Genomic DNA, 60,948 nt, shown 5'->3' with positions numbered 1-60,948 from the left:
CGAACCAGACAGAAATCCTGATGTGGAAGCTCTAAGACTGAAAGCAATTTAAAAGAAGAACCATTTGATACCTGTGCAGACTGTGAAATTCATAGGTAAGGAGCTTGAAGATCATAGAGGCAGTAAGAAAATTACAACTGGCCACAACATGGGCCTCATTTATCACTCTGTCAGCAGGGTTGTGTGTAAATGTTTGCTTAAGCCAAACCTAACTAAATATTTCTGCTGGATTATACAAGTTTCTGAAATATTTTGTAATGCCGCCAGGCAGAACACAGACACAGACAGATGTGGGGCTGGTGTTTTGGGAGACATTTATTTTCTTAAATGAGAGGGAAAATGGAAGATGCAAATGCAAAAATGGGATGCTGTCTCCGGGTGAGGAGGTCAGTGAGGGATGTCTCAAGGTGGAGCATGGTGGCAGTCACTGTTGGCCAGACAGTGTGGTGAGGGCTGGTAGCAGGGTGCAGCAGTGGGAGGACCATGACTCCTCCATGGGAAGTGGGACTGAGGTGTCTTGGTCATGGGAGAACACCGCTGTTATTGCTGTCTGCAAAATAATGAACAGAAAGTGTCAGTATCAGTATGTAGACAGGAGCTACTCACCTTCCTGTGGTCATAGCACACTTTTATCCTCTCCAGTCTCCTCTGAGATGGTGAGGAGCCACAATGATTACCTCTCCCCAGCCGTACTTCATTCCCCCATTCTGCCCTGCAGCCATGTGCTTTCTGGTGGTCCACAACAGTAGTGCTGAAATGGAGCTGTCCTTTCAGCACTATGGTGGCAGTAGTGTGAGCAGTGTGCAATAGTTTGTGTGTGGTATGGAGGCCTGCCATTACAACTGTTTTCATACTCACTTATGTACTGTATGTTGTTGAATGTCAATCACCTGTCAGTTACAGGTAATTTGCATTTTGTGATGCCCACAAATTCCATAAAAAGGCAAAGCTCACACCAATGAAATAATGAGCTTTCTCAGATGTAGAAGTGTAAGTTATTTTTACTCACATCTATGTCAATAAAAGTATGTATTATTTGACAGCATAACAACACCCGAAAGGTCAAAATCTGCAGCCAAACTGTTCACATGAAAATGGAGAAAAAATGTACACACTAGGGAGCATACAACACACTGCACCTTGAGACATACCAGATAGGTTATTTAAGCAACTGGTCACTTAATGCTGGCAAATTGCATTAAAACAAGATGCTGCAGCAAACTGAACCAGCTTATACACTGCCTGAGCCTGCCCTACTTTTATACATACTCACTTTTACATTCTTAATTTAATAACTAGGCTTACTAATTTATGGATTTATGTTGGCTTGCATTTTTTTTCATATTTAGTATTCCTTAATTAGTTAATGCCATTCATATGAAACTACTGCACTTTGTACATTTTCATTAACATTGTGTGTATAAAAAATAACACATGCCATTTGAACTTGACAGTATATAAAAGTTTACTAACTCAATAAGCTTTATATGATTTGAAGCTGATCGATCAAGGTTTACATTAGTTAGTCTTTTTATGTGTATTTCTTTTCCCTGGTAGTACAGGATTTTCTTGTAATTTCTTTTGCAAATGCCTGCATGAGCAATTTATGTTCATTCATATCCAGCTTGAAAAATATGCACAGGGTCTATATATATCTACATAGAGAGGGTGTTGATAGCAGTTACTACAGTTGTAAAACTAGGAATGTGGTATCTCAGACAATCTCACTGTTCGCTGACAGCATAATGCCTGTCAGTCAAATCACAAAAGCATCCATGCACTGGATTGGCGACAAGAGCATATCTTTATGCCATTTGAGCCATTGGACCAGCCTGTCTGTGATATTTGTAACACCAATCCAGGACATTCCCCTTTCTTACCAGTTTTGTGTATGGTTGGATAATTTCCTTCCTATTTCTTGATTCAGGTATTCAACTTGACCAGTTCATAATGGATGATAGTCAAATGAATTATTATCCATAATTAAATTAATTGATTATTACATAATCCTTGAAAAAAAAAAAACCCTGGAATATTATAGCTTCTCTTTATAGGGTAATTGGAAATTCAGGAAGAGGTACCAGACAGTAGGCTTTAGACAACCGGTTGATGATGAAGAGTATGGTGGGGAATCCTTGTAAAACTGCAGATCACTTATGAAGTTTGTTGTGATGGGATCAAATATGTTGTGGTACAGGTACAGGTAGAGTCCTGCGGATGGATGGTAGTAAGGTCTAGTTTGTACACAGACTGTGTGTGATTGATATGTGATATCCTTGTTCAGTGAGTACAACCAAAGCTGCTTGAGGACTCTTAGGGTCAAGGCAACCTGGCCTTAATGAAGTAATAAACCCTTTGGATAAATTGTTCCCTTATGGATTGAGGCATGAAGGATTTAGGTCCCTCTCTTTGATCCTAGGTGATTTCCTCCATGATTTCCAACAGGATGGGAGCTAGAATGCAAGTGGGTGGACGTATGGTCTGTTCAAGTTCAAGGTTTTCCTTGAATCATAGATTCCAAAAAGGTCAACTGTTTTTGTGTTTTTCAGGCCAGTATGTCAGGATAAACTTGAATTGTGTGAAAAAGAGTGTGTATCAAGCTTGTAAGGAATTCAGTCTGTTTGTTGGTTTCACATAGACTACATTTACATGGACAGCAATAATATAATTATTGACCTTATTCTGAATAAGACAATATTCTGATTAAGGTGTTTACATGAGTTGCATTTAGAATATCCCTTTCATGTTCCTGTTTTACATGTTATAAAACATAGATCGATTAATGGCATACATTATTACGTCCCCACGCCAAGCCGCTCAACGTTCCCTCCAGAATTTTACGTATCAGCATACAGTTCATCTTCATAATGGTACCGAATACAGTTCTGGGTGTTTCATTTTTAATTTTACATAAGTTTCAAGTGCACTTAATTATTTGGCACGCTATACGAGCAAATAGATGACTGCTTGTCTCTGGACTTTTTATTTAAGTTGTTCATGATGGTAGGAAACATGGCATGGTAACTTCATGTCATCGGTCATCCACTGTTCCAGGAGATAGAAGGGTTGTGAACAGCCAGGTGATGCCTAGTTCTATGGAGTTGTAAGAAGATTTTTTGATGAGTCAGGAAATGGAGACAATTTGCAGGATTCCTGTACATGTGTTAATTGGGACAGTGCTTTGAGTTATGCTTTCCTCAGAGACCCCAACCCAGAGTATAAATGTTAAGTGGACATTTCAAGGAAACCAGGGGAATTTTAAATTATTTATCTACTTCCTCATCTTTGAAGTCTCTGAATATCCCAGAGTCAGTGAGGGCTGAAAAATTAGTGAGAACATGATTAGCAAGACAGTCTTACTGGGGGAATATACTCACTGAGCACTTTATTCAGATCACTATAGTAATACTGGGTTGGGCCTCCTTATTCTCTAAAAACAGCCTCAAAACATCATGGCATGAATTAAACAAGATGTTGGAAACATTCATTAAGATTCTGTTCCATGTTGACATGATTGCATCATACAATTTCTGCAGATTTTAGGTGCACTTTTTTTTGCTATGAATCTCCCATTCTACCACATCCCAAAGGTATTCTACTGGATTCAGCTCTGGTGACTGGGAAGGCCACTGAAAAACATTGAACTCACTGTTCTTGAAACAAGTTTGAGATTTTTTTTTTTCTTTGTGACATAGTGCATTATTGTGCTGAAAGTAGCCAAAGGTAAGTTGTGGCCATGAAGGGGTGCACATGGTCTGCAACAATACTGAAACAAGCTGTGGCATAGAAGCAATGGTTTATTGGTATTAACAGGCCCAAAGTGTGCCAAGAAAACATTCCTCACACCATTACACCACCTCCACCAGCCTGGACAGTTGAGGTAACACAAGGTAGGTTGGATCCATGGATCCGAGCCGCCACCCTGCTGTTGCCCCAACCATCTGTATGCCTCAGCAGAAATCAAGATTCATCATACCAGGCTATATTTTTCAATTCTTCAACTGTCCAGTTTTGGTGAGCCTGTGCCCACTTCCATTCTTGTTGATGGAGACAGGAGTGAAACCTGATGTGGTGATCTGCTGTTGTAGCCCATCCACCTCAAGGTTTGATGTGCTATGCATTCTGAGTTGTTTTTCTGCTCACCACAATTGTACAGAGTGGTTGTCTCTGTTACTGCAGCCTTTCTGTCAGCTCGAACCAATTTGGCAATTCTCTGTTGAACTCACTCATCAACAAGGCATTTCCAGCCACAGAACTGCTGCTGCTCACTGGATATGTTTTTTCTTTATTGCACCATTCTGAGTAAACTCTAGAGACTGTTATGCCTGAAAATCCCAGGATCAGAAATTATAGAAATACTAAAACCAGCCAGTCTGGCACCAACTATCATGCCAAGGTCAAAATCACTGAGATCACATTTTTCCCCATTCTGATGTTTGATGTGAACATTACTCAATGCTGCTGGCCCATATATGCATGATCTTATGCATTGCACTACTGCCACATGATTGGCTGATGAGATAATTACATGAATGAGTAGGTGTACAAGGTTTCCCAATAAACTGTCTGGTGAGTGTAAATTCTAATAACTTTGTGACACAGATTCTCACCTGGGCCATGCCTCTGGGGGCATTCTTGATATCCTTCCCAGAAATGGCTCTTTTCTCCACAGCACAAATCTTTTCTTTGCTGATGAGTTTAACTTTGAGTAACCTAACTTCAGTCCTTATTCCATACATAGTTTCCATTCCCATGGATTTAAAGAAAAGTATTTGTAACCATTGTAACTAACTTCAGTGACAGCGACTAGGAGGAATAGTCTATGTTGTGTAGGCAAACGCAATGAAGTGCAATGTTCCTCTACCTGTGCCTCCCACTGCTTTCCAAAGTACTGGCAATGTCGCAGGACCTCCATGCCTCAGAGTAAACAACATCTGGGACTCTGTGGTGCAGGAGCAAAGCCAGGAGGCTCTCGTGGCTGAGCTCGGCATCATGGGAATGGAGGGGGGCATCACTATGGACAGCCGCCGGTGTGAGACCTACAACTACTTGCTGGCACATAAGCTGATGGAAAAAGAGAAGCATGAGGAAGAGTAGGGTATGAGGGGCATGCTGGAGGGACAGCTAGACGAATACCTGCAGCACGGAGTACAGGAAGAGAAAATTGACTGCCATCTGAAGAGGAAGCAGTCAGTCAAGGAACAGCTGGGTCCACTAGCTGAGATGGACCTTAAAGGGTGATATGAGATCATGGTGGACAACCCTGAAGATAAAATGATTGACGAAATAGCTTATAGGTCAATGGAGCCAAAGAGGGAGTTAATAGAGTGTCTCATGAAGGTGATTGGCACAAAGAAAGTGATAGAGCTTCTGTCAGAAACTGCAACGATTGAACAAAATTAAAGGTCTTTACACAATGGATGTCAGTAGAAGATGGATGCCTGGAGGGGTTTATCTGAACTTGTGGAAGAATACTCCTCGTATTTCTCATGATCAAGTCAAGGAAATATTATTTGAAGAGAACCAGAAAGAGCATAACAACAAGAAGGCAAACAAGAAGTCAGCCAAGCAGTGGCAGAAATTCTTAACAGTTAAGAAAATAAAGCAAGCAATTGGTACTTTGAACCTGCAGGAGCACAATGGTGTTTCTCAGGAAATGTTTACCAGTGACACGACACGCGTTTTTCGCAGGAGGATGGGGGTGAGGAGCAGCCAGAGTCTGCACTGGGCACAGAGGAAGCTCCTGTAGTTTACAACTTGAATGACCTGGAGGTCTTCTGATGCTGCTGGTTGTCTTCTTGAGTGACTGTGTGGACAGTGACTAGACAATAAAGTTTGCTGTCACCATGTTCAGTGATGTGGGCTGATCAGATTAGATTTCATTTAATGTATGTGTGTTTGACATGGTCATTTCTTTTCCCTCATTTCCTGCTCCATCTCTTGTGTGAGTCTGGACATGGCAAGTAAGTGTAAGTGTAAGTAAGTGTGTGTGTGTGTGTGTGTGTGTGTGTGTGTGTGTGTGTGTGTGTGTGTGTGTGTGTGTGTGTGTGTGTGTGTGTGTGTGTGTGTGTGTGTGTGTGTGTGTGTGTGTGTGTGTGTGTGTGTGTTAACAAGCTGAGAAACCTTAGGCTGCTTTTTCACTAGGCGTTTTCCCCTGTGCAAGTTCCATATGGAATCTTATGTGATAAAGGCAGAATGTGATCCTATCACTTTGATGCTCTTCTAAAAGTTAAAGAGGAATGTTCCACTTTTTAGAAAAATGATAAGTGACATCAAACATGGTTTCATCAGTCAGATTTCAGCTTGGAGGCAAACGAGACAAATCAACATGGAGGACAGTGCTGCTTAATGATATATTCAGTTGAAAATATTTCACTGTGGGGGGCATGATGGCTTAGTGGTTAGCATGTTTGCTTCATATCAGTGAGGTTGGGGGTTTGAATCCCACCTAGGCCTAGTGTGTGTGGAGCTTGCATGTACTCCAGTTTCCTCCCCCAGTTCAAAGACATGCATTGTATGTTGATTACCACTGATTGGAGAATGGATAGATGGATATTTTGTTGTCAAAGGATGGATGGATATTTCATGTTACAGTAATGAAAAATAAAATATGTACATTTTGAAAAAAAATAAAAAGGTTTTTGTCACAAGGAGGAGGGAGAGCCAGGTTGTGAGTTTGCACACCTGGCACAGACTTGGCTAATCAGTGGGCAAGAGAGAAATAAAGGAGCACCTGGAAGTGTCAGAAAGAGAGAGAGACACACATATGCACATGTGCACTTTGTGTTCCATTTGTGTGTTTTATTTTATGTTTGAGTTTGGTTTATTATTAACGGTTATGTTTACGTTTAGCTGTTTCCCGCCTCCTCCCTGCCTGACGTTACAGTTTGTTACAGTTTTATTGTTAAGTTTTGTATGATTGTTCAGAGGAAATACTAAAGTAAGCAAGACAGGGGGTAGTGCAAGACAGGGATTAGGAACCTGTGGTTGTAGGGCTTGGCTTCATTAGGACCAAATACTGTATATTAATGACAGAATGCAGTTTTGAGTGTTTGCTCATTCTATCTACTTTCTGTAATGAGTATGAAATATTAGTGCATAGTTTGATGCAAGCAGTTTTCCTGGTGAAAATGTTAGGAGCTCTTTAGGCTCCCTTCTGGACACCAGGTAATGGATACTTCTTAAAAGTCATGTTCACGGCATTAAGAAACCCTTGCATTTGCCTTGTAGGGCTACAGGGAGATAAGGAATTATTGATCCTGTTTTTGGAACTTGTGCTAGAGGATTCACGATTTACTGGGGTATGAGCTGTTCTGGTAGCATTTTCTAAGCATTTCCTTATGAGCTGCTCCAGAGCAGCAGAGATCTACTGGAGCTGTTGGGCATGTGCTCCTAGTAGCTGACTCCTAGTTCAGGCAGTGGGTCAGACACAGCACAGACTGTAATTGGATCTTGTGTAGCCGGGACTTGACTACATATCCCAGCAACCATTGCACACCATGGGAGCACGACACCTGGACACGCACCTATTTCACATCTTTTGGTTAATAAGCACTATTTAATTTATGCCTTGCACCTCTCACACTGTCTTGCTTTTGTCTCTCCTTGCTCTAATTTCATTGTCTTGTTTATGCCTTGCATTCATAGCTTAAGTTTCTGGTATTTCTAGTGTTTATTTGTTATTTGTTTTATTTTTTTTCTAATTTATTCTGCACTATTTATCCGTCTTCACCTCCCTTACATGAAGTTGGAGTAACACAGTGATTGGAGCCACTGTCCAAACACACTTCATGTATATGCACAACCACAAAGTTTAAATTAATAAATTAATGTTTCCAGTGTGTTTACATATGGAGATGTGAAATGAACCAGATGCAGAGTTTGTATCAGTAATCTGGGTACCAAAAACTCTGCTGGAAGTGAGGGGTAATGTCCTGTACTGATATTAAACAATACATAAGATTTACATATTTAAGGATGTTTTTACAGATGTGAGTTATATTGAACCATTAAATCCATAGACCTTTTATATGGTGCATCTGATAATCTAAAGGTGAGAGCTTGTGAGTGTGTTTCTGTGTTAGCAGTTCTACCCAACCCCAGCAACTTGGCATGCATTATGCATAATTCATTGCAATAGATTTATTTATTATTTGTCAAAATGAATGCCTAACAAATCCCTACTATGAATATAATGGCACATGCAGCAGGATAAGAACTTGTGGAATGGTTTGTGAGGAGTACATTTTTGTGTTATAGCCTCCTAAGACCCAGAAATTCATTTTTGTCCTCTGTGGAGGACATGAGTCGAAGACCTCTAAGTCAAGCACAATTTATGTAATCTATTTGAGTCAAGAGGACATCCTGGGCTTTCTAGTGATGCCACCATTGTGGGGGTGTGGCTAACAGAGCACACAGACTGCATTGGCAACAAGGGAGGTTAGTGATCAGTGTTTTGCAGATATTATGTTTCTCTTGCTACTAATCAAATTGTCTCATCAACATGAGATTCTTGACTTCAATTTAGTAAGATTTCAAAAATGTACAGTAATTTTAACCCTTTCAAAACAACTTTTATTCAGTGTCCTTTGTACTGGATACCAGGACTTACTAACTTCTGTTTTGAACCAATTTCCATTCTTCAGAAACCAGAGGGCTAAGTGAGGCAAAAAAGGATTTTACTTAGAATTGTGGAAGGGGATTCAGGTGTAGAGCTGTCAGGAGATGAGGTGGAGGAGGGCCTGACAGTAGAGCAGGAAGGTGAAAATTCAGAGGAGGACATATCAGCTTTTGAGGAGCCTGAGCAGGGACAGAGTAACACCTGCTGTCCATAAAATGTAATGTGTAAGCTAGGGCTCTGATGTTTTTTGGTATTACAGTGTCTAGAAAGGAAAAGGAGGAATTTACACACACACACACACACACACACACACACACACACACACACACACACACACACACACAAACATGCAGTTAAAAGCTTGATACTCTGGAGACAAAATAGCATGAGAAATGTACTCTTTTGAAAGAAATTCAGGATGTGGAGTGTAGGTGCAGAGAGGATTGGAGTGGAGGTTCAGGTTGCCATCTTCCCAACATGGGGGGCGATGAGCAAGCAGGAGCAGCCGTGAGGCAGGACCTAGGAGTTGTGGAGCAGGCTGAAGATAATGGCGATTGGTGCAGTGCAAACAGGGAGCTTCTTCTCCGGCATCTGCTTCTGTGGTACGAGAGAGATAGAGACATATATTAACAGCCATGCCTGTGGAGAACAAACTCACCCCTCTGTCCCTGCTACTTCCTTTTATAGTTGGCTGTCTTCTGCAGGACAGTGAGGAGAAGCCACTCCACTCATCAGCTGGCAGCCATGTGTGCTTATGCCACCCCGCCTTGCAGCCACACACTCCTTTGCTGTCCAAAACAAACAGGGTCACAGTACCCCTCCCCCTCAACTCCGAGCCTACTGATGGTTAGAGTTTGGTCCAGAGGGCATGTATTCTGGAGAGGCCATCTGCATTTCCATATTGGGCCCCCACTCGGTGCTGGACTGGAAACAAGAAGTCTTGTAACGAGAGGAACCAACAGGTTAATCTGGCATTCATGTCTTTTGCCCAGGCCATCCACTGCAGGGCAGCATGTTTGGTGACTAGGGTGAAGTGGTGCCCTGCCAGGTAGTACTGTAGCTCCTCTATGGCCCACTTCACTGCGAGGGCTTCTCGTTCTACAGCGGCGTACTTCTGCTCAGCAGGGGTTAGCTTTCTGCTGACGTAGAGAACAGGATGGCCCCTAGCCCTGTTTCTGATGTGTCCATGTGGATGATGAAGGGCAAGGAGAAGTTGAGGTTTCTGAGGACAGGCAAGCTGGTGAGGGCCTGCTTGAGGGAATCGAATGCCCATTCTGTTTCCTTGGTCCACCACAGCTGGTCTGGTTGGCCCTTCTTGGTAAGGTCTGAGAGGGAGAAAGGTAGAGAGGAGAAGTTAGGCATGTATCTCCTGTAGTACCCCACCAGCCTCAGAAAGGCATGTACCTGTTTCTTTCATGAGTCCCCTCTAGCTTCTTCTCCTGTGGCTTCAGCACTTCAGCAGCCCCTGACTGACTGATATCCCAGGTACTGAGCCTCTGTCAGCCCCAGATGGCACTTCTTCAGGTTGGCAGGCAGCCTGGCTTTCTGAGACCTCAGAGTACTTCCCCGAGGTGATAGAGATGATCAGCCCAGGTGGAGGAGTGTATGATGACATTGTCCAAGTATGCAGCTGTGAACTGGTGGTGTGACCTCAGAACAATGTCCATCAGCTGCTGGAATGTTGCTGGTGCCCTGTGGAGGCCGACGAGGAGAACTCCATACTGCCAGTGGCCACTGGCAGTGATGAAGGTGGTCTTAGGCTTTGCGTCAGGCACCAGGGCGACTTGCCAATAGCCCTTCTTCAGGTCTAGGCTGGAAATGAACTGGGCTCTCCCTAGGTGTCTATCAAGTCGTCAATTAGGGGAAGGGGGTAGCTATCGAACTCAGAGACTTTGGTTCAGCCCCCAGAAGTCATTGCAGAGGCGGCTGTTGCTGTCGGGCTTCGGAACCACTACTATAGGGCCAGACCAGGGGCTGGCAGACTCCTTGATGATCCCAACCTGTATCATCCAGCTGACTTCCTTCTCATTAGTCTGACAGCAAGCCTACAGGATGTGGTAGGGCCGCTGTCTGACCACCACTCCTGGTGGCATTTTGATCTTGTGTTGAAACAGTATGAGATTAGGCCTGGGGTGGACAAGAAGATATTGGTGTACTGGTCCATCAGCTCTCCCAGCTCTTGATGCAGCTTGGGGGTGAGGTCTTGTCCTCGATGGACCAAGGTATGATTGTTGGGTTCTGAGGGCCAGCAGAGAAGGCGGAAAGTGCTGGGGCAGGCTGGACCCATCTTTAAAATAGCTTTATATGATACAATTGGGTGTCTGCGCACTTACTGGGCTGTTGTAGGCGGTAGCTGACTAGGCTTATTCTCTTAAGGACTGTGTAAGGGCCCTGCGAGTGGGCCAGGAACTTGCAAGAGGCATTTGGGAGCAGCAGGAGTACCTGGTTGCCTGGTTCGAATTCCCTGGGTTGGACTAGTCAGTTATAGGACCACTGCAGCTCTCACTGTGCCGTCTCCATTTGCTCCAGAACAATCACGGTGACCCAGTCAATTGGCTCCTGCATCTTCTTCAGGGAGTGGAATGGAAAGGGTTACTTTTCCCAAGCTTCACAGGCCACATCCAGCAGTCCTTGAGGTTGCTGTCCAAAGAGGAGCATCTGGGGCATCTCCTGGGAAGGAGGAGGTCTCAGTTTCGGGCATCTTCATCCAACACTCTCCATTTGAGGGTCTGGTTGAAATGTTCCACCAGGTCATTGGTCTGAGGGTGGTAGCCAGAGGTCTGGAGGTGTTTCACCTGCAACAGCTGACACAGGTCACCCATGAGTTTAGAGACAAAAGTCATACCTTAGTTGGTTAAGATTTCCTTGGGGATCTCCATACGGTTGAACAGGAGCACCAGTTCTCTGGTAATATTTCAGGAGGTGGCCTTTTGCAGCAGGACTGCCTCAGGGTAGCTGGTGGTGTAGTCGATGATCGCTAGGATGTATTTGTTACCCCAGGCAGATTTGGGGGCGACCCCACCAGATCCACAACTATCCTTTCAAAGGTGACACCGATAATGGGGATGAGGGGCGTGGGCAGTGAAAGCATTTCTGCTTGCCAGTCCCAATTGTCTGGTGCTGGATTTTGAAGTTTACAAGGGCCGGAATACATTCGGTGACCAGCAGCTGGGAATTGGAGGGATTGCAGTTGCTCGGATGGCACAGTCACTTCCAAGAGGAACACACCTGTATTTTGACAGGTATTTCACCTCTGTCAAAATACTGGATATGTTGAAAGCAAATGGTCTCCTGGGAACAGGGACCATTATAAAAAATAGAATCCCTGCACTGTGCAAGTTAAAGATGTCAGATGACACCAAACTACAAAAACAAGGAAAATGTGGATCCGAAATGGTTGTCAGAAAACCATCAGAGGTTGCAGTGATTGAGTGGCGGGACAATAAGACAATTCTGATGGCCTCCAGTGTCCATGGGATAGAGCAAAGAGAAGTGTCATGTTACTGTGCCTAGACCTGCTGTTGTGACTGAGTAGAACAAAAACATGAGTGGAGTTGATTTGTGTGACTGCATGATTACCCGATGCCAAACCGCACAAGAAAATGGACCATCCATACGGTTCAGATGTGTTTCCTTCATCTAACTCTATTTAATGTTCATGAAAAGAAAAAAAACTTTAATGGAAATCCACATGAAAATGTCTGCAATATCATTACATTCTGTGGTCAAACAAGACCTGATGTCCACTACAAGGGATAGATGATAAAAATAAATAAATAAGATTTTTTTTTGAACCAGAATACTTAAATGATCTAAATATCATTTTTTTTTCTCTAGGTCTCAGGAGGATAGGGAACATAACAGAATTTAACATAGATAGACCAATATATATATATATATATATATATATATATATATATATATATATATATATATATATATATATATATATATAAAGTAAAATTACAATTAAAGTACAGATTTGGCTGAAAAAAGCATTCATTTTCCTTTCTTTGTTGTTCCTTCGTTTTCTTTTCAATAAGATTGAATAAATTTGTCTTTCTTTCTTTCTGTCTTTCTTCAAAAAAGCACATTTGTAGAAAAAAATATTGGTCTCAGGCACCTACCATCCTACATACAACTTTAATTCCAAAAAAGTTGGGACACAGTTAAATGTAAATAAAAACAGAATGCAATGATTTGCAAATCTTATATACCCATATTAACCTCCAGATGTTTCATTTTTGTAATGCTTACTTTTACAGACTTTTCTTGCCCAGTCCGAACTTTTTTGAGATGTGTTGTGGCTATCAAATGCAAAATTACCTTCTGTTTTTTTTTTTTCCAGAAAATGGTACATTCCTTCAGGTTAAACATTTGACTTGGTAGCTATGTTCTATTGTGCATGACATATGGGTTTATGAGATTTGCAGATCATTGCATTCTTTTTATTTACATTTTACCCAGTGTCCCAACTTTATTGGAATTGGGGTTGTATTACATAAATATTTTGTTACCCAAGTCATGCAAGATGTCGGCTCTATCAAGTATCATTTAGATGAGTTGGAACGGACACAATACAATCATTTCAACATGGCAAAATATTCCTACATGATGCATTCAGTGTATTGTAGAATGGATGCCCAGGTGAAGTTATGCTACCCTGAAAGCCAAAGGAGACACAAAATGCTATCACACTTGTACACCCTGTACACAAGGACCTTGGTACAAATTCTGTGACAGAAGGTCACTAATGCCTTAAATGCAACAGAGGGGGCTTGGACACTCTCACACACTCACACACACACACACACACACACACACACACACAGGTCAGCCATAATGTATAAAACATATTGTGCCTATTGTAGGCAGTGGAAAGGCATCAGCATGGACATTCTGACCAGTCTGTGGCTACACATCCCCATACATAGCAAGCTGCAATGCACTGTGTGTTCTGAAACATTTGGCCTGGCTGGCCTTCGCTCCAGATATGCATCAATGAGTCTTGCATTCCATGACCCTGTCGCTGATTCCTTGGACCACTTTTGTTATGTATTAACCACTGCATACCAGGAACACCCCACAAGATTAGGCACTTGCTGCCTAATATAGTCTGGTCCATAAGTATTTGGACAGGGACACAATTTTTTGCCGTTTTTTTAATTTTGCCTCTGTACACTTTCAACTTTTTGGAAGTATAGGCATTTTTTATTTTTATTTTTTGACAGGATCAAAAAGTAATTGGACAATTGACCGATAAGCAGTTTCATGGCCAGGTGTGGCCTATTTCCTCATTATTTCATGACAGATTAAGGAGATAAAAGGTCTGGAGTTGATTCCACACGTTGAATTTGCATTTGGTAGCTGTTCATGGGAACTCTCAATATGCAGTCAAAACAGGTGTCGATGCAAGTAAAGGAGGCCATCATTAGGCCAAAAAAAAACAAAACAGGCATATCAGAGAGATAGCAGAAACTTTAGGAGTGGCCAAATCAGTCATTTGGTACATTCTTTAAAAGAACGAATGCACTGGTGAGCTCACCAACACCAAAAGGCCTGGAAGGGCACAGAAGATAACTAAAGTAGATGATCAGATAATTCTTTCCTTGCTGAAGAAAAACCCCTTCACTACCTCTCACAAAGTGAATAACAGTCTGGTGGAGGTAGCCGTATCATTGTCCAATTCTACAATGAAGAGATGCCTTCATGAATGCAAATAAAGTCTGGTAACACTCAAGAACAGAATAGGGTAAATCTGGACTCATCAGACCACATGACCTTTTTCCATTCTCCACAGTCCAATCTTTATGCTCCCTAGCAAATTGAAGTCATTTTAATCTGATTAGCCTCACACTGATTTGGTGACACAGCTGTTTAATCCCAATCCTGTAAATTCTCATTGTATTGTGCACGTGGAAATGCTCTCACTGTTAAACATAGCCATGAGTCGATTTTTTATGATTTGACTTCAGCAAGTGTTTTAAAGATCTCTGATCATGATCATTCAAGATTTTGAACATTCATTTTTCTGACCACATTTCTTCCTCAAATTTGACAGTTCACCACTCTCCTTCCAGGTTTTAATAATGCATTGGACAGTTCCTAACCCAGTTTCAGGGAGATTACCATCTCCATAATATCTCCATAATTGTTTACTTTGCTTGATGCAGGCCAAAATTTTGCCTCTTCTAAAACACAGTAACATCTTTGCCATGACCACGGGCTATATCTTCTGATATGGTTGTTTAAGAAATGAGAAGCTACACATTATAATGTGATGGGGTTGGAGACAGGTGCAAGTGCAGTCAAAGCTTTCAATGAACAGTGGCAGGCAGACAAATCCAAATCGTAGGGCAAAATCATGGTCAAAAACAGGCAAAAGGTCAGACGATCGGCAAACAAGGTAAACATGGTAAAGGCAGAAAACGAAAACCGAGAAACTGGAAACAAGATCAAAGAACCAGAAATGAGAACACAGAAGAAAGGCTTACTAACACACTGCCAGCAAAGCAAAACACAGAAACAAGTGTCACAGTAAACAACGTCAAACAAAGTCGAGCACTGTTGCGCATAGGGCAGTTCATGTGCGCTGAATTCTCCGGCACCCAGCGCGAGGGGAAATCTGTGACACACACTGCATCAGTTAAGATTAAGAGAATTGTTGCCAACTATGCTAGTAGTACCTCAAAAATAATTGAAATAAAAAAATAACTATTGACTATGCCAAAAGAGTTGAAAAGGAAAGTTTTGATAGGAAAAACTGGTTAAATTCTGGCTTTTCTGGCAGAGGGATACAGTGAGCATCAGGTTGCTTCCACCCTTAACATTTCAAAGAAGGCGGTTCATAAGAACAAGGTCAAGCAGCAGACATTGGGGACAACAAAGCTACAGACTGGCAGAGGGCAAAACAACTCTCCAGTAACCAGGATGACCACCAACTCATTCGATTGTCACTCACCAACTGCAGGCTGACATCAAGTGACCTACAAAAAGAATGGTAAATGGCAACTGGAGTGAAGTGCATTGGCAAGGACGGTTTGAAATAGGCTTTTAGTGGCAGGGCTGAATTCATGCAAAGCTAGAAAAAAATCCTTCATCAATGAAAAGCAAAGAAGAGCCTGATTGAGGTTTGCAAAAGACCATAAAGATTGGTTTGTAGAGGACTGGAGTAAGGTGCTCTTCTCTGATGAGTCAAATTCTCAGCTTTGCCCAACAACTGGTCATCTAAAGGTTAGTCAGAGACATGGAGAGGCCTACAAGCAACAGTGTCTCGCACCCACTGTGACATTTGGTGGAAGATCGGTGATGATCAGGGGGTGCTTCAGCAAGGCTGGAATCAGGCAGATTTGTCTTTGTGAAGGATTCATGAATCAAGCCACATACAAGGTTGTCCTGGAAGAAGATTTGCTTCCTTCTGCTTGGACAGTGTTCCTCAACTCTGAGGATTGTTTTTTTTCCAGAAGGACAATGCTCCATTCCACACAGCCAGGTCAATCAAGGTGTGGATGGAGGACCACTAGATCAAAACCCTGTCATGAACCCTATTGAAAACCTGTGGAAGGTGTTCAAGAGGAACATGGATGGTCATAAGCCATCAAACAAAACTGAACTGCTTCAATTTTTGCGCCATGAGTGGCATAAAGTCACCCAACATTGATGTGAAAGACTGATGGAGAGCATGCCAAGATGCATGAAAGCTGTGACTGAAAATCAGGGTTATTCCACCAAATACTGATTTATAAACTCTTAAGTTAAAACATTAGTATTGTGTTGTTTGAAAAATTAATATGAACTTATAAGTGTGCCATTTACTTATTTTCTTCGCATTATTTGAGGTCTGACAACGCTGCATCTTTTTTTGTTATTTTGATCAATTGTCATTTTTAGCAAATAAATGCTCTAAATTACAATATTTTTATTTGTAATTTGGGAGAAATGTTGTCAGTAGTTTATAGAATAAAACAAAAATGTTAATTTTACCAAACACATAACTATAAATAGTAAAACCGGAGAAACTTATAATAAATTTTGCAGTGATCTCTTAATTTGTTCCAGAGCTGTCCCACAAGAGGGACCTACACAATATTGCGCTGGTAGTCATTTTATATATATATATATATATATATATATATATATATATATATATATATATATATATATATATATATATATATTTATTTATTTATATATATATATATATATACACACATACACACACATACACACACACCCACACACAAAATAAACACTGGTTAGGTAACTTATTATCTCAAAAATTATTATGGAAATTACTTGGAGGGATTAGTTAAGGTCAATGCTAGGTCTTCTTACTAGTGTGTTGGCCATTATATTCTAATACCACACTGTTTTTTGTTTGTTTTTTTTAGAATATTTGCACCATGAAGTTATTACCAAGACTGTGTTCCTCCTCACCTGCCTCCTACTGCTGTCAGTGAGGAGCAGAATGCAAATACACTGAGCTCTCCCTTACTGAAGCACGTGTTTCTCCTCCTCAGTTTGCTCACCCGCTCAATGGGAACTCCTGCAGAGTAAATACCAGACCTGTCAGCGTCCACCTATGTTTGCAGGAGCTGCTGATTTTGACCTTTCTTTTATTAGATACCTGTCTCATGTGGGAATTCTTTCGTTCCACCAACATATTTGATTGTGTTAAGTGAGAGGTATAGATTCTTTCTTGTGTCTGGAACCAGTAAGATGAGGAGGACTGAGAACTGACTATCAGAGTAAATCCAATTCATGTACTACACACTGTTTTAAGGGTTCAACAGTTTTCCACTCAGCAGTTCTGTCATTTCTTCTTCTTCTTTTACTTCTTCTTCTTCTTCTTCTTCTTCTTCTTCTTCTTCTTCTTCTTCTTCTTCTTATTATTATTATTATTGTTGTTTTTAATTCCATGAAACTTAAATATTTTCAGAACTATTAGAGCAATGTGTAATATGCGACATATAGTATACACCTAGTTTCAAGGAATGTCACATTATTATAGTTATTAGGTCCATTATTTTTCAATGCCTATTAAACTAACTTGACACATAGTAATTATATGTGTGAAAACTGAAGCAGTTTTGACTTTTAACACAAGAACTTTTTCATAGCATGGATACTTACTTGGGGAGTTAAATTTAGTGCCTGGTGGTATTACATATAGATCACAGATAGGAAAAGACTATGTAATTATCAGGGATATAATAACAGCTACTGCAATGGATTAGAGTCTATTCCTGCCTTGGACCTAGTGTTCCCAGGATAGGCTCCAGGCAGCAGGAGCCTGAACAGGGTTAAGCCATTACTTAAGAATAAGATAGATAATTAAGATAACTTAATGTATAAATGAATAGTAACAACTGGCTCAGATCAAATTTCTGTTATTAAATGGCATATGTTCAGTTTCATGTATACTGGGTGACAAAGTGACAACTAACAAGTAACTCAGTTCATTAAAACATTATGTCTTCATAAACATAATTATGAAGCAAAGGCTTCAAAATGGAATTTATTATTCATTTGTTATTGTAATTATTAATATCATAGGGATATGGTGGAGTTTTGCATGTTCTCCCCATGTTCTCATGGGTTTCCTACAGGTTCTCTGGTTTCCTCCAAACTACCCCTATGCTAAATTGTCCTTAAGTATGAATGAGTGTGTGATTGTGTGTGCACATGGTGGCCTGTGAAGGACTGATATCTCATCTGGGGTTCTCAGACCTTGCACCTAGTTTTCCCAGTATTTGGCTCCAGGTCCACCGCAAGCCTAACTATGATAAAGCAGTTAGTAAAGAAGCAGTTATTTATTATTATACAGATTAAAGTAGTGATGCTGGTAAAACTGGACTAATTAGTTTGTGTTGAAAGTTGAATTATATGTATGAAGTTCCTATAGTGATTGTTTCACATGTAATACTCCCAGAAAATATATGTAAAAAGAAACTGGAAAGAGGAGTACAATAGACTCGGTTTCCTGAATGGATTAGCCACAAGAACAAAACAAAGAAAAAAAAAAACTTTTCTCTTATCAGCCAAGGGGTTAAAGGTGTAGTTAAATGTAAGTTTACATACACCTTGTAGAATCTGCAAATATATAAGTATATATAGTATGTTCAAATATTTGAAAGGTCCACTTTTCGATTTTTCCAATAATGGAAAAAATTAACTATATATCTATATCTATCTATCTCAGGAGACTTTTCTGTATTTTTCTTTTCTGTATATTTTGTAAAATCCAAATGAGCTTTACTGTAAAGGGTTTAAACAATGTTTTTCATGCTTGTTCAGTGAACCATAAACAATTATTGCACATGCACCTATGGAACAGTCCTTAAGACACTTTACAGGCGGTAAGTAATTAAGGTCACAGTTACAATAACTTAGGACACTAAAGAGACCGTTCAACTGACTCTGAAAAACACCAGACGAAAGATGCCTAGGGTTCCTGCTCAACTGAATATGCCACATGCCATGCAGGGAGACATGAGGACTGCAGATGTGGCCAGAGCAATAAGCTGCAATGTCCATAATGTAAGACGCCTAAGACAGTGCTACAGGGAGACAGGAAGGACAGCTGATCATTTTTGCAGTGGAAAATTACATGTAACTATGTTTCCCCCAGACGTGATCGAGAACTTGCCTTGGTAGAAGAGTGGAGTAACATCTCACACTAAGAACTGACAAATCTGGTGAAGTCCATAAGGATGAGATGCACTGTAGTACTTAAAGTAGCTGGTGGCCACCACATACTGACTGTTCCTTTTGATCTTGACCCCCACATTGTTCAGGGACTCATTATTCCATTTCTGTTCGTCAAATGTCTGTGAAACTTGTTCAGTTTATGTCTCAGTTGTTGAATATTTATATTACAGTTGAATGTAAGAGGATGTTTCGTTTTTTGCTGAGTATATATATAAAAGAGATCATAAAAATTTGCTTTTTATTTAGTACTGCCCTGAATAAGCTATTTCACATAGCAGATTTTTACATATAGTCCACAATACACATTAATAACTGACTTTACACAAATGAACCAGTTTAAAAGTTTACATTCGCTTGATTTTTAATACTGTGTGTCGTTACCTGGAGGATCAACAACGGTTTGTATGTTTTAATTGTTTATGAGTTCCTTGTTTGTCCTGTGAAGTTAAACAACCCACTGTTAAACTGAAAAATCATCCAGGTCCTGCACATTATTTGATTTTCCAGCATGTTCTTTCCAAAAGTGGCTATTACAAAAGGTGCAAACATTCACTGATACTCAAGAAGGCAACACACTACGTGCAAGAGCTAGAGGTATGTAAACTTTTGAACAGAATTATCAGTGTAAATTGTTATTATTGTATTAAAGATGCATTTTGTCATTTAGTACTGCCCTTCTGAAGCTACATAATGATATTTACATGTTTCCAGGAAGAAAAAATAATAACAATTTATTATAATTAACCAATCATCCTGTTCAAAATGTTTGCACCTTTTGTAATAGTTATGTACCAGTCCCTCAGTTGTCCTAAGTGTGAAAAGATGGATCTCAGGTTCATATAGCCACTGTTGGAAAGAGGTCAAATATGCAGAAGATGCAGAAACTGTATAATGGCGGATAGTTAAATGGTAAATGGTCTGCACTTACATAGTGGTTCTGCAAAACACTTGACACTTTCTCATTCACCCATCCACACACACAAAACCACAACCACCTCAAAACCATCTATCTTCAACCACTTACTCCTTTTCAGGGTCACAGGGAGCCTATCCCAGGAAGCATCAGGCACAAGGCAGGGTACACCCTGGACAGGGTGCCAGTCCATCACAGGGCACAATCACATACCCTTTCATACACTGTGGACACTTTAGACACACCAATCAGCCTACCATGCATGTCTTTGGACTGGGGGAGGAAACCCACACTACACAGGGAGAACATGCAAACTCCACACACACAGCCCCGGCAGGACTCAAACCTCAGATCCTGGAGGTGTGAGGCAAACGTGCTAACCACTAAGCCACCGTGTACCCCACCCCAAAACCAAAGACTACAAGATGCTATATATTAGTCATCTTGATTTCATACCAATTATGTTGAGCTCATTTTGCTTCATACAACTACATACTGTACATTTAAGATTTCTTTTGTTGACAATGATTAAAGTAGTAACAATTCACAACTGAACTTAATACTTTACTGTATACTGACCCGCTGAGATGTAATAATAAAAAAGCAAACAAATAAATAAATAAACTTTGAAAACAAAGACCAGAATATTCAAGCACAACCAGCCTGCATGTAGGCTACATGACAAAAATAACTAGACCTAAATAAAAGCAGGCAGTCTGGGTGAAGCTTTTACTATGAATACTTGTGAGCTGTGTCCCATATTTATTTTTTTACTGATTATTCTGCACTGATTGTGTTGGATCGATGGTTGTATCACTACCAGTACCACACTACAGTGCAGAGCAGTCTCTCTGAAGCCTCTGCCTGTATAGTTGAGTACAGTGAAAGGGCAGCCTGCAGGTGATATTTTTTCTGACTGTGTGTGCATCTGTCCCCTGATACATATTCTAGCACACACAACAGAGAAAGAACAGACAGAACTGGGACAAACAGTGGACTGGGTAACCCTAGTCCTTGAGTAGGATTCCTGAAACTGGTGAAACATTTACAGGAATACAAATGAAAGTGAGGGCATGTCAGTGAACTGTAGGCTGTTGGGTAAACATGTGATGCCTACTGTGATTAAAGTCAGTTTTCACACTTTTATTTCTGGACTCTGGGACATTTTCTGTTTAGTGAAATGAGAAAGCAGTTTTTGAGCCCAAGAAACATCCAGAGAACTGAGCCGTGGTCCTTCTGAAAACAATGGTCTGGTGTTTGCTTCCATTTACTTCCACTTTTACCTACTTTTACAGGTCTACAATAGAGAGCATCCTCATCAGCTCCATCACCATCTGGTTTGGAAGCTGCACAGCTCTATAGCAGGTGGTGAGAGCTGCCCAAACCATCTTTGGAACAACCTTACCAACCCTGGAGAGCCTCTACCAGGCCAGTGTCATCAGGAGGGCCCACCCTATCATTAAGGACAATAGCCACCCCCAGCACAGCCTATTCACCCTATTACCATCAGGCAGATGCTACAGGACTGCAAAAGCAAGAACAAGAAGGCTAAAAAACAATTTTTACCCACAGGTCATCAGGTTTGTGAAGGACTCTCATAAACTCTTGAATATTGAATTTTAAGATCCATGATGGCAGGGAAAGGGTTCTTAGGGTCAGCAGAGGATAAGAAACACCTTACTGATATATAAAACCAGACCATGGCTAAAAATATTCTTATATGACATTGGCTTCTCTTTTGCTGGTATTCCCGCACAATGGCAAGTAGTGCATCCTAAAAGCGCTGTTCAATACCACTTGACTGTTAGTACCAAAGAGAAAAAAAAATAGATGAACCTAGCACCTACCATTTTGCAAACCCACTAGCACAAAAGTGACATATGGAATTACACAATCCATCCATGGTTTGGAAAGAATTCTTCTACAGTACATGAAAACAAATCTGCAATGATGAGCCTCTCCCTCGACCTGTATGCAGACTCAGGTATTCGGGCCAAGTGTAAAAATGCCTGATTTGATCAGTATGGTTGGAATACTGTTTTTTTTTTTTTTGCCTGTTTCCTGGGTAAAGATGCATGACCTAATATCAAACTTACAGAGAGCCAAATACAGATGTTTTCAAGAATAGTCTCAAAAGAATGTTTCACGGAAATACCCAAATATACACATTGTCAGATCAATGCATGTACTTATTGATTTAAGGAAGGAGAAAGAAAACAAGCTTCTCTCATTTTGATTGCATATTTCACATAAAAGCTAAAAAATGAAGCAAATGTGAGGATCAATGTCATTTCAGTAAATTTAGGAGACTGATATTCTGACAGGTTATTAATATTTGGCCATATATTGCATGGAAAATGAAGTCAAGTTATCTCCTGAATTTAAAATGTGAAAATTCAATTACCTCTTTGGGCATCATATTTATATTAATATATGAGTACAATTAAATAGCCAAAACAGATACAAAGAAAATAGATACAGCCCAGACTATGCATCATTTTACATGTGAAAACACTGCAATTTTCATCCATTAAACAGAAACACCCAGCAGCATGACAAGTATTCTACTTTCTTGCCTGGTTTCATATGGCTATATAACTAACATCACAAATAGTTGAACTTTGAATTCAATCTGCTTTCTTCCCTACCATTTAATGCACTTCTGATCAAATGAAATTGGCTGACATCCAAAATCAATCTTTGATTTCTAAATTTTAAGGACTGATGGGAAAGTTAGCCAAAGCACAATTTAATTGTATTGGAATGCCCTTGAAAAATGTGTCCCATCTATGCCAAGTGCCCCCCCCCCCCCGCTTCTCTCTCATTCATATATATATATATATATATATATATATATATATATATATATATATATATATATATATACACACACACACACATACATACATACACTACTGGTCAAAAGTTTTGGAATACCCCCATTAGTCCAGTTGTTATTCAAATTTAAGTTCAAGTCCAGTGAATAACCTGAAATGGTACAAAGGTTAGCGGTAAACTGGCAGAGGTTAAAAAAAGTTTAGGATACGAAAACCTGAAATTTCAGAGTTATACAAAAAGGCTTTTTTAGGGAACAAGTTTTAAAACTTACAGCTGTTCTGCAGCAGTGGAAGTAAATTAACCTTGAAAGTTGAGCCTAACAATTCCTACAAGTGTCCCAACTTTTGTTGATTACTTACAAACTCTCTGTCTGTATAAAAGCAGTGTTTGAACAGACTGTGTTACTACACCCTCTTAAGCATTATTTGGACAGTATTGTACTGCAGGAAGTAGTATATCTATCATAATGGTGAGAAAAATGCAATTAACAAAGGAAGATAGACAGATCATTATAACCCATATAAATGTAGGCCTTTTCTTTAGAGAAATTGCAAAGAAAGCCAAGGTGTCAGTGGACTACTGAAGACTGGAATATCTTATGGACTGATGAATCAAGATTTGAAATCTTCGGGTTTTGTACGCAATCACATAGGGATAAGGATGGTTCCTTGGTGTGCAACAGCAACTGTCAAACATGGAGGAGGAAGCGTGATGGTCTGGGGCTCTTTTGCCGGATCCAGAGTTGGTGAATTGCAGAGTGAGCGACATCCTGAACCAAAACTGCCACCACAGCATTTTGCAGTGTCATGTAATATCCTCTGGTATATGCCTAGTTGGTCAGGGGTTCATCCTACAACAAGATAATGACCCCAAACATACCTCCAGGCTATGTCAGAAATACCTTAGAAAAAAAGAACAAGTAGGTAAGGTTTCAAATCATGGAATGTCCAGCACAGTCTGCAGACATAAACCCCATCAAGCTGGTTTGGGATGAACTGGACAGAAGGGTGAAAGCAAAGCAACCTACACTTGCAACAAATTTGTGGGAACTTCTGCAACAGTGTTGGGAAGAACGATCCAAACAATATATGATTTCCATTGTAGAAAGAATGCCATGAGTATGTTCTGCTGTTATATCTGCAAAACGTGGCTACTTTAACAAGTCAAAAATTTAGGTGAAATTTTGTTGAACAAAATGATTCCATGATTGTTTATTTGTTCTATGCTTTAATTTCACAGTATATTGAAAAGTTAACCTGTGCAAATTATATATATATATATATATATATATATATATATATATATATATATATATATATATATATATATATATAACTTTATAACTTTTAATAACTTTTTTTTAGTCATATCATATCTATCAAGAGACAGAGATCTAGGCTTTGTAAAATTGCTTCACCATTTAGACCAACACTTGTGCAGTCAAGCGCCGATGCACTTGGGAAAAAAAAACAAACAAATAAAATATACGCAAAGTATAGTCTATAAGACACTTGTGCTGCATGACACTGTTGAGTATATCCACCATATGTACATGCACAGTTCAGAATTTGAGAGGGTCAGCCCTACATTTTTTTTATTTATCTTTCTAAAAGCATCCATGCATGCACACATGCACCATTTGTTCTAGAAGAAGACTGCTTTGAAGTGGGCTGTATTATGCAGAGAGCGAATTGTAAACAGACTGGCACACTGTTAAACATAGTCTATTAAATTAGCTCTGTAGGACTCCTCAAAGCTGAAAAGAAGAGCCTACATTGACATTTTTTTTCTTTTACTTATTTTTTTTGCTCCTTTTCCAGCTAACTTTATTTCATTTTCTTGTTCATCTGCATGTTTTACTTCATTATCATATTGCTGTTTTTATCTCTTCCTCATGAAAAGTGTCTCGGAGTGCTGGAAGCTTAATGAGGCTTTGACATTTCATAAGTGGCAGATGATCATAACTCTTGCTATGGGGGAAAATAGCAGGGGAGGTCTGCACTACAACTTCAGCCACAAGAAAGACCTTCCAATTGATTGACTGCAGGTTAATCAGATGCAACATATCTAATGCATCACCCTTTCCTTTATTCATGATTGCCCCTACTCATTTTTCATTACCTGGATTACTATGTTACTAAATAAAAATAGGAGAGACTAAATAAAACTAAATAAAAATAGGAGAGATTAGAAACATTGACCCATAGTCAGATAAAAGTGGATGGAGCACAATGGAATAGCTTTTGTACCCATTATGAACTGATTCTGGTAGAACTTTCACAGAACCTGGTAGGAACATACTATGAACACTTGTTTCCTTTTCTTTGCTTTCTTAATTATTAAAAGCTACTATTGTTACCATTGTTAATTTCACTATGTTACCACAGTTGGTTTCACTACCCAGTTTCTGCAGGTCATGTAGGAACACTACAGTTGGGTGATAAATTAAAGGAAAAAAAATGTGGGTCTGTTACACTGTGTGAAAAATTGTGCTGACATGGTTTGGCATTACTTGTGCCCTAAGAAGGAAGAGTCACTGCAAATCAATACAAAGTACTTCTGCCTGATCACATTTATTCTATGATTAAACTATCATACATTTATATTATACATTTCATACTTTTGCCATAACAGTTTAACAAACAAACAAAAAAATAGAACTAAAAGAGATAGAGAACCCCCCCCCCCCCCCCCCCCCCCCACCTTTGTGCTAGTTTCACAAGTGTTGCAACAGAGTGAAACATAGAGTGTTGATGTTTAAAGGGGTCATATGATGCTTTGTAATGTTTGGCTTTTCCTTTAGTGTGTATTGAATCTGTTTGTGCATGTATTGATATTCAGCTGTGGGAATTTTTACTTATAAACATGCAGAGTAATGCACATTCCCTTGACACAGTTACCTGTCTGTATTTTGTGTCTTTTTGTCTGTTGATTTCATAAGCCAAATTAAACAGCTATAACATTGTATCTGAAAGGGAAGAGAGTTACAAAATTAAAACTTACCACTGTGAAACGTTGGAGAGTTGTAAGTTATTTTCACTAATTCACATTATGTTGAATTATTTTGTAGTGACCATGATTTTCCAGAAAGTGTGTTCAGGAGAGTTCAGTGCCCCTGTTTCCCCTTCAGCGCACACGTGCAAAATCATGACATTTTCTCCTGTTGCTGCTTTAGTGTGTGCTTTATCATCACGTTTCTTAGTTTATAATGTTATTACCTACTTTCCATCAAAAAGTAATACAGTAATAAATTTAAGATTAAATGCAATTCAAAATGAATTATATTTGTTTTATCAGGTCATTTATTCCTTTATTCATTTTCCTATTATTACATTTATTTATTTATCTGTTTATTTATGTATGTATTTATTTTGAATTTCTGCATGTTTGGTCCTCAATAGATGTGTACTCCAAGAAAATAAAAGCTAAAACATGGAAAGCATTTACAATGTAGACTGTTCATTATATAATAAAGTATTTTACATTGATATGAACTACACACATAGTGTATGTACAAAAAACACACTGCAAAAATATGTAGACTGTGTAAATACTATATATACTTGTACCTGCATAAAAAACATTGCACATTAATACATTAGCAGTCTTTTTTTTTTTTAACACAGCCCATTTAGCTTTTAACTAATCTGCCTTCTTTGCATGGCACAGAGAGCCTGGGTATGTCCCTAAAGATGCCATGGAGCATAAAATGTTTTGTAGTCATCTAGTTTCACTCATCCTTTAATTTGCATATTCCAAGTCCTGATCCAAGCCCCTTCTGCCTTAAGCTTTAATCTGCTTTTCCTCAGACTCTTTCTCCAAAAGAACACTCGCTGCCAGCATATCCCACTGCTCATTTGCTTTTGTTTTATTTTTAAATTTGGCCTATGTGTTTCTTAAAATGTAAGTCAAAGCAGATGCTATAAATTAATTCCAGCTTTCTTACTTACTAAAGAGCCTTCTATTTCAAAGGACAACAGAGATTGTGGAATCCCTCATATGTGCACTGGTGGATGATGAACAAAAGAAAGGCTTGGCTGTGTCAATCATGGGTAAAATGGCGATGAAAGGGTTTTGTAGTGTTTCATAATCACTTCCTAGTTTTGAAATCTAAAAGGCCACATTAGAAATGTTTGGTCTGAATGCAAACACTGATGTCAATGCCAATCATTTAAATTAGCTGCTAGTGTGTATTTAATTGCTTCCTTGGGGATTAATTTAGTGGTAAATAGGGTCTTATTGTTACTTATAAAGTGAATTTGATTGTAGATTACTTTGCTCTGATTGTTTCCTATTTTTATTAACTCATGTTCCATTTGGAGGCAATATACTTAAGTACAAATTGAAGTGTTGGCTTAATTTCAGTGCTAAATTTCCTGTTGGAGATCATTTCTGTTAGTGGTTTCTTGTGTGCCATTTACTGCATTATATAATGCTATTGCATCATTCTGTTTGGAAACTTACAAGTCTACTCAGACCAAAACAAAAAACAAAACAAACAAACAAAAAAAACATAATTACTTATTTCTTCAAAATAGTAATTTCAGTCTGTAATTTTGCTGTGTTAGAAATAAACGAGATGTCATCACTAAAATGGAAAGTTTAGGGATATCAGTGAGGTGGACCACACATTATTAGATGTTATGGAACACTTTATATGTATTTTTGCTTTGTATTGTCTTGTTTATTTGTGTCTGTCCTCCCTCTCCCTAGGGGGAGCCATCACCATGCTGGGCTGCTGAGTGCTACAGGTGGTGCGGGTCCTGAAGGTGGAGTATAAAAGAAAAGAGAATGGGCGAAATCCTTTCGCTAGTGTGGTTGTCTACTGACTGTGTAGGCTGTATATAATCTTGCTACAACTGCTGGAAGTGGGTGCGTATGTCATTTTCTTTATCACTTTTCTCCTGGTTTTGGGTTAGGTAGAGTGTTGGGGAACAGTTTTGTAGTTTCTGTTTAATGTTTAGTGACGGTAGTTTTGTTTGGGTTTGTTTAGTTTTGGCTTTGCTTACAACTAGTGTAATGGATTCCTGAATATACTCCCTCAGATGAAACATTGTAATGGTAGGTAATTTGAAATCAATCTTTGAATTTATAAAAGAAAGTATATGGTTATATTATGTGCTGATAGAGATGTGAAAGTGAGTCAAAGAGACAAACAGGAATGGAGGATATTTTGTTGATTATGGCAGTGTTGCTGTTATTCCTTTGTCTGTTTTGTACCTGTTGATTTGTTTCTTGTCTCAATTATTTTTTTTGTTACAGTAGCCCACTTATCAGTTTGCCCTTGTAAATTAACATTTAACACAACCCATGTTTACCCAGGTGACATCCAAGCCAGCATGACCTTTGATAGGAATTTACTTGTCATCGTCCAAGGAGTTTTTGCAATTTGACAAAGTGAGACTTTGTCAGAATTCAGCTTCAGTTTCATTATGATGTACTTATGGCCTAATACTGCATCCATCCATCTTCTATACTGCTTACTCCTTTTCAGGGTCACAGGGAAACCTGGAGCCTATCCCAGGGAGCATTGGGCAAAAGGCAGGGTACACCCTGGGCAGGGTACACCCTGGACAGGGTGCCAATCCATCGCAGGGCACACTCACACACGCACTCGCACATCCATTCATACACTATGGACAAGTTGGACATGCCAATCAGCCTACCATGCATGTCTTTGGACTGGGGGAAGAAACCGGAGTACCGGAGGAAACCCTTGCAGCATGGGGAGAATGCCGCACACACGGTCACGGTGGGAATCGAACCCCTGAACGTGCTAACCACTAAGCCACCGTGCGCCCCTGTATCCTGTGTGCATATTTGTATTGCTTTAACCCATCGCTCATTCCCGCCATCTCACCAAGTTCCTGCCTTTCAACCATTAGCCTATTCTCAGCAGACACAAAGCACTGTTGTGTATGGCATCAAACATTTGCTTGACAGTAGCAGTAAATGGCCGCTATCCTGACTCAAAACAATGGCCATATAAGGTAATTTTTTATTTCATGTTATTGTATAGCTTTGAATTACATGACCATTCAAATGTGTAAATGATGGTAGCAGGTACGCTCATGGCATCCAATATTTTATTCCATGGATATTCAAAAGAATGACATTCAATATAAAACCAGAATATGGTCACCCTATTTTATTGTGTTTTTTTTTATGTTGTCATCTACATATTCTATTTTTAATATTTGTTTAAATTGGATTTGTGTCTGTGTATGCATGTGCATGGATTTTATGCCTTGTAGCATGTTGACAAATTATGAGGCTCACACCAGGCATTTCAACATGCATATCTCTTGATATACTGTACAAATGTACTGTACTTCAATTATTTTAAACAAAAAATAAATACCCTAAAAAAAAAGGAGCTTAACAAGCTTTAAAACAAAAAAGAGAGAGAGAAAACTAACTTTTGGTTACTGAGGTTGTGTGTGGGTTTGTGTGTGTTTTCTGGGTTGAGGTTGTGGGGGAGACCACTTCTCCTTTAAAGCCTGGGGGAACCAGTGCTGAGCTCTGGAGATATGCAGGGGCAGAGAGATAAGAATTTGATGCACTGTGAGACATGTCCAGTACAAAATGTACATTGGATGCTCCGTGACTTGCCTCTGCCTGCAGCTGCAGTGTGAAGGGTTTTATTATGTGCTTTCCAGCCATGTCCTGTCAAGTTGTGCTTCTGTACTTGTCTCAAGGAAACCATCGTTCTCTGCCCCATTGCTAAAAGCCCATGTTCAATTTCTGGTGCTGTGCTGGAGACTTTTCTGAGTTAGCCAGAATTCAGTAGTATTTAGACTTCAAACTTGGTGGCCAGAAAAGAAGTGCCTTGTCCAGGGAGGCAAAAAAACCCCCACTAATACCAACTTCTCTGAGGCAAGGAGTGGGAGACTGCAGCAATGCTGAACAGGACAAATTATAGAAAGGCTTTAAAAGAGGAAGAGAAACTGTTCCGAAGTGTAATGGACCACAGACTGGGGCATACATATAGCTTAGCATGAAAGCATGTTGAAGCACACAGCTATGGCAAGACTAAAGAGGCTTTTGAACATGTCTCAGAATGTCCTTGAGTGTTCCAGGCAAAGCAAAAATTTCAATTGCACTGAGAGACCATAAGAATGCAATAACAAGATACTGCCCAACACTTGGGGTAGAAAAAAAGCAATGTGTGGTCTGTCAGATTTAAGAGAATATATTGCATATGACTTTATATAAAAACATTACATTTCTCATCAAAATGTAATTTCATTGCTTATACTAAACTTAATTTAAACAAGGTTCTAATTACTAGATTAAATTATGTAGAGTGCATGTGATCAATTCATAGTACAATGTAATTGGTTTACGTTAATAAAATCTTGACGTTGGTGCTGACTGGAACTATAGCTATAGTATTAAACTAACCTGAGTAGAACATGTGCAATAGAATAGCGCAACAGTGGCTGTTGCAGCGCATCAGTGACCTGGCTTCAACTGTCAGTTCAAGCGAGAGCGTTGAGTTTTCATTCTGATCATATATGAAAATACTTGAATAAATGATGTTGGATGTACAAAAACAAATTATGTTAATGTTCAATCATGTGGAATCAATGTACACATTTGACCTAAGTAAATTCAGTAAGCTGAATCAGTATGACTGAGAAAATACCTGAAATTCATTCATGTATGAGCAACACTCAAAGATGTTACTTCAAATCTGCTATAGGCACTTCCACAAAACACTATAAAAATGGTCTGAAGTATTTTGTGAACTAGATTAAATTATTAAACCTCTTAAATTGTGTAATTTTATATTGTACTTGGCCTATACTGGAGTCAGTGTGTAGACTGCTGGCACTACTGCAATGCCACTGCATTCCAGTATCTGTTCAGCATGTTTCCTTTTTTTTCAGTAGGGTTCCTTTTTATTCTGTGTAATCATCTTTTCTGTTCCATCAATTTGTCAGCCATTTCATCTTTCAAGCCTTCTTGCTGGTTCCCCAGGCCATTATGATTCTGACATTTCTGCAGTATACGTTTCAGTGACTGACACACCTGCAATTTGGGTAGTGGCCACTTTCATTTTTAGATGGCTCATTATAACTTTTGCATTACCCCCACCCCCCACCCCCCATTTGTCTTAAAATTTTCTTTTCTGTTTTGCCATGTCTAATGGCCATAATAAGTAACCTTACTAGAGGGATCATTAGAATGAGTTTCTGACTAACACTTAAATAGGAATTTCTGACCAAAACAACTGAACTTTTGGTGACTTTAACAATCTAGTGTTGAATGTTAAAATGCACACTATATCTTTGAAAAGTTTTCTTTGATGAAGGTAGGCATATCAGGTGTTTTTTAATTGCTGGTTGTGTTCAGCTGGTGAGACAGATGTTGGCTGCAGGAGGACAGCTGGAGAACCCATCCATGGTGCTGATTTACTGACATGCTGCTGTATTTAAAGGGGCAGCTGTCCATGGAGCTGATCTTGGAGCTTAGCTTCCTACTGACTGTGATCCAACTGTGACAGACCTGTAGTGTTTTTTTTTTTTTTTTTTTTTTTTTTCGTTTTTTTTTTTAAATAGATAGATATAGATTGTGTGTGTGTGTGTGTGTGTGTGTGTATTTATTTTAAAGCATTTTATATTGTAACAGTTTATGTAGTGTATAACTAGTGCTAACAATTAATTCTGTAGAAAGTCACCAATAAGTGACCTACAGTTAGCTATCCAACAGTTTGGTCAAAACATAGCATCCATTGCATGAGTAAAGCACACATGGTTAGAAAAATCTCTTTAGGTAAACTCATTTTATTGGTCTTTGTTAAACTGACTCCTCAGTCAGCATGATCTTTGCTGGCAGACATCCCAGGCAAAGTTAGAATGTACCATACAAAAATACATTTCCAATATTACACCAGTTGAAGTAAAATGAATATTATATCTTTCAGTTTTAAATTGGTTTCATATATAATAAACAGTTGCCCATTAAAATAAGACAAAAAAAATCTAAAAGTTATTGTTCCTGAGGGGGGAAAAGTACTTGGCATCTTCCCTTGTTTGCTGAAAAAGAACAAATATTAATCTGCCTGGAACCCTAGAAATATTTCTTACCCTAATCAGATATCTGTTCAGAGTGCTAAGCCATAGAATGTCTCATTATGAAAGTTCATGTATTAACACATCAAAGCAAGTCTACTCTTTCCATTTATAAAAGTGATTTTTTTTTTTATCTTTTTATTGATAAAAATGGAAATATCAATATGGTTATTGTATTTATTGTGGAAAATAACATCTGTGCAATCCAGGATGTCACTGAAAGAAAAAAAAAAAAGAAGTAAAAATCCTGTAGCAATTATAATGCCTTGTAGTTAAGAAAGATAGTCCACTGTCTTAACGTTCACATTTCCTACAGCCCAACCAGCACTGATGGTAGCTGAGCACTTGTTGATGGTTAAAATTCTGTGGGTAGCTCTGAGAGGTCCATCTTTTTGATTGCAATGGTATTTCTGATAGAACATGGCACTGCCAGAGACATTGGCTACTGTTTTCTCAGAGCACAGCTGCAGATAGTGTTCATGCTGTCAGGCCTCGGGAATCATCAAGAAAAATCAATGGTCACCACAAATTCTGTGACATTCTCTTGACTGAAAATGTGTATACACACACTCGCACACCCAAACACACACTTCCTCCTGATATCATACACAGGATGTAGCAAACATTTTGACAGTCTGACATAAATCTGAATGTTGTAAAGTGTCTACTGTATGGAGTGTTAATCACATGCCTTTGGATATAGCATGGTTTGAAAAGTGTGAGGGGAAAATGTAAACTTAAACAAAATTCAAGAGAAAGATGAGTAACTGATTATTTAGCCTTTATGACCAATAGCTGTAAGCAATGAGATTAAAATATAGCTAATGACAAGCCAAAGCAAAGACAATGCAAAGCCTAATTTCTGTTTTGGTGGCCTTCATACCTACATCTGTTCATAACGTTGGACAATACATTAGTCACCTAGATTACTAAAACAAGTTACATAGTAAATTGAATGTGCTTGCAATTACGATAGGATTGATGGACAGTTAACACATAGAGTCATGTGGAAATAATAAGCACACCATATGGAATTTGTTGGCTTTTTGACATATTTGGACCAACAAATATGTGATCCTCTTTGAAATAGTGCCTATTAATAACAGTGATGAACTCTGTCAAATGACACATAAAATTGACATTTTGTAGTAATTTTCAAAATTTAAATTAACAAAAAACAGATCAGCATCATGGAAAATGTAAGTACATCCCTACATTTATCACCTTTATCACACATTTATCAAATCCATAAAATTAGAATCAGGTGTTGAAGATTGGGTGCCAGTGATTAAAACCTGTTTAGGGCGAGCAGGTGGAACCTGTCTTATTTAAACTTCACATCTAGTCTCTGGTGTTCCCTTTGTTATTGAGGTGTGTGGTGTCATTATGCCAAGATCTAAAGAGTTCTGTAAGACTTTCAGAAAAAAAAAGGTTGTGGATGCCTGAGTCTGGCAAAGGATTTAAAAAATGCATCATTCCAATATAAGGAATATCATCTACAAATGGTGCATTTTTCAAATGATTGCCAATTTGTCCAGGACTGGCTTTCCCAGCAAATTCAGCCATTGAGCAGACCATCAGAGGCAAAAAGAAGTCTCAAAGAACCCCAAACTTTTCTTCACAGACTTCGCTAGTAAGAATTGCAACTGTTGATGTCAAAGTGCATGCTTCTACAGTCAGAGAGAGATTGCAAAATTTGACCTGCATTGGAGGAGGCCAGTGAAAGCCATTGTAAGACTATTTGTTAATGAGCGCATAGGCAAAAACCAGGCCTTTTGGAATAATATTAATAAAATGTTATTTATATAGCACCTTTCATACAAGGAATACAGCTCAAAGTGCTTTACAATCAAAAAATTACATGCACCAAGCGCTTACAAGAAAACAGACTAGACATAGAATGAATATAAAACAGGGATATAATGCTAATGTGCTATAGACAGTCGAATCAAAGAGTTGTTTGTCCACAGTAATAGCAGACATGTTTAGCGCAGACCAAAGACAGTGTTTCAGGAGAAGCACCTCATACCAACTGTGAAGCACGGTGGTGGAAATATTATGGTTTGGGTTGCTTCGCTGCCTCAGGGACTGGACAGCTTGCGTTCATTGATTCAACTATGAATTCTGCATCATATCAAAGAGTGGTTGAGGATAATTTCAGTCCATCTGTCCAAAAGTTGAAGTTGAACCGAAAATGGACCTTTCTACAGGAAAATGATCCTAAACACACTAGCAAATCCATGAAGGAATGGCTCAAAAAGAAGAAACCCCCGCAGCATTGGGAGAACATGCAAACTCCGTACACACATGGCCCTGGCGGGAACTGAACCCCGGGCCCTGTAAGTGTTCACCTGTACTTTTATCTGAAACACTTAATGGGAGCATGCTTAAACTGTGATTAGTAAGTGACTCATCCACTCACTCATATGGTTGCTGATTCATCGTTCACTAACTAACACACTTCACTGCATGTTTCTATATTCCAGCCACTGGTTCATATTTTAAACTTGGCTCTGCCTAATAAGCACAGACCTTTTTGCTCTTGGTATTTTAATGCTGACTTCAAGCAGAGAGCACACGTAAGTCATGACTGTGAATCATTATGGCCCAAATGCTACTCACCAAGAGCACTGAGCATATGGTTCACAGATTATACTTGAGCCCATAATCTTTGTTAATAGTGTCTAAATTCAACTGTAATTTTCGAGATCATAGGTTTCATTCATTTTAGAAATTAGTCCATGTATTGGAACAGAGCACCTTAAAGTTGTGAAATGGCAGACCTTGCTGTAGTTTTCCTTACACATGTAATAATAAAATGAAGAGTTAAAACCTGTAACTATGTTCATTTCAACTTTAGACACCCAGGCTACCCTGTTTTGGTTGTATCCAAGGAGAACTCTATGTAAGCAGACTGGTTTGATCTTCAGATTCTCAGTGTTTATTTGTGAGCTGGGAGTATCTGCAGATAAGAGTTTTCACCAACAGAAGTATAACTTTAGAAAGTCTGCATTATCCCAATCTAAACTTCTGCTGAATTTGATAGGTAGGTAGAATCTTACAGTAGAATCTACTGAAAGCAGAGTAGGAAAAAGAAGGGCTAATGTGTTCTATTAAACTATATGCACTATTAGGCCTAAAAGGATCGTTAAAATGATTAACCCTTGTGCAACTCTCACTTTTTGCTCCCTTTGGGGTCTTCGCTGTGTCAAATTGACCCAAGACATAACCTGGGTATTTAAAACACCAGAGACATGAAAACAATTTGCATATTTCAATATGTAGGTCAATTCCTGATGCCTATCTTAATCTTTTTTATTTATTTATTTTAGAACCGGCTCTGACTTGCATTGAATGCAACAGATTTCTTTGGCCCTTGCGTATTGACACCAGTGACATAGACTATATTCAGGTAGGGTGACGGCCAATCGTTCCTACCTTTAAACAAAACCTATCTAGACAGAAATCTAGATGGTCATGTTGTGTATTGTGGCACTTCTGGTGCCCAGCAGGTTGCATAAAAAAAATTAACTTTGCCACGATTTTCAAATTTTTTGAGATGCACCTGTACATCCTTCTTCAATTATATTACATTGAGAATTCTAAATAGTTAGCTCTATTCTGCTCATTACTTTCTCTGTCCCTTTGTTCCACCTGTCTCGATGTTTCAGACAAGATCCTTCACTACATGGCCAAAAGTATGTGGACACCTGACCATTACACCGATCATGTGGGTCTTCCCCAAACTGTCACCACATAGTTGGAAGTACACAATTGTCTAGAACAGCTTTGTTTGCTGTAGCATTAAGGTTTCATTTTACTTGAACTAAGTGGCCTAACCCCTTGTGCACAAAGTGAGATCCATGAAAAAAAATGGTTTGCCAAGTTTTGAGTGGAAGTTGAAGGTTTGAGTTGAATCTTAAGTGGCTTGTACAGAAATCTGAGCTCAGCTGCACTGAACATCTCTGGAATGAATTAGAATGACTGCTGTACCTCAGCTCTTCTCATCTGAAATCTGTGCTCAAAATGTGAAACAATTCAAACAAGGTTTTGGAATGGGATATTCAATACTTTGGTGTCCACATATTTTTGCTCATATGTGGCCTATGGGTGGTCTTTGCAATATCTTCTTGAAACTCTGAAACTGTCTGTCTGCCCAAGCACATTTTCAGTTGCTGTTCTCAGCATTAGAGTTGCTAAATAGTTTCTTCTATATCATTTTAAATCTTTTAATTGAATCATATTTTGTCTGGGGGTATTCAATGTTATTCGAGCAATCTGCTAACCCTGCTCCTATCCATAACCATAACTTTTGAAACCTTTACAATGTTGTATTGGAGTCTTCATAGAGTTCGCCTTGCAGAGAATTTGTCATGCAGAGATTTTTCTTCCTCATCTTAACATTCTTTAGCTGTTTTTGTATTTACTCAGTTATTTTCTTTGTGGGTTGCAACATTAGCTGAGGCCCTATAGTGTCGAACATGGTGTTAGGCTGTATGTTGTTTCTGTAAAGCCTACCCTAGATACTCATATCTAAGCAAACAGGGATGGAGATAAGGTAGACAGGAGTGCAAATTCTGGGCTCTTTAAGGCTGGAAGGTGCCTTGGTGATATCTACAGTTGCACATTGTGAGGTCTTTGCTCACCTTTATCAGGATCTGCACATTCCTCAGAAATGAACATGGAACATAAGGTGTATTGAGACATTTCTATGGGAATCTGTAATAAAACTTTTAGCAGAACTCTAAAAGCACAGAGGATCATTTTTCTTTGTGTACTGTGACATTATAATACAGACCAGTTTAAACCGGTTTACCTCTACAGTGCTGAGCCTGTAAGCTATGCCACTGCTTCTGTGATTAACAGGAAATCTTAAGATCAGTGAATCTGAAAATCTACATAAAATGTCTGTTTACAAAATCGTGTCATCTGTTACCTAAAAAGAGGGATAATTAATCATCAGCAAACAGTTTTAAGTGCATGATGACTGCAATTGAAATATGAATATAACAGAATGGAACATAATAAAAGGATTAACATTTGAACTGCAGTGTCAGTAACAACATACACTGACTTTATGTGATATTACTCCGATAAACAGAGGGCTTTAAAGGAAAGGTGTGATTTTGACATGTAAATGATAGTCATACCATGTTAAATTGTAAACTATTTTTTTTTTCACTACATATAATGACTGTAATCTTTCACATACAGTACAAGAGGCTACCATTGTCCACCTACTCATTTGATGCTAGTGAAAAGCTTGTGCATGTCAGAAAGCTAAAACAAGATGAAATATTTGGATTCTATCTCAACCAGCAACTAAACAATGTTTTTGCAGAAACAATACATAAATGAATCTGGACATTTATCAATGGGTTAGAAGTTGAGAAAAAGGTAGAACAGTGACTCATTTTAAAACATCTGTTTAAGGCTTTACTTGAAGGCAGTATTCTTTGAAATGTGTGTGAATGGTTCTGTGAGATGGACTGAAAGCCCATCTGGGGTAAATTCTCCTGCCTTGTGTCTAGTGGTAACAGGATAGATCCACTGTGATTAGGATAAAGTGACTACTGAATATATAATGAAAATATAAGTGTGGTGCAAAGGGAAACATTACCACCTCAGAGCTCCAACATCCTTGGTTCAAACTTAAGATTTGTATACTATCTATTGGGGGTTCACATATTTTTCCTGTGTCTGTATGGATTTCCTCCAGGTTCTCTAGTTTTCTTACACTTCCAAAAAACAACCTGGTAAGTGGATCGACTATGCTAAATTGTCTGTAGGTGTGAATGATCAGGATTTACAGACTCAGTATAAAGCCATTACTGAAGATGAATGAATAGATGAATGAGAAAATATTAATAACTTTGTCATTATGGTGTCTTGACATTATCATTCATAAATTCATTAAATTCTTATAAGCGGGAATAAGAAACTCAATTTAAAGGCCAGAATAAATATACATAAATCTGTTACACTGTAACGGATGTGCCTGTTAAAACCTTCATTATGTGACATTGTTATTGCAGGTATTTGTGTTTGGTGCCAAGTTTGAGGTATAGGATGCAGTGACATTTTTGAGGAAATACTCACATTTTGTTAATTTTTTTAATTTTAAGTTAATTTTACCTGGCTAGCTGTAATCATTACTGTAATCACTATATGACTGTGACATAGCAGAAGTACACTGCACTTTAAATTCCTGATGATCCCCTGATGTCATGATGAAGAACAGTACCCTAAGTAAGTGTTATCAAGGATTCTTGGGCCAAGGCAAAAATACTTTTTTTGTGTTTGTTTTTGGCTTGGGGGGTGGTAATATATACATCTGCTCTTTACTAGAGATGTATAACTCTTACCTCTAAGGCAATGCTGTCATGGTGAAAATTGGGCATTAATGTACTTACAACAGACTATATATGTCCTGTATTTGTCTCTCTGATAAGTATCTGAATTAGGTGCAATGTGATACTGACACAATATTTTAAAATAAAACCTTATGATCTCCAGAGATCACCAGATCAACATGAGGCATCTGCCAGAATTTCATATATATTGATGTTCAAGGCTCACTTTAATATTGGCACTGCTCTGTAATATGTCTTTTAGAAGGCGCATATACACACAAAGGAGTGATTAACAGCTTAGTTAATGTTTCTGCTTGATCCAAACATTACTGTGTACTACATTAGTGCTGAATGTAAATTAGTGACAAATGAGCCCCCGTGTTAAAGTGAAACTTCTCCAAACAGTCATACAGCTTAGTCTTTCTAGGAGCTCCTAAAAAGGATAAGTTGTATAATGTGCTATGTGTAAATGAGGATATTTGCTTATATTATGACCAGGATTTACATTTACAGCATTTACCAGATCCTCTTATCCAGAGTGTGCTATAATAATGAAAGTCTTTCTCAGTTACCAACTAAATGATCTCTATTTGCATTTCATCTACTTGATGAGGAGGGAAAAACACACTAACGCAGTAGACACGAACAGTTCCCATGTTATACTGACAGCCTGAACTTTCCACAAGTCTTGTGGGACAGCTTTTAAACACTCCACACTTTCTCACCTGCAGCAGTTCTTGACAGACACCTCTATCCCTTCCAGAGTCTCTCAGGATAGAGAAGGCACTTCCAGCTGAAAGGTGATGGATTTGTGAGCCATGCACTTGCTCTGTCCTCCTGGGATATCGGCTGCCATGCTGGGTCAGTCCCTGGCTGCTCCTGGGAGTCTGGTGCCAGTCAGCTCTCCACCTCAGGCAGAGAGAATGGCGGATCACTGAAAAGGTGACTCTGTAAACCTGGTGATTTGCTGTGCTGAGTGCAGCTTTAGTGCTGTCATGGGGCTCTGAACAGCAGTAGGCTTCATGTACTTCATTATGCTCATCAATCAAGAAGGAGGACAATTCAGACTCCAGTAGCAAAACAAAATGGCAGAACCTTCAAAAATCACATGCCACTGGATATTCAAATTGACTATTATGCTGTTGCATTATTCTCGTCTTTGATGATTTTCAATAAAATATGAGAGCAGTCAATTATTAGTGATTAGGGCAGCTGAAGGCCTAGAACTGAATGTGGTATAATATGCCTGAGCACTCTTGAATCTCAAATCCGATTGATCAGATGTTTATTAATTTTCTAGCAGCACAGCTCTGACAGTAGCATGGACTGTAAGACAAAACACAGGTTTACATTAATGAGCTCATTCTAATACATTATCATTTGTATAGTAACAGCTAATTCACGTGGACTTGTATGGCAGTTGCTTCACATAATCTATTACTAATAATACAATTTATAAAGTTGTTATTTAAAAAAGAGAAACGTAAATGTGGTAAAGTGTTCTGTAAGGAAACATTTTTAACAATTACTTGTATGTTATTAACTTAAAGTGAGAGAAAGAAAAAAGGCTGGAGAGTAAACTGTTATTTGCTATAATGTAAGTGATAACAGGAACTAACTTACTTTGAACATTCCACAATACTGAAATAATTATAACTATGACAGATCAAAAGTATGTCATGTTGTTTAGTAATAAATTAAATAATGGCAAATTATATTATATATGTTTATTTCTCAATATTAGTATTATATGGTTCTATCTGCCATTAAATTTTCATCCAAATAGAACATTATAAAACCAAGGTCTCTGTTTTCTAGTAATTTGTACATAGTGTAAGCTTTCAATGTGGTAATACTGGCTGGATATTTTCTTTTATTTAACTGGAATCAGTAATTTCTCCATTGTGGAAAGACAAGAAATCAAACATCCACAGAGCCATAACATAGCAAAATGAACTGATGCCTGTGCTTTTCTATCTTGATGCAACAGGACCTTTTGGTTACAAAGTAGAATGTGGCTGACTATGCAATAGTCGTGATTATTGAATATTCTTCACTGTTGTCAGCATGAGTAATTTGGTCTGAGTGACTCTGGTGATCAAGTCAGTCCAGCTGCATTTTAATGCACTGACTGTAGATCTCATTTAAAAGACATGCATCTTCTTTTAAGTCAAGGCATAGGCCACTCAAGTAACTGTAATTGGATTGGGAAAGAACCAAAACAAAAGAGCTGTGAAGTATGTATCAAATGCATACATGTTGCTGAGATTATTTACAGAGCATTTACTTTATTTTGATTTACCAGTGTATGAGAAGCATTTCAACATTGTGGTTAGAAAAAAAGTGAGAATTTTTGTGGTGAATGATTTTAATCTAGACAAACACAGCAAAAACAGATTTTAAAACTGATTTTAAAACTAGCTGGATTCATTAGCTCAGTGGTTTTCAAAGTGGGGGCCACGGCCCCTTGGGTGCCGCCAGGGGGCGCCCGGGGGGCCTCAATAATTTGGTGTGAAAAATAAATAAATACATGATTCTCACTCTCAGACAACCACACACACATACACACACAACCAATTCCTAATGCAATGTAAAGATGAAAGAGGTAATTATTAATAAAAAAAAAGGGGGGGGGGGTATTTTCAGAAGTCTGCATTTTTAATGTGTTTATTAAAGACACTTTGCAAAAGGGGGGCTTCGGTCAAATGTTAATGCCATTTGGGGGGGCCTTGCCTGGAAAAGATTGGCAACCCCTGCATTAGCTGATAGAAATATGCACAAAACTATCTTTTTATCTACTATAACTATTTTTTTATCTCCTTGTCAAATTCTATTGAGTATCAGTTGGTGACAAGCAATATCCTCATGTTCTATGACAAGTGAGTGAGCCTACATCATTTTAATATTTTATACCACAGCATTGTTAAATAATTTATTCTGATTTGTCATTGCTCCATTTTTCATCCCTTTCTCTTTCATACCATTTTATATTTGGCATAATTTTTCTTACTTTTCTATCAGTTAAACAGTACCACACTGTTAGAAAAATAACACATCCTCTTCTCAGCTGAATCATATGATAAATATGAATAATGTTACTTGTCCCATTAAAATATAGGGGCTCAACCAAGAGTTTCATGTGAAATAGAAAAAAAATACCCATGGGTCAAGAAAATTAGACATTAGACAAATGTGGTCATTACATCATTGTTTGAGTGATAGGTGTAATATAACATGATGGAGACATTTGTGTGTTAAATGCACATTTGTGTTCATTATTGTAATATTTTTTTTTTGTGACGAGTGAGAAGTTTCCTAGAGGTATAACCCCAATTACAAAAAAGTTGGGACAGTATGGAAATGCTAATAAAACCATAGAGGAGGGATTTGTAAATGTACTTTGACTTGTATTTAAACAAAAAAAAAATGTATAAAGAGAAGTCATTTGATATTTACCTAATCAACTGCATAGTTTTTTGAAGATAAACGTTTATTTTGAAATTGTTGCATGCGACATGTTACAAACAAATTGGCCCAGGGACAATTTAGGACTAATAGCAATGTGACAAGTTGAGGTAAGAAGGTGATGTGAAACAGGTGAGGCAATCGTCTAATCATAGTATATAAGGAGCCTCTAAAAAAGGCCTAGTCCTTCAAGAGCAAGGATGGGTTGAGGCTAGCCAATCTGCCAACAGATGCGTCAGGGAATAATCCAACACTTTGAGAGCAACATTCCCCGAAGACAAATCGGTAGAATTTTGGACATTTCACCTTCAGTACACAATATAATTAAAAGATTCAAGAAATTTGGTAAAATCTCGGTGCGTAAAGGGCAAGGCCGAAAACCACTTCTGAATGTGCGTGATCTCCAATCCCTCAGACGTCACTGTCTAAAAAAACATCACGAGTCTGTAATGGAGATCCTGACATGGGCTCAGGAATACTTTGGTAAATCTTTGTCAGTCAACACCATTCGCTGCTGCATCCACAGATGCAAGTTAAGGCTTTACTATGCAAAGCAGAACCCGTAAATCAACACTGTCCAGAAGTGCTGCTGACTTCTCTGGGTGCGGTCTCATCTGCGATGGACAGTAGCACAGTGGAATCGTGTTTTGTGGTCCGACAATTCAACATTTCAAATATTTTTTGGACAAAATAGCTGTCGTGTTCTCTGGGCCAAAGAGGAAAAGGACCATCCAAAGTGTTAGACATTGGCTTTTGGACCTGACACTGTTTTCATGGTATGGGGGTGTGTCAGTGCCCATGGCATGCACATCTGTGAGGGCACCATTAATGCAGAAAGATATGTACACATTTTGGAGCAACATATGCTGCCATCCAGTGCAGGACAACGCCAAAGCACATTCTGCCCGGATTACAAGCGCATGGCTGCATAAGCAGAGAGTGCGGGTGCCAGCATTACCTGCCTACAGTCCTGACCTGTCTCCCATTGAGAATGTGTGCCGCATTATGAAGTGCAGAATAACGCAATGAAGGCCCCGTACAGTTGTGTAGCTGAAGAAATGCATGATGGATGAAAATTCTGCTTGCTTAACTTAACAAACTGGTGTCTTTAGTGCCCAAATGCTTAAAGGTTATTGAAAGAAAAGGTGATGTTACACACTGTACCAACTTTTTTGGAGTCTGTTGCAGTCATCAGATTTGAAATTAGTGTATATTTTCAAAAGTAATTTAACCCCTGTGCATCAACTTAAAAAAGGTACACATAAGTCCATAGAGGACAAAAATGTCCATGTCCAAAAACTGTCATAAAAATATTATATATTAATAATAACAATAATTCCTTTTTTACTGATGCATATTTATTTATTTATTAATCAGCATCAGTTCTAATCCTGATTAGCAAATATTCATTCATTTCAGAATTTTAAATAAAAAAAAAAAAAAAAAAAATATATATATATATATATATATATATATATATATATATATATATATATATATATATATATATATATATATATATTTTTTACATAACGCCACAAATGGCTCTTTGAATTAACAGACAAAATGTATATATATATATATATATATATATATATATATATATATATATATATATATATATATATATATATATATATATATATATATATATATTTATATATATATATATATATATATATATATATATATATATATATATATATATTTATATATATATAGACAAAAATGTCCATAGGGATGCACAAGGGTTAAATTCACAAGGAAAACATCAAATAATGTGTTAAAAATGTGCTTTCCATATAGTACAGGGTGAATTTTTCAAATGACTTTTTGTTTGTTTTTTTGCATGTTACATACTGTCCCAACGTTTTCAGATTTGGGGTTATACTTTGGGTAGTTAGCAGGATAATTCACCCAAAAATTACAATTCGGTCAATTACTCACCCTCATGTCATTCCACACTGATAAAACTTTAATTCATCTTCAGATCACAAATGAAGACATTTTTAATGAAACCTGGGTGATTTCTGTCCCTTCATTTACACTCCAGTAACCAAAACGTTCAACCTCAAGGCATCGTAAAAGTAATCAAAGTGGCTCCAGTGGTTTAATCTCATTATTATGAAGTGACACAAATGCTTTGTGTGCACACACACAAAAGAAAAAAACAACTAAAATTAAGCCTTTATTCCAAAAATATTATCTACACTTCAGACACATGTTCACAAGAGAATCACGACATATGCATGTTGTGTTGAAATGAGAGCAGACAAAAAAAAAAATGTCCAGGAGTGGACAAAAAAAAATGCAAGTCCTTCTCTATGTCGAAATCTGGAGACATCTTTGTTACAAAGATTGTCTATGTGACTTCTATGTTTTTGTACAGCATCCCTCTTCCTCTACTGTAAACAGTGCAGAGCTTCCAGGTCTCCTTTAAATCTTTGCCAAAGTTGTAATGGGCTGGACTTTCTCCCTTGCAAGATCAATGCTTTTATTTAAATTGATGAAGATAGTGGTACTATTTTAATAAACCCTGATAATATTCCTTATTCAGTCCTGCTTGTATTACTTCCCATTCGGTGCCAGTCATCCATGTCTTCCACAGTCCTTATTTCCTGGTTTAATTTTACCTTCATTGGGCAGTGAAATGGAAAGCAATGCAGTCTTTCATTTCATAATCTTCCTTTGACAGAAATCGCCTTTCCACAGTGAAGCATGCCACTCTGACAGGAGCCAATATACTTACATCGCTCTTCTTTTCAAGAATGTATAGCTGGAATAACACAGCTTGTTGTCAAAGCCATCAAAGATATGGAGAGTCTTGCTCACAGACAGGAGCTGATGGATAAGCAGAGACCTGCAATGTGCATGCTGAGATTATGGTCAGAGGTGGCTGGGAAGAGAACATCTACATTCACACATGAATCAACATTCAGTCAGACATTTAAAAAAAAACTCTGAAGAAAATCAAAATGTTAATCATTGTTACATCAATAGTAATCATGTCTACTCACCTGTGACTGATTAGTCTCTAGAGTGAGATTTTCTGGTTTGCACACTAAGAAAGCCGCCATCTGATAGCATCAGTAAATTTGGAAAATAACAGTAAATTTTAAAATGGATGAAACCAGTTAGCCACTGCTAGGAGGGCAAATATTTTATAGCAATCTAATAACATTGCTATCATCAAATTCTCATTATAACGTAGAGCAGTGGCATACATGCTGATCAGATAAGAAAGTGTTTGATTTTATAGTGTGTTGTGTATGGGAGAAGGACTAACAAAGTGCAAGAGGATCAAAGGACAACTGAAATCTGAACAAATTAAACAATACATGAAAAAAGCTAGCAGCATGGATCTGTTAATGAGGCCATAGATCACTTGCTAGCAGCAAGTGCTGGATTGCTTTAGGGATTCCCAATGCTTATACAGTGTATTTGTGTAATGATGGCTGTGTATTGTAGTGCGATCTACTCATACTTTGGCATGATTGGCAAAAACACAATAAAACAAAATTGCAGATTTAAATTCACATGTATAGTCCAGAGCATAAAATGTCGGCCCATGGGTAAAGTTTTCCTGGATGGAATCTCTTTAAAAACAAAACAAAAAAGGCTAACATATTTAATACTGTGCTACCATAAAGACCTATTGAAATGTCTAATTACATATATTTGGACAATGTGTGCAGGCAACATCATTAGAGTAGGACTGCAGAGCGAGGGAAAACAAAAAACAAAAAAAAGCTCATGCAACGATGCTATCATTAGCTGTTAGGCTGAAAAAATGAGTGCTGTTAGGACATCTTTCAGCAAAAATAAACTGTGAGGAATTGGTCTTGAAAGGCAGAGGCACATATCTAGTGTGCACTTTAGTTTTAAATAAAATGAAATTTCAGTTCCAAGTTTTTATGGAAAATGCATCAAGTTGTGGGCATTGTTTTGATCTTAAATTAGTAAATATATAAAGATAGGTGTAAGTCAATCATCGTTTACCCTAAATAGAGTGTTGTATTATAAATTCAAATCAATTTAATGTATCTTATGGTGTCTGTCTGTATCTATCTATCTAAGCACTATTTGCCCCATCCTGTTTTTTTCTGTTTTTGTGTGTATCTCATACTAAATAGTATTAGATCTTCCACAAAATACAACATAAAAGAAAGGCAACCTGAATAAGAACACCATATTGTTTTTATTTAATTTTCTTATTGAAGCAAAACGAAAAGTTATCCACCACCTATCACCTATGTGAAAAATGAATCGCCCCCTTAAACTTAAAAACAGGTTGTGCCACCTTTAGCAGCAAAAATTGCAACCAAACGCTTCCGATATCTGGAGATCAGTCTTTCAGAGCACTGTGGTGGAATGTTGGCCTTCTCTGCAGAAATTATTTAATTCAGCCGCATTGGGGGTTTTTTGAGCATAAACTGCCTGTTTAAGGTCCTGTCACAGCATCTGAATTGGTCAGGACTTTGACTAGGGCAGTCCAAAACTTTTAACTTAGCTTTTTTTCAGCCATTCAGAGGAGGATTACACCTATTCTTTTGATTATTCAATAATTCACATAATTCATGTTTCCCTCAATTATTGCAAGTTGCCCAGGCTCTGAAGAAGCACAGCATCCCCACACCATCTCAATTTCACTACCATGCTTGACCGTAGGTATGATGTTCTTTTTGTGAATTTGCTGGTTGGTTTACGCAAGATGTGATGGGGCCCCTGTCTTCCAGACAGTTCCGCATTTTAACTCCTCATTCTATAGAACATTCCCCCAAAAGGTTTGAGGATCATCAAGTTGTGTTTTGTCAAAATTCAGATGAGCTTTATTGTTCTGGGTGAGCAGTGGTTTTGACCTTGCCACTCTTCCATGGATGCCATTTTTCCCCAGTGTCTTTCTGATAGTGGAGTCATGAACAGTGACCTTTATTGATGCAAGAGAGGCCTGTGGGTCCTTTGATGTTGTCCTTGGCTCTTTTGTGACTTCCTGGATGAGTAGTTACTGTGCTCTTGGAGGAATTTTGGAAGGTGTGCCACTCCTGGAAAGGTTCATTACTGTGCCAAGTTTTTCAATTTGGAGATAATGGTAAATGGTCTGTGCTTATATAGCGCCTTTTAATCTTAGTGGTTCTACAAAGCGTATTACACTGATTTTCTCATTCACCCATTCACGCACACATTCTCTCTCTCTCTCTCTGTCTCTCTCTCTCTCACACTCACACACACACACACACACACACACACACACACACACACACACACACACACACACACACACATACACACATACACACATACACACATACACACATACACACCAATGGCAGCAGAGCAGCCATGCAAGGTGCTAGCCTGCCATTGGTTGCAATTGGGGGTTCAGAGTCTTGCCGAAGGACACTTCGGCATGTGGAGGCATGTGGGCCGGGGATCAAACCGCCAACCCTGCGATTAGTGGACAACCCGTCACAGCTGCCATGGCTCTCACTGTGGTCCTTTTGAGTCCCAGCACCTTTGAAATGGCTTTGTAACCCTTTTAAGACCCTTCAATCACCTCCTTCCTCATTATTTCTGGAATTTCTTTCAACTTTGGCATAGTGTGTTACTGGGTAAGACCTTTTTAACCAACTTCATGCTGTTGAAAAAGTTGTATTTAAGTGTTGATTTGAATGAACACTGTTTGCAGTAATCAGGCCTGGTTGTGTCTAGTCCAGCGGAACTCCATTATGAATGCCGTTTCATAGATTTGGGGAATTAATAACTATTGGGCAAATACATTTTCACACAGGCCCAGGTATTGGATAACTTTTTTGCTTCAATAAATAACATTTATCATTTACTAACTCTATTTTGTGTTTACTGAAGTTGCCTTTATTCTTTGTTGTATTTCATTTGAAAATCTAAAATTACTTAGTATGAGAAATTTTCACAGTACTGTAGTCATACGTACACTGCAAAATTGCTCAGAATAGTTGGATGAACATGATGGCGTTCAAGGAGTTGACTTGGCCTCCAAAATCCCCAGATCTCAGTCTCTGAGCATCCGTGGGATATGCTGAACAAACAATTCCGGTCCATGGAGGCCCCACCTTGCAACTTAAAGGACTTAAAGGATCTGCTGCTAAAGTCTTTGTGCCAGATACCACAGTACACCTTCAGAGGTCTTGTGGAGTCCATGCCTTGACGGGTCAGAACTGTTTTGGCACCTTAATGGGGACCTACACAATATTAGGCAAGTCATTTTAACGTTATGGTTGATCAGTGTATACCATAAGAAGGCAATTGATATAGGAGCTTGCGGAATGTGAATTATTGTTGATTTGACCTTTTGAAATTTATAAAGATTTTTGTTGTTGTGGCAACATTTACTTGATTGCAAGAACACTCCACTGCCTGATGCCATCCATATTCAAACTGCAAGAAGCAGGAAGGCACAATGCAACCCTGCTTTAAACTGCCAAAGCATTCTTCACTGCAGCCATAAGGCCACTTTTTAACATTTCTGATTACATGTTACACAAGGAAGACATAAAGACACTGAGGAGAACTACAAGGTCAGTCCCACCAAGCTGGGTTTTTCATCATGTTGATGTATCTTGACATTATGCATCTCAAATCCCCATCTCAAAAGCATACATGCCTACTAAAATGCCAACCAGCTGTGACAGGATTGCTTTTAAGCTTTGGAATTGGTTGTTTTTTTTTACCTATAATTTTTTTTGTGCATGCATAGAAGTGAACACTAGAGTATGCACAACAGTGATGCAGTGTTGTCAACTGCTTATTAGTGCTGATTAGCAGTATACTGCTGAACTCTTCTGTTGATTTGATTATATAAAGACTTTATCCACTCACTGATTCCTACCATACTTGCATGCATTCCAATAAGTTAGAAAAAAATCTTTTCAGTTTATAATGACACTTGGAATCTGCAATTGAAAAGGAGGATATTACATATTTCACTTTCTGGTGTATGAGAGTGGAAAGAATGAAAGAAAGAAGGAAAGAAAAAAGAAAGGAGAGGAAAAAAGGAAAGAGAAGGAAAGGAGGAAGGAAGTATAGAAGGGAAGGGAAAGGAAGGGAAGGAAAGAAAGATGAAATGAAGGAAGAAAAGATAAGGACATGAGCCCATGTCCATGTTCACATTTTACTGGCCTTTTTTTTTTTTTTTTTTTTTTTTTTTTTTTATAAACCTTTTCTGAATTACATACACACACACCTTCTGATTACATACATATTACCAATGCATTGAGAGCTAATTAAATTAAATGGAACACATAAATATAATCATACTGCATATGATTATATTTATGATGATATGAATACAAATACAAATATGATGATATCAATACAAACAAGTCATTAGAAGTCATTTTCAAAAAGAATATTTGTAGAATAACAATCCATCTACACATATAATATCCTTTTAGTGTAGATTCCAAGCATTGCACTTGGGGTTTTAAATATATATATATATATATATATATATATATATATATATATATATATATATATATATATATATATATATATATATATATATTAGTGTGCATGTATGAAATGTAATTTTCTTTTCTTTTTTTCTTTCTTCTTTTTTTTTTATTTTTATAAATATTGTGTTTTAATTAAGCTCAAGGGTCTCACATCATGCCCTGGCATTAGAAAAACCTATTGTTTGATTGAAATTAGAATACATTAAGAAGAGAAATGCTGAAATGATATGAATTACTGATCATCAAGTTGTCATTGCAGTTCTAATCTCAAGAGACCACTCCTATTTGATAAGTGTGCTTCATTACTGGGTAACCCAAACACCAGTGATGAAGTGTGTTCAGACATTTTAAATGGTGTTTTGGGATTTTTATTTTTTCATCCATCTGTGAAGAGAATGTGCAAGCACAGACATTTATTTTACATAATGTGTTCAGTGAAAACAAACTTATGACAAGCTCTGAAAAATAAAATGAATGTTGATTTTCATATTACAATAAAAATTAATGAAGCTGGAAATTCAAATCAGACAAAACTGACCAATTCTGACAGCACTTACTATGTGCAATAGCTAATCAGACATGTAATGTAAAGGGAGTTGGGGACCAAAACAGTTATGAAATTCATTTTATGACTTTCCTTGAACCCTTCATTCAAATATTTGTTGAAAAATATTCCTGTACGTGCTTTATTGGGGCAAATCCAAGAATCATAAAACCCATATCAGAGGTCAAAGCACAGGAAGGCAAATTTAAACAAGGATATTCCATAATCAAAGTCAAAACCCAGATAAGAGCTAAAAAGCAGATTGAACATTGAAACAAGAAAACATGACTCAGAAATACTTTATACAAAATTCATAGTAAGACTTCACCATGATAAATTGACACAACCAGGTATAAGTGTGTATGTGTGTGTATATATATATATATATATATATATATATATATATATATATATATATATATATATATATATATATATAATATATATACACAGTAGACAAATAAATCAGAAGTAAAGACAAAATAGATGCGCACAATCAGGCAACAAACCCTTTTGACAGGGGTGGAGACAGGACCAGAACATGGGTTTGACCCCTATATGATGTATGATTCCCATGTTTGTTTTGATTTATTTTAGGTTACATTCTCTTATTAGCTGTTTTAGTTTTTGTGGGTTTTCCACCAAGTTCTTGCGCAATTATTCCCCACATCGTCTTACTTATAGTCAAAACCCATTTCCACTTTCAGTTCATCTCCAGGTTGCTTAAAATTACTTTTGATTGCAAGTTTCTAATTTCCTATATGTATTTTGTCAGCAAGCCATAAATCTTAAAAGGATTAAACAGTGTGAGAAATTAATTTAATGTATAATTAAATTAATTAATACTAAAATACAATCTCCTATTAGTTTTATTTTACATTGATGCTTAGGAATACTGAATGTATTCTGTAGTAGTTTTAATAAGACTGATATAGAAAGCTCTCCATTGATGAACCAGGAAGAGTACATCAGACAGCTGGAGCTTCTCATTAGTAATTACATCACCATCCATTGAAAAGCTCAACTGGCAACCACACATCACATTGTTCAAGTGTTTTTTGTTGTTTGTTTGTTTGTTTTTGTTTTGTTTTTAATACAGGGACTGATGTCCTCTTTTTATTATTTAAACACATTCTAATAATCATCTGCAAAAAGGTATTACAAATGGAAATAATTTCTGAATAAAACAATTCAATATACTTCCCAAATAAATATGGTTTTAAGCTACAGTTAATAAGGAATCAGACTCAATAGAAAGTCACTTTCACAAGATTCTATCATAAGGAACCTTTTTACCACCTTATTTTATAGGCCTGGTGAGTCATTATCATTTATGCCCATGGCTTAAGATGTCCTAATGTTCCAAGGGGTGGAAAAAAAATGGGAAGTGTCAATTGTCAAGAGCCCATAGGAATTGTATTCCTTGAATAGGAAATAGCAGTAAGAATTCAGAATTCACATTTCAGAAGTGCAGTAGAATTGCAGCATTGTTTTCATTACTGTTGTACGCATGTCTTTCAGTACAAAAGAAGTCAAGGACCTTTAAAGGCATATATTGTGTTTATGTAAGTCTATGACTAAAGCTGTAATACAATCACCAGCCACTTTAATAGGAATGTCTGTTCACCTGCTCATTTATGCAGTTATCCAATCATCCAATTGTATGACCGCAGCACAATACATAAAATCATGCAGATTCAGGTCAAGAGCTTTAGTGTTGTTCACATCAAACATCACAATGGGAAAATGTGATCTCAGTGACTTTAACCATGTCATGTTTGTTGGTGCCAGATGGACTGGATCAAGTGTTTCAGAAACTGCTGATCTCTTGAGATTTTCATACAAATATACTCTACAGATTACACAGAATGGTTCTTAAAACAAGAGACATCCAGTGAATAGTAGTTCTGTGTTTTGAAATATCTTTAGTAGCCAGACTTGTTTGAGCTTACAGGAAGTGTACAGTAACTCAAATAATCATTCCTTACAACCGTGGTGGGCAGAAAAGCATTTCAAAATGCACAACACCTTGAAGATGGCTGCAGTAGCAGAAAATGACACTCCTGTCAGCCAAGAACAGGAATCTGAGGCTACAATGGGCACAGGCTCACCCAAACTGGGCAGTAAAAGACCAGGCTATGATTTTCCAGTCTTCAGCCGTCTATGCCACATGATTGTATGCTTATTGTTTATTCAGTAAATCCTACATAATCATAATGAAATGTATACTATGTGTAATAGAAATAACTAATAATAGAATGGCGTGCAATAATTATTGATATCCTATGGGCTCAATTTGATAAATTTGGATACAATTTGGTGCAAATTCATTTTGAAGAAGTCCAATTATGCACACCATCAATGTCGGTGATTTGCCATATTTTCAGTTGATTCTTCTTACCACATAGACAGCTGTGATGAACACAGTGCTGACCTTTTATTAGTTTGATCTGTTTAAAATTGATGGATGTATCAATGGTGTTCAAACAGCAAGTATGCTGCTTCCAGAAACTGTAGGAAACCTTAGTCATTAAAATGATATCTGCCTTCTAGAAGGGAAAAATATCATAGCTGAAGTGATGCTACCATAAACTACTCTGTCACAAGAGCATTGAAAATATATTGGTGATTATTTCTGAGATGCAGATTTGAGTGAACTATGGGTGAATGATAATGGCATCAATGGCTGAACGTCTCGCAAAGGGCATTCTCCGTTATTGTAATCAGACTACTGCTATTTGTGTCCCCACTAGCTACAAGACAACTGCAGTTATGTTGGCCAAGTGTTGTTCAGCAATGCTTATTAAATAACTTGACTTTCTTTTGTCATTTTAAAATATATAATTTTCTCTCTACCCTTTTATGGTTATGCAAAGCAACCATGTTTGTCACACAAATGGACATTATGATGAAACCCCTGCTTGGGTAATCTTCATTAGGGATGTTTTCATGGCTGTAGCAGACCTTCTTCCTTCACCAGTCCTTCTTAGCTGTATTTTAGACGAAATCCTGGCCATCAAGAGGAGGAGAAGTGCCTCTTATAACGCTGAGGCATGGCAGGCCATTTTGACATCTCTCCCTCCCCCTTGCTCATCGTGCCTCTCAATCTCTGATGATGAGAGGCTGCAAAGAGCTCCTTACAAATGGAAGCGTCCGACAGGAGTCCTCTCAACGAGCACAAAAGATAATAGATCTCTTGACAGCAATATGCTGAAAGAAGACGTTTCACAATTCCACAATGCTAAATATGATTGCTGTGGTGCAAAGGTAGATCTAAAACTAGCTTCAGAGATAAGGTAACATTCTTGGCTGTGTTTGTAAGTTGAAGTTCTACCTCAATAGAATTTATGTATGCCTTTGTTTCTTGACATGAAAGTCTTTTTTTTTTTTTGTCCTTTTCAGAATTATTTAAAGCTCTAGATAGGAACCGCAGCAAAATACTTTGCACAAGGGTATAAAAGACTAACTGAAAAGTTTACACCCTCCTTCCTTTGAACAAAAACAAAGGTTGGACTTAAATAAGGTGAAATGTGATTAGTTAGACTATTTAGACATTGATAGGAGTTTACTGACTGCACCAGTTTTTACAGTTCAATCAAGTGGTAAGATACTTTCCTCATACATGTAGCTGACTGTAGCTTTTGTCTGTCATTTTTTTGGACAGTACATACACATGTGCAAGTGCTTATAACTGGTCTTTGTTCTCCTGGCCAATGTCCAGCGCTTCTCTGAGGGTCGACCTCCAGCACTCACATTGCCTGTAAGAATGAAGTAATCCAGCTGGATTCTGTTTGATGCTTACACCATACATTTATAATCAGGAATATAAAAACGCTAAAAGTACCAACATTCTTCGCTCAATTACTCATCTAAATTGATATTCTGGTAAAAGTTGGAGTACAGTTTCTAATCCCTAATGTTTTACTCCTAATCACTCAAATATTAGCAATATTGATAGTCACGCTCACCAGACAACTTTCCAGAATACTAATAGATAGCTGTGACTATACAAACTGCCTTGATAAATACAAAGTGTACATAGCAGCAGATAGATTACAGTGATGGTCTTAGGTCTTTTGCATTCATGCAGCATGCGAAAGGGTCACCTTATGACTTTATGAATATATGATTATAGAGAAATGTAGTGATGTCTGAAAGTGCAATGTAAAAGGAAGAATATTTTTCTTTTGATTTGTATTAAGGGGTTCAGTGTCTTGCCCAAGGACATGACTCCACATGCTGAAGTGTCCTTGGGCAAGACACTGAACCCCAAGTTGCTCCCGATGGCAAGTTAGCACCTTGCATGGCAGATCTGCTACCATTGGTGTGTGAGTGTGTCTGTGTGAATGGGTGAATGAGACACAGTGTAAAGCGCTTTGGATAAAAGCGCTATATAAGTGCACCATTTACCATTTAAGTAAAATTCAAAAGTATTTGGTGGGGAAAAAAAAAAAACATCAAAAATCACTGGTGTTGAAATAACACCTAAAGAGTTTATAATGTATGTCACACAAATTCAACACACTAGGGGTTAACACTGGGGATTTTGCTATGAAGTACAGTAACAAAAAAAATGTTGTTACTTCCCACCTCTGCAGGGATATGAGCAGCAACTGTTGCATAGTTGGTTTTTTTTTTCCCCTCAGTCTTTTATTTTCTCTCTTGATTTCTCAAGCCTTGCTAATGGGAACTGGAGCCTCATTAAAGTTTAAAGAGGGGAATAAGGAAACATGCATATCACCTTCAGCAGTGCTCCAGTCACTCTGACGTCAGGCACCCAGGAGAGCAGGTGTGAATCAGAGAGTAACATATTTTCTTTCTTCTGTATGCAGCATACCGTTGATGTTTCTGTTCTGTTCAGTGATATGGCCCTTTGAAAGTCTGGGCTTACAGTAATCAACATAAAAAATGCTGGGTGGTTGTTGTTTTTTTCTACTCAAACACAGTTGAGCATTCTGTATAATTTTGTTGGGTTTTGTTTCTCTAATTTGATTCCCAGAATCTGGGCTTTTGGTGTGAAACAATAGCTGGATTATTGTTTTTGCATAGTAAAATAGCAAAAACATAGTAATGTACACTTTATGTCCAAAGGTTTGTGTACACCTGACCATCACACTCATAAGTCCATGTTGAACATCCCATTCCAGATTTATTCCCCCTTTGCTATTATCAGAGTTGGCAGGGTTACTTTAAAAATGTATTCTCTTACAGTTACAAATTACTTTATAAAAAAATTAATCAGTAATGTAATCACAGTATCACAATGTGAAAGTAATGTAAACTGATTACTTTTGGATTACTTCAAGGTCACATATGTAAATAAAGTAAATAAAAATGCAATATGATCTAAAATACTTTTATTTAGAGCTTATTTTAGAGTTTTTAAAACATGTTCGATGTTTGGATTTGTTTTAAGAAAATAAATTAATAAATAAAAGATGACTGTCCCTGATGGGGGTAACCTTACATCACAAAAGTTAGGGTGACCATTTTCTGGTTTTCCAAAAAGAGGACACTTTATTTGTGTTTTAATAGCATTCAAAGCAGTGTTACAATGAATGCAGATCTTAATACACTGAAAAGACACATTATTAGCACTGTTAGCATCACATAAATATATATATAAATTCCTACATTCTGTTGAACATCCATGGAATAAAATACCAGATGCCATGAGTGTACCTTCTGCCCCTTCTGCCATCATTTACACATTTGAATGTTATGTATATCCATGTAATACGAAGCAATGTGATAACATGAAATTTAAAATGACCTTTTATGGCCATGGGCATTGTTTCAACTCAGGATAACTGCTATTGTCAAGCAACTGTTTGATGCCATGCATAACAGCACTTCACCTTCGCACATTCGATGAGAATAGGCTGACGATTGAGGGGCAGGAATTTGGCCAATAGTTGCTGCAAGCCTTTTAGAATTTATCAATTCTTGTGCGAGAAGGAGGGAATTAAAGAGAGGGGTTAAAACAATGCAAACATGTGCATGCATAATGCAGTATTAGACCATGAGCACATCATAATGAAACTAAAGCCGAATCCCGTCCATTTTCTCAAATTTAGAAATCCCAGCTGGACTTTTTTTAAGGTCTGAAAAAGAGGACATGTGGTCACCCTAACAAAAGCATTTCAGATAACAATTTGTGTTCATTTCTACCAAATTAACAAAATTTATTTGCACATGCACCAGGAAGTTGCTCATGTGAGCTACGACTGGCAAGAGAAATCCAGAGCTATAATCAAGCAGCTGTCTTTATTGTGTTATGTCAAAAGATTAATTTCTTTGGTTTTAAATGAAAAAAAACGTAATCCTGATAGTATTCCCATTTTTTTTTTTTTACAAAATGTACCTGTTATCTGATCACTTTGTTTTCACATAACTGATTACAGTTACCAGTTTTTTGTAAGATGATTTACGTAACACTATTACATGTATTCCGTTACTCTCCAAGCCTGGCTATTATAATAACCCCCACTCTTCTGAGAAGGCTTTCCACTTGATTTTGGAGTGTGGCTGTATGGATTTTTGCCCATTCAGCTACAAGAACATTAGTGAGGTCTGTCAGTGTTAGCAGGCATGAAGGCCAGGCAATTTAATGTATCTTTCTTTACTCTGTTAGCCCACAAATGTATGTTCCATGTGCACAGATAGAGTATGCACATTTATTCAGACATTAATCTATAACTGCAGATGACAAATGGATATGTCACATAATTAAGGTTAGTTTTATTTTATTGTATTTTATTTTATTTTATTAATATTAAATGATTAATCATCATGTCTGTGATATACTTTATGTTAGTAAAATGTCACCTTTTGAATGACAACATTAAGCATTCTTAATGATAATGGATTAACTGCAAGTGCTCTGCTGGTCAGTAAAGCTAGCTACATGATATACATTATCAGGGTGAGCATAGACTTTTAAACTAATCATTGCTGAATGTGGTGGTACTTATTGTTAACTTTTATTTAGAGCCACTTACTTTTACCAAAAGAGGCTATTTGAGAGAACAACCAACCACAGACTTTTCCATGAATCTTGAGAGAGGGATTTTCCAAACATCTTGAGAAGGGATGCTTCAATATCAATTTTTTTTTTTTTTTTAAATGTGTTTATTTATTTTTTAGTTTGAGTACTTTTTTCTTTGTGGTTTTCAGGTTTGCCTCACATCTTTTGGGTTGGAGGTTAAAATCCCACCGCTGCCCTGTGTGTGTGGAGTTTGCATATTTTCCCCGTGCTTCAGGGGTTTCTCCGGGTACTCCGGTTTCCTCCCTTCAGTTCAAAGACATGCATTGTAGGCTGATTGGCATTTCCAAATTGCCCATAGTGTTTGAATGGGTGTGTGCAATTGTGCCCTGCCATGGGCTGCCACCCCCGTCCAGTCCAGGGTGTCTCCCATCTCGTGTCCTGAGTTCTCTGGGATAGGCTCCAGGCTCCCCCACGAACCTGTGTAGAGTGAGCGGCACAGAACATACAGTGGCAAGAAAAAATATGTGAACCTTTTGGAATTTCATGGTTTTCTGCATAAATTTGTCATAAAATGTGATCTGATCTTCATCTAAGTCAAGGGTATTGACAAATATAATGTGTCTAAAATAATAACACACAAAAAAAATTTCTGATTTCATGTCTTTATTGAGAACAACCAAAAAAACAAAACAAAAAAAAAAACATAGTGCTTGTGGAAAAAGTAAGTGAACCCTTGAGTTAATGACCTCAAAAAAGTTAATTGGAGTCAGGTTTTAGCACACCTGGAATCTTGTTGAGAAAATGAGTTTGGAGGTGTGGACTACAGCTACTTTGACTGATAAAAACCCCTCAACCTTTTGGAGTTTGATCTGCACAAGCAGCACACGCTTTCAGAAGGTCTACGATCAAGAATTGTTGATTTACATAAAGCTGGAAAGGGTTACAAAGTGATTTCAAAGATTTTAGAAATTCACCAGTCTACAATTAGGCAAACATTCTACAAATGGAGACACTTCGGGACTGTTGCTACTCTACCAAGAAGTGGGCGCCCATTCAAAATGACACCAAGAGCACAATGAAAACTCATCAATGAGGTAAAGAAACAACCCTGAATAACAGCCAAAGATTGGAAAGCATCATTGGAACTGGCTAACATCTCTGTTCATGAGTCTACAATACTTAAAACATTGAACAAGCAGGGTATCTACAGCAGGACACCACGAAGGAAGCCACTGCTTACTAAAAAGAACATTGCTGCACGCCTGAAGCTTGCAAAAGAGCACATTGACACTCCACAGCAGTATTGGCAAAATGTTTTGTGGACTGATGAAACTAAGATTGAACTATTTGGAAAAACCACACAGCACTACATCTGGCATAGAAAGGGCACGGCATAGCATCATGAAAACATCATCCCAACCGTAAAGTATGGTGGAGGAAACATCATGACTTGGGCCTGCTTTGCTGCATCAGGGCCTGGCCAGCTTGCAATCACTGAGGGGAAGATGAATTCCCAAGTATATCAGACAATTCTTCAGATTAATGTGAGAATGTCTGTACGTCAGCTGAAACTGTGTAGAAGTTGGGTGATGCAACAGGACAATGACCCAAAACACCGGAGCAAGTCCACAACAGAATGGCTTCAGAAAAACAAAATCCGCCTTTTGGAGTGGTCAAGTCAGAGAACAGACCTCAACTCAGTAGAGATGCTATGGAATGACTTGAAGAGAGCCATACACATGAGACGTCCAAAGAATATGACCGAGCTAAAGCGGTTCTGCCAGGAAGAATGGGCTAAAATTCCTCCTGAACGATGTGCAAGTCTGATCCACAGCTACAGGAAGCACCTGGTTGAGGTTATTGCTGCCAAGGTTGGGTCAACCAGTTATTAATTCCAAGGGTTCACTTACTTTTTCCACTGCCATTTTGAATGTTGAATGAATGTGTTCAATAAAGACATGAGGGACCAGAATTTTTTTGTGTTATTATTTTAGACACATTATATTTGTCAATACCCTTGACTTAGATCACATCATATCACATTTTATGACAAATTTATGCAGAAAACCATGAAATTCCAAAAGGTATACATACTTTTTCTCGCCACTGTAGATGGATGGAATGTTGCTTGGTGTTATATGCTGCTAGCAATGGACTACTCATGCTGAGATTTATGTTTAAATAAAAATATACATGAAAATGAGTGCAAGGTGCCATGACTTGTGAACAAAGTGCAGACCCTGGTGAAAGGAGGCTCCCGTGGCTCAGTGCTCATAAAAGTGCACTCATCCAGGACAGTTTCATGCTCACTTCACAAGCAGGGAATATCTGTGTACATGCAATTCACAGCATCAGCACTAGTCTGGTATTATTGTGCAGTAGATATTTACAACAGGATCTACAAAATAATCTTTTGCCTTTTGTGTTGGAGGGTGAATTTGAGAGATATACAGTGCATCCAGAAAGTATTCACAGCACTTAACTTTTTCCACATTTTGTTGTTACAGACTTATTCCAAAATGTATTAAATCACTTTTGAGTATGATGCTACAAGCTTGGCACACCTATTTTTGGGCAGTTTCTCCCATTCTTCTTTGCAGGACCTCTCAAGCTCCATCACGTTGGATGGGGCGCGTCGGTGCACAGCCATTTTCAGATCTCTCCAGAGATGTTCAATTGGGTTCAAGTCTGAGCTCTGGCTGGGCCACTCAAGGACATTCACAGAGTTGACCTGTAGCCACTTCTTTGTTATCTTGGCTGTGTGCTTAGGGTTGTTGTCCTGTTGGAAGATGATCCTTCACCCTATTCTGAGGTCCAGAGCACTTTGGAGCAGATTTTCATCAAGGATGTCTCTGTACATTGCTGCATTCATCTTTCCCTCGATCCTGACTAGTCTCCCATTTCCTGCAACTGAAAAACATCCCCACAGCATGATGCTTCCACCACGATGCTTCACTGTAGGGATGGTATTGGCCAGGTTATGAACGGTGCCTGGTTTCCTCCAGACATGACGCTTGGCATTTAGGCCAAAGAGTTCAATCTTTGTTTCATCATGGTCTGAGAGTCCTTCAGGTGCCTTTTGGCAAACTCCAGGTGGGCTGTCATGTGCCTTTTACTGAGGACTGGCTTCTGTCTGGCCACTCTAAAACACAGGCCTGATTGATGGAGTTCTGCAGAGATAGTTGTTCTTCTGGAAGGTTCTCCTCTCTCCACAGAGACACACTGGAGCTCTGTCAGAGTGACCATCAGGTTTTTGGTCACCTCCCTGACTAAGGGGGCCCTTCTCCCCCGATTGCTCAGTTTGGCCGGGCGGCAAGCTCTAGGAAGAATCTTGGTGGTTCCAAACTTCTTCCATTTACGGATGGAGGCCACTGTGCTCATTGGGACCTTCAATGCTGCAGAAATGTTTCTGTACCCTTCCTCAGATCTGTGCCTCGATACAATGCTGTCTCAGAGGTCTCCAGACAATTCCTTGGACACCATGGCTTGGTTTGTGCTCTGAAACAGGATGAACTTCAGCTAAATTTTGAGTGTCATGGCAAAGGCTGTGAATACTTATGTACATGTGTTTTTTGTTTGTTTGTTTGTTTATTTGTAATAAATTTGCAAAGAGTTCAAACACACTTCTTTCATGTTGTCATTATGGGGTATTGTTTGTAGAATTTTGAGGAAAATAATGAATTTAATCCATTTTGGAATAAGGCTGTAACATAAAATGTGGAAAAAGTGAAGCGCTGTGAATACTTTCTGGATGCACTGTAATAGAAATGTAGTTAGATATGTTTATGATGAATTCTATTATATATGTAGTGGGTACATAGATGGAGTTAGTTATCAGAGTGACTGTCGCGGTGAATCATTAGATTTTTTTTTTTTCTGACTGAACACCTATATCCTATGATGAAACAATTCTGTCTTGATGGGAGTAGTTTCTTCCTGGATGACTA

At 38.1% G+C, this 60,948-nt stretch overlaps 1 long non-coding RNA gene and 1 pseudogene across 1 annotated transcript; both read left to right on the top strand.

Annotated features, from left to right (window-relative positions):
• Positions 1-4,842: 4,842 nt before the first annotated feature.
• Positions 4,843-5,781, top strand: LOC108263050 (phosphorylated adapter RNA export protein-like; annotated as a pseudogene).
• Positions 5,782-27,851: 22,070 nt separating this feature from the next.
• On the top strand, positions 27,852-29,499 carry LOC108263324 (uncharacterized). Its single transcript, XR_001812141.2, has 3 exons — positions 27,852-27,953; positions 28,404-28,478; positions 28,576-29,499. It is a non-coding gene; the product is annotated as an uncharacterized LOC108263324 (long non-coding RNA).
• Positions 29,500-60,948: the final 31,449 nt, after the last annotated feature.

This window comes from Ictalurus punctatus, chromosome 1, assembly GCF_001660625.3.
Source record: "Ictalurus punctatus breed USDA103 chromosome 1, Coco_2.0, whole genome shotgun sequence".
Lineage (NCBI taxonomy): Eukaryota > Metazoa > Chordata > Actinopteri > Siluriformes > Ictaluridae > Ictalurus > Ictalurus punctatus.
The sequence above is the reverse complement of the archived record's forward strand: the minus strand, read 5'-3'. Positions and strand labels throughout refer to the sequence as shown.